At 38.4% G+C, this 72,089-nt stretch overlaps 3 protein-coding genes across 6 annotated transcripts in view; all 3 read left to right on the top strand.

Annotated features, from left to right (window-relative positions):
- Nucleotides 1-5,841, top strand: part of LOC113058030 (uncharacterized) — a 20,775-nt gene extending 14,934 nt beyond the window's left edge. The window contains exons 7-9 of the mRNA XM_026225695.1: nt 1-6; nt 1,512-1,583; nt 5,429-5,841. The exon at nt 1-6 is cut by the window's left edge and continues 102 nt beyond it. Coding sequence (XP_026081480.1) covers nt 1-6; nt 1,512-1,583; nt 5,429-5,841 — 491 coding nt within the window. The remainder of the gene's footprint in view (nt 7-1,511; nt 1,584-5,428) is intronic.
- Nucleotides 5,842-12,517: 6,676 nt separating this feature from the next.
- Nucleotides 12,518-51,601, top strand: LOC113058061 (uncharacterized). 4 transcript variants are annotated; one of them, XM_026225731.1, is made up of 11 exons: nt 13,936-14,106; nt 22,924-23,256; nt 23,400-23,633; nt 25,191-25,523; nt 25,630-25,872; nt 26,876-27,205; nt 29,066-29,299; nt 45,082-45,144; nt 45,729-45,836; nt 48,307-48,378; nt 51,412-51,601. In XM_026225731.1, the coding sequence occupies exons 1-11, from the start codon at nt 14,061-14,063 to the stop codon at nt 51,474-51,476; spliced, it is 2,061 nt and encodes a 686-aa protein (XP_026081516.1). In that variant the 5' UTR covers nt 13,936-14,060; the 3' UTR covers nt 51,477-51,601. The 4 variants fall into 4 exon arrangements, with proteins under 4 accessions (XP_026081519.1, XP_026081518.1, XP_026081517.1 ...); XM_026225734.1 differs by lacking the exons at nt 13,936-14,106; nt 45,082-45,144; nt 45,729-45,836; nt 48,307-48,378; nt 51,412-51,601 and adding exons at nt 12,518-12,600; nt 29,418-29,475; nt 29,565-30,520; XM_026225733.1 differs by lacking the exons at nt 13,936-14,106; nt 45,082-45,144; nt 45,729-45,836; nt 48,307-48,378; nt 51,412-51,601 and adding exons at nt 12,518-12,600; nt 29,383-29,475; nt 29,565-30,520.
- A 20,447-nt stretch (nt 51,602-72,048) lies between these two features.
- LOC113058090 (uncharacterized) overlaps nt 72,049-72,089 on the top strand; it is a 3,976-nt gene continuing 3,935 nt past the window's right edge. Inside the window, exon 1 of the transcript XR_003277910.1 lies at nt 72,049-72,069. The gene's annotated coding sequence lies outside the window, so the exon portion shown is untranslated. The remainder of the gene's footprint in view (nt 72,070-72,089) is intronic.

Raw genomic sequence — 72,089 nt, 5'->3', positions numbered from 1 at the left:
CACCAGGTAAGTTCATGTTGAATCTCTAGTTCATATACTAACAGATGAAGGTTAAAATGGAGTACTATTTGTATCTTATGTGTTATATATGCTGCATAGATTTGTTTGGTCATTGCAGTCTCTTAAAGACAGTTACACAAAAAGCCAAAGTAAAAACATTATAGATGTGATGAAGATGATCTGAGACAGTTTTGATGGAAATTTGACAAACTTTCTTGGTTTTAAAATGGTGCAAAATGGCAGAAATGCTTTTAAACAATATTATTCCTCAAACACCATGACAATTATTAATTATTAATATATATATATATATATATATATTATGTATAATAACATTATTTACTCTAACAATATATCATTACAAATGAATTAGTTAAGCAGTTAGATAATTGTGAAAATATACTGCCAATTGTAAATGTTAAGAACTGCATGCCTTGTTTACGAATGACTGGAGTTTATTAACATACACATTTAACAAGTGTGGAGAAGTACACAAATCAAGTACTTGAGTAATAGTAAAGATAAATATAATCAGATATTACTCCAGTAAAAGTAAAAGTAGTGCTTTTTCTATTTGACTCGAGTGAAAGTACAAAAGTACTCAATTTATCTACTTAAGTAAAAAGACTGATATATTTATTTAGCAATTTTACATAGGCTACTTACTTAAATTTTATATTAGCAAATATTTTTTATAATCCTACTGCTCAAATACCTGGGATTTTCCCAAAATAAATACTATATGGAGTCAAGTTATATTTTAGTTGTTGATATGGACTACATTGACGAGTCTGATGTAGTAATGTTAAGCTTACACTGCTATGTACCTGAGAGAAAACAGATCTGACCATCTGATTTCACCAGTAAGAAGAAAAGTGTTTTAAAGTTTGTTGTTTTGCAGAACATCACAGTTACATATAACACGAGAATAAGGCCTGAAGTTAGCAAGCTTTTTTAAGAAAAATATAATTCTTCCTGTGGCTCAAGTGGTAACGCGTAGCGTTAGCAGCGCAAGGTTGTGGGTTCGGTTCGATTGTTAAATATTTTTTGAAGTGTAGTGAAGTAAAAAATACAATCTTATGCTTTGGAATCTAGTGAAGTAATAGTTACTCAAAATAAAACTTCTACAGGAAAGTAGGGATACTTGAATGTACTTAAGTACAGCCACTCCATTACTGTCCACCCTTGCATTTAACTATGTAATCTGAGGTTCAATTAAGCATTTGTTAATTTTTGGGTAGACTTTCTATTTGCAAATTACTCAGAATTTACTCATATACTTACAAAGGTTTTATGAATGAGATCCAACAAATCAAAGATTGGTGAATATATGATCTCACTTATTGTATTCTTTCCTTGACTTTTTCACAATGCGTTACATGCAGACAGTTTGATATGTGAAAAATGTATGACCAGCATGATCTGTTATGATGAATTGGAAGGCAATACTTTAATGACTGAAATATGAGATTGTAGTTGGTCTGTTGCTGATGTCAGTGTTTTCCCTTCAGCCGCTGCTGGAGGTACAGAGCTCATATACGCTGATATCTCTCTTGAGGAAAAGGGTGAAAAGAAGAATACAGGTAAGACATTCAAATTTGTGGTTACGCAGTTTACAGTAGATGTTGTTAATATTAAAAAAGATTTGCACAGTTTGATGTCATTTTCTGGTGAAACTTCTTGTACATTCTTGGACATACTTCCAAGACTTGGTGGCTGTAATTCTGAAAAACACTGAATATTGGTTGGGTGACTGACAGCCACACATACACCTTAAAACAGATTAGATTAATCTGCGCTGAGGAGACATGCCGAGGCACAGCTCGCCTAAAGAAGACAATTTTGCTAATAATTGCAATTGCAGGTTCCAAACAGAGATGGCCACAAAGAGGCAAAACTAACATAATGCAGCTTTAAAGGGATAGTTCATCCAAAAATTACATTTTAATGTTCATCCAAGATGTAGGTGACTTTGTTTCTTCAGTAGAACACAAACAATGATTTGAACAAATTGCATGACGACAGAATCTATGAGAGTAAGAAAAACATGCACCGGCAAATCCAAATTAAACCCTGCGCCTCTTGACAATACGTGTTATGTATAAATGTGATGTGTTTGTGGGGAAGTCGTGGCCTATGGTTAGAGAGTTTGACTCCTAACCTTAAGGTTGTGGTGTTTGTGTGTGGGCACTTGGGATGAGTTAAATGCTGAGCACGAATTCTTAGTACGGGTCAACATACTTGGCTGTATATCACTTTGATCACTTTTAAAGACAAAAAAAAAAAAAGGTCTCTGCAAGAAACTGAACAGTTTATATATATATATATATATATATATATATATATATATATATATATATATATATATATATATATATATATATATATATAATTCTTTTTTTACCTCTGATTCACTTAATATCTGAACTGTTAGAACTCTTGTGAATGCGCTTCAGAGCAGCCTGCGCATGAGGCATCATCATCATCATCATCATCTACCATTGATACTCCTAATTGAGATTATAGATATAGTGTCAATGGTCCCTTTGAGAGATAGGTGGCAGTATTGCGCTTATAATTCTGCGACCTACATAGCAGATGGACTTGGCCCAAATGTGGCCTCAGGTTGTCACTGCTGGGTTCCTGTCGGCAATGGCATGAACCATTTCAGCCAGAGCTGGGCCATGTGTGGCAATGACGGCACACTGGGGATCTGACAAACAACATGAGGGCCGAGTGTTGATGGGAGGAGTGTGGCCCAGATCAGTCCAGTGATAGTGGCCAGAATCAGGCTAAGATCTGCCAGCATATTATGTGACTCATGATAAACAAGATAAATACAATATTGCATGACAATGGTTAAATGATCTCATACATTTTAATGAAGTGTAGTATTGTTAAAATGTAGTCTTTGAAATGGCAAGTCAAAACAGAATGAAACAATAACTAAGCAAATCAGTCAATGGCATTAAACAGCATTTTATTATAATTTTATTACATTTAATAATAGTATTCTTGGTACAAATAATCTTAGAATCCTTACATGAAAAGAAAGAGAGAGAGAGTGTTTAACCGTTATCATGTAATATTTATTTGGTTTACCATGGGACACACACTGATCTATAATAGAGAGTAGGTGCACATAATTTTTATTAGTATGCTGTCATGCACAAGCATTAAATAAAATGATCCTGAAAGTATTTCATTTTAATTAAAATCCTGTATCCATTTGATACTTCGAGGAACAGATCCAAATTCAAACCGCATTCATTGGCGATATATATCTCCTTCCTCTGTAGCTATTATAACTATAAAAAAATGTGCCGTTAAGAAGTTTTACAACAAGTTTTATGGCAGCGATATCAAACGCTCATTGGTTCTCGCTGGTTTTCGTCAGAGATTGCGACATGTCGTGTTTCCGGTGATGTGTGTTTTGAATGAGAAACGCGCGTCTTGAAGGAGTGGATCGGGATAGTATTTTCAGTGTTTAACATCTTAAATTATGACCTGCTCTTCACACTACTATTATATTCTGCCAGAGTGGACTGCAACTGCAATGCATGGTCATTTGGAGTACTGTGGTACTGCTCTTTGTCACATCTGTAATAAATTATTATGATTAAGTTACATGTGTCTATCTGTTACCTTTCTCTTGTAGACTGTATACTTTATACACACTTTATTGGTTGATTTGTTCTTTATAAAAATAAATAGAAAAACCAATGCAATACGTTTTTTTTTATTGCACAGTACATGATGTGTCAGTTTTAAGTCAGATTTTCTATTCAACAGTTTCTATTCACAAAATGAATAATTGCGATCATAGTAATATACAATGTAATAATATGAAATAAAAAAAATTCCCAGACATCAATATAGTGTTGGCCCAGATCCGGCCCACATCTGGGTCCCATGAAATCAATTCGGGCCGGATCTGGGTCGAAACCGATTGCTGTCTGGGTTGGGTCTGGACTATATAAGGCTCAGGTGTGGCTCAGATTTGGGGATTCTGGTTTACTTTAGGCTGAGAATTGGCACCAATAATAAAACCTGTTTTGGCCCAGATCAGGCCCAGCTAAGACTGATTAACTGGCTGAGAAAACTACATACATACTGCTCAATCTCTGGCAGAGACCTATCAGTTTTGTATCTTTAAACATCAATGTATCGTCATGAGCTGCAGGCTTTATTTGTCTGTGCATGATTTTTTTTTTTTTTTTTTTACTCCTATTGATTGTGTTACCTTTGCCATGCATTGTACGACTGAGAGACTGAAACTGCAAGTTTAAAATCATAATTTGTGTTCTACTAAAGAAAAATTCACCTACATCTTGGATGCCCTGGGGGTAAGCAGATAAACATCAAATTTTAATTTTTGGTTGAATTATCCATTTAAAAATCATCAACTTTTTTTGGTCTTGGGTCATAAACTAAATTTCCTTGTTGAAAAATCCAGCATGTGCTGGTTAGGTATGTTATGAAGCACGGCAGCAGGTTTGAGCTGGTTTAAACTGGTCCTGAGCTGGTTGTAAACTGGTAATGATCTTACAAGGAATTCAAGATATTGAAACTTATAATAGCACATCTACTAAACTCTATAGCCTTCATCGGTCAAACAACAGAATAAAGAATTTCTCCAGATTTCAGAAGAAGCTTATGGACATAACTATATAACTATATAATATGAGTCAGACACTGAAGTTAGTTGCTGTTTTTGTCTATTCTGGGGAAGATTCATTTACATGTTTATCAATGATTCACACACAGAAACTTTTGGATTTTTTTAAATCTAATGTTCATCTAATCTCAGTTTGGAAGTGACTTCACTCTATGTTTTAAAGATGTCTTCTTTGGATTGTTTGACTACTCAAAAAATAATATAGGAAAATTAAATACTTAAAAGAGACTTAATTTGTGTTTGCTGCTAGCTAAATGTCATAAATTTATACAAAAATCAGGCTCTAAGCCTCTCTTTTCTTTATTCAGAGTTGAACTAGACAAGATGAAGCAATCTTTAACAGACATCTTGCAGACATATTTGTGTGCTAAAGGGGAAATGAATTTTTTTTGCATTTCCTTTGCTGCAATAAAATTATTTTCTAATTTATATGATCAAAGATTGTGTAAATGTATAACATTTTAACTTTAAGTAGCTCAAATGAATAAAAATATTTTTATAGAAAAAGTTAATTTAATAGAATACAAATGAGCAAGAGAGTTCCCATCGCTAGTTTAACTTAAACTGGATTTGATCTTTTTATTATTATTGTTTACTACTTTCTCAGTTAATTAGTTTCACTCCTGAAAAGCTTAATTTGTCAGTTTGAAGTTTTGTTAAAGCTGCTATTTCTACTGCAGACTAACAGTGACTGACAGCTCTCCAGAATGAGTAGAGACGTCCAGTAATGTCTCGTCTTGTGTTTCTCAGCAGAAGTTCCCCCTTATGTTGATGTGGAATATGCCATGGTCCAACTGCAGACAAAGAGAAAGGAAGAGGAAGAGGTGGAAGAGAAGGAGGAGGTGGAAGAGAATGAAGAAAAGGAGGAGGTGGAAAAGAAGGAAGAGAAGGAGAAGGAAGAAAATGAGGTGGTGGAAGAGAAGGAGCAGGAAGAGGTGGAAGAGGAGGAGGAGGACGTGAAAGAGAAGGAGGAGGAAGAAAAGGAGGTGGAAGAGAAGGAGGAAGAAAAGGAAGTGGAAGAGAAGGAGGAGGAAGAAAAGGAGGTGGAAGAGAAAGAGGAGGAAGAAAAGGAGGTGGGAGAGGAGCTTCAGTATGGTGAGGTGACGTTCACACCAAACCACTCCCACAATCCACAGGAACTTCAGAATCAGTGTGTTTTCTAGGGATGAAACAATTCACGGTAAAAATAAAATGAAAAATCAAACCATATGGTTCAGCACGCACTCGTACCACAGTTCAACTTTAATCTGACAAGGCATCTGTAATATGGTTTGGTAAAAATGTAAAAGTTTGGCCAATGTTTCTGTCAATGGATAGCCATTGTGGCTTCCCATTGCATTACAACATCAATGATGAAAAAAAGGATAAAAAAAAGAAACATGGACAAGTCTATTACTCTTTGTTAAATGTGAATGCTGTCTGCTGGAATATGAACAATCACTGATGCTGTCACCACCCGGGTGTTGATAGTGAGAAGTGAGACCTGAAAGACACACGTTGCTGTCTTTGATTAAACTAAACTCATTTAAGCCTTGACAGTTTAAATATTAAAGAGCCAGAAGTTGATATGGATTGAATAGAGTGAGCTTTAACATACATGTCTGGCCTGAACCATGGGTTCAGACAGGAACCACTTTGGCAAGTTTACTTGAGTTTTTTGAACACAATTTATCTTCGGCAGTATGGTTCCTTATGTGGGTTCTTGCTCCCAGAATAATTGAACATAAAAGAGCTTTGACATTAACCCCACAGACATGCTCATGCTTATAATGGGAAGGGAGGGTTGCGAGCCATTAGGGCTGTGCAAAAAAATCTCATCTGTAAAGACGTAATTAGAAGTATATCTCCAGCACGTGCGTTCAGATCAGGGTTGCCAGGTTTTCACAACAAATCCTGCCCAATTGCTTCTTAAAACTAGTCCAAAACTAGCCCAATCGCGTTTCCGGGAGGTTCCCCGATAAAAATTGCTTCCCGGGGTTAAAATATAATTTTTTTGGAAAGGTTACCCTGGTAAAATTCAAATTTTAGGCGCTAAATATCACGTTATTGGTATTGGGGTTGCTTCTAACTGCGGACATGAAAAACAATCGCAGACTTGGCAAGGGGTGTTCTCTCTCTTTTTTTTTACATAGCAGCAAGGGTTTTCTCTTCAGCTGAAGAAAACAGCAGTCCCTTTCCTTTGTCTCATCCTCCTCCTCATTCTTCTCATTCTCCATCTCCTTCTCCATTTCCTTCTTCTCATCCTCATGCAGCTGCCTAAAATCGGATGCATCCAGTACTTCTGGAAATAGGAGAAGCGAAGGGTGCTCTCTTAACCAGCTAAAAGATCAGCATGCACCTGTAAAGCAGTACTCCATATGGTCAGAACTTTAATTTAGGCAACAGCATAAGCCCTTTTCGGATAAGTTTTATCACTGATACGAGCAAAATTGATGATCTGTACATTTAGTATCAAGCACTTGATCGATACACTAAGCAAAAGCAGATCTGATTAAACCCAGTGTGTTGGAGTAGTCGTATAAGTTTGATGAAAGCCTTGACCACAGAGTAACAAGGCTTGTGGGTGTATTTCACTGGTAGTGTTACCGATGTGGTAATATATTAGTAACAATTAGCTTGTACAGTAGCAATGTCTGTGCATGTTCGCCAAAAAATAGCACTAGGCAATAAAATGAAAGAACTTTGCTTCACTTCCTGAAGAGATTCAGAGATAAATTAAAGGTGAAATTGCCAGTTGTTCATGGATGCTTGATTTTGTTGAATATATAGCTTCTTCCAGCGGGGAGCAAATCTTGTGTAAAGTTTTTAGTTGGTCGCACGTTGACGGTGAATCGTGTGCGAAGTATCTATATCAAGAGCTCGCTCATATCAGTTCAGTCCATTGATTGACAAACAACACGGCATGAACCTCGAAGAGGTGATCGATGTGCACAAGTGCTCAAAAGTCATGAAAATACAGCAATTGGTGATATTGAATTTTAAACATTTCAATGCAATTAAAATTCAGAAGTCACTGAAAATCTGAGTTTTGCTAGATTGAGTTGTTGAAAATATTCTAGTTTGTGAAGAGAGTTTAACAGTAATATGAGTCCAGTGTTCAATTCCCAGATAAAATCTTTATTGCTTGAATTCACAGTAAGATGTATTAAAAAGCACCTTCTAAAAGCAGAAATAGAAATGCACTCTATGAATCTTTGCTGCTTTCCGTGAAAATTAGTGTTGATTAAAATTATATTTTTTGTTTCATTTAAAAATTATGTATTTATATTATAGCCCAGCTCTTTATATAATGTTCAATGTATACTGTAAAATTTTTTTGTGAAAATTGTAAATACAAGGATTATTGGAGTATGTTTTTAAAGAAAAACACATTTCAGTGTATCTACTTCAAAACTTATTTAGTTCATTGTTACTGGTCGTTTCTTTGTGATTAACTGTTAGGTTTGAATAAAAAATGTTCTACACCAATATTGTTGATTATAAAAGTATGTCTAATTTTGTCTGCATATATACATTAATTAAAATGAATGTATATTATTTGCTAGATATTTATATAAAGTTGGATATATATGTATATATAAGCTTTTTTAACATACACAGTACATTCACATAAAGGGATATATAGCAAATCTCAACTGTTTTATTGTTTATATGATTGCAAAATCTATCTATGGTATTAGCATCCAGTTATAATCTGCATATAATCTGTGTGATAAGGCATTAAGATATTAAAGTATTATAAATATTACATATCATAATTTTCTGTAAAGCTACTTTGAAATTATATAGAAAGACATTTGTATCTTGTGTGAATGGCCCTCAATATCACATTAATTTGATCCTTTCTTTTCTCTTTTCCTGCTGATTGAAAGTGTGTTTCTCAGTGTGTTAGAGTTCCGTTACATCACTTGCTTCAGCTTGAGTTGTGTTTATAAATGTAAAGCTGATTAAAATTTAACAATTAACAATTTTGGGGGGGCTTTCACTGTTTAGTCCTGTTTAAATATATCCTAACAGGAAAAGAATGGCATTTCCTTTCAGTCGGTCAAACAAAAATGTTCTGCTTCATCCAAGTCTCTTCAGTGAGCTACAAATTCAACATACTCTTGAAAGGTTTTGGTGTTGGTGGCACGGTACTTCAGTGGTGGTCGTTCCTGTGTTGAGTGGGATGTGCACTTCAGGTTGTACTACCCCCTGTTGTGCTGCAATCAGCCATTTCCCCTGTGCACCTCAGCTAGGGGTGCTCCGATCACGATCGGCCGATCGTTAATGCGCATCTCGTCAGTAAAGCCGGTTCTCTAATCAGCGGTTAATTCCATCAGGTGCGTGATTTCACATAGAGCAGCTGTTACTACACAGAGCCGTTGTTAACTGAGAAGATGCGCCAAAAAACGCTGAAAATGAAGTGGATTTGCGCATCTTCTCTATTAACAACGGCTCTGTGTAGTAACAGCTGCTCTATGTGAAATCACGCAGCTGATGGAATTAACCCCTGATTAGAAAACCGGCTTTACTGACGAGATGCGCATAACGATCGGCCGATCGTGATCGGAGCACCCCTAACCTCAGCACTGAATGAGCATTTCCCTGAAAGACCAATTTCTCTAAAAGAGCTTCATGGGTCTGTCTTTTTAAAGATGCTGTTTCACCCATGCATTTCTGGATGAGTCTGGATGTTATAGTTGCAGAAACTGAGGATTTCGTTTTTCAGTAAGGAGTTGGATTCGGCCGAACAGACAGCATGCCTTTTTTTCTATTTCGGCCCCAGTGAGGGGACAGAAGTACACAATGTAAAATGTTATATTGTTGTTGAAGATTAAACATAATGTGGATAACATTGAAGAAATATTTTTTCATCAGGTTGATACTGATTATTAATCACTCAAACCCCCTCTATGTTCCCAGTCTTGCATATCTGCCATGTTTTAACACTTTTTATTTGTGATTGTAGATTTTGTGGGCAGTATTAGCCATTAGAGTTTGAAAGATCTACACTTATGTTTGTAAAACTTGCACTGTAGTTTTTAGTGTAAGATGATGGACAGGTCTGAGCGGGGGCTGGGTGAGTTTATTTTGTTTATATTCTTAATCCATTATTTTTTTCTGTAATATCGCAACAATTTACACATTAAATCAATAGCCCTAGTTGCAATATTACATTAAGATTCTGGAGTGGTCTACTTATAGGCTATACAGTTTATATTAGTGGAGTGTTCAAATTGTCAGAGAAAGTGTGTGTTTCTTTCTTCAGGTCTATCAATAGCCAAAGTTGCGATCAGCTACTGTCGGATCATCAGGATGGAATGAGAGGTAGAGTTGAGTGTCATCAGCGTAGCAGTGGAATGAAAAGCCATGTTTCTGAATGACAGAACCTATGCCATGTTGACAGAGAAGAGAAGTGGTCCAAGAACTGAGCCCTGAGGCACCCCAGTAGTTACATGTTGTGACTTGGACACCTCACCTCTCAAAAATACCTTGAAGGTCCCATCTAAGGGATAAGACTCAAACCACTGACGTGCGGTTGCTAAGATGACACTTTCAAATAGGGTAGAAAGGAGAATCTGGTGTTCACCGTATCAAAATCAGTGGACAGATCCGGCAAGAAAAGTATAAAAGATTTGGAAGCCGCTCTTGCTAGTCTTTGGTTCTTTAGCAACTGAGAGCAAGCCAGTAACACTCAAACATTTCACTTTTAACCAGTGGAAAAGCATTTATCAGTGGCACATAGAACAAAGGGGTAGGGAATTTGAATCCAGGTCAAAACCAAGAGTAGATTACATCTTATTATTATCTGATTTCAGAAACTTTCCCTCTTTTTGAACAAACCATCAATATGCAATTTTTAATTAAATCTAACAGCTGAAATCCAGTCAAATCCCCAATGACCTACAGGAGATTCATGATGAAACAGGCTTCTGTTACTACGGCAACAGATGCTGATGGAGACCTCGTGTGGTGAACCTGAGTAATGACAGAGATCTCAGTCTCATTTCAGAACAAACTGAGCTGCTTTATCAGCAGAAATCTTTTTACAGACACCAGTAATCAGTGAGAGCTTTAATACACTTTCAAACCACGAATGCAGATAGTTTTTGCGCCGCATGATTAAATTCCCGAATCAAACGCGTTTTGACATAAAAAACACACACACACATATATATATACACATACATACATATATTTTCTGTAAATATGTAGCTACACTTTTAAATATTTCCCTCTCTCTCTCTCTCTCTCTCTCTCTCTCTCTATATATATATATATATATATATATATATATACACACACACACACACACACACACACACACATTTAGATGTAAGATTAACATTTATGATTTGGACATAACATTTACTGTTAGATATAGAATGAAGATATAGATTTAGATAGAACCTTTAGATTTACCTTTCATACTTTATTGTAATACAGTCATGTAGCTAGAAACAAGTACAACAAATATTAAATTATTAAATTAAATTATTAAATATATTTAATTAATAAAAATATTGCATGAAGCGTATTTTTAGTAAATCTTGCACAAATGTATTTTTTGTGTAGTTAAATCTGACCAAATCTGACCAGTTTTTTCTCACACATTTTATTTTACAAACGGCGCCCCATATTAGCGGTCGGTAACTGGTGTGATTTGAATGGGAGCGGGCAGTCTAACAATATCCCGTTCCCGTTCCCGTTCTTAGTCACCCCCATTACAGCTTGCACTAGGATGCAATTCATGCTTTATTTGTGTCATTATTTGTGTGGTCTCTGCGCAGCATGTGCATAACGATGCTCAGAGCAGGCTGTATCCGTGGTAAATATACGGCCCTCAGACAGAACAGTCAGGTTTTCTATGAGTGACAGAGCAGAGGATGAAGCAAAGTGAAGATGCTCTGTCCTTGAAGGACATTCCACTCCATCTTCTTTATAATTGGCTTAGGCAATAATTTTAAATAACAGATGTCGTATGAATTATTTTTTCTCTGCAGCACCTTTCCCTATTAGATTAAACGAAATAAACTGTGATGCATGAAATATTAAACAAATTTTGTGTCTTAAAATATTTCAAATAAATTCAAGTCAAAGTCAATAAATTCAAGACTCTTGACAAGACTAATAAAATAACACTAAATTTTGTGCACACTACACTTTTATTTGTCAGCCTTTCTTTCTTTCTGTAGCGGAAATTTAAATGTGAGATTCTGCAAACCATATCTAAATTTATTCAAAGCGGACTGCGGGTGAACAAAGACTGAATATTTAGCAGGAGCTGGTGGGTGCGAAATAGAACCTTGTGGGACAAAAGAATAAAAATAAAAAAGCCACGCGCAGACTGCAGACTTTAAAAGTGACATGATAAATATTCTTATGGTTATGCTGGTTTATTTAGCTGTTTTCCTGTATATATGACTGACAGCAGCCAAAGTCATTTTAATATTAAGGAATATTCATATTGATAAAAGAGCTTTGTTGAAACTCTAATGGTCATTTGATTTTGTGCCAGACCTCGTGGATTCAGACTTGGGTAAAAGTGGACAGAGGACGTGCAAATCAGATGTTTTGTTGGGTAGATCTTTGTTAGTTAGCAATGGTTTTTGTTTTCACCACAGACAAAATTTCCTTGTGGTTGTACAAATACACGAAAGCATGTCTGTGTTAGTTATTTTTGTGTTCTTGAGCTAAACCTTCAACCTCAAACTGCTCTATTAGAGATCAGAACTTCCTCTTCTCTGACAGAAACTGTGCAGTATTTGAATCACTATATTGTGAGTTTCAGTCGCTCTTCTGTCAGAGTGAGAAGCGACTGTGTGACTGAAGCCGCATCACACTCTTCTGCTGGGATTGAGCTCTTCTCTTCTGGAAACTGGACTTTAGAGAAATGATGCTGATCTTTGGACTGATGCTGCTGCTGCAAACTGCTGCATGTGAGTCACTTTCACATCAAACTCATCTGATCATGAATCTTAAATAAAAACGGTGTAATATTCTATAAAAATCAGTCTTAAGCAATCTATTAATATTTTCTGTTTAAGTGTTTTTTATGTTTTTTTTTTACAGTCTATCCATTACAGTGTAGAGTCAGTAGAGTATTAATTTGTGAGACAGAAGAGTTTCAGTCACAGTAATAGAGTTCAGAATCTTTGTTAAAAACCCATGAAATCTCATTTAGAAGTTTGTGGCTTTAGGTTCCTTACAGAAATTCACTTCAGGTGAGAAACATTTATCATCATCATTATAGATTTGACAAGCAAATATTAAGAGTGTGAAGATGATGATAATGATGATGATGATGGTGAAATGATGCTTTTAGGAAAGAAAGAGGAAGATCAGAACGTGAGATTGAGAAGATTTAGAGAGAGACATGAACACACAGCAGAAGATTCATGAGAGCAGCAGCAGATCTTCACATCTGTGAGAAATGACTTCAGAATCAGTCCAGCTTTCACCTGCTGAATAAAACCAGGAGACAGAAGAAGCTTTCATGATAGACAATGGTCTTTACATGTGTTGTGTTTATTTCTTGTAGAGTATGTTGATGTATTTCTGGACTTTGTGAGTATTATTTATGTCAGGTCTGAACCGTCTACTCATGAAAAAACAATTAAACTCATTTAGATGCAGAATTACAGACCTGTGATGAATGAATTAAACTAGATTGACTACAGTGTTAGTTATGAAGGACTTTTTTTTAATTATTCGTTGTACATTTGTTTTTGCATCAGTTTTATTCATTTGTCTTTATGCTTTAATGAACTAGCAGTATTTTTATTTCATTTACATTTAATTTGTAATTTATGATAAAACACATTGTGAAGTCATTCTGTGTGTTTATTTTCCATATCTGAATTTATTTCACATTTCTGATCTTGCTCTTTTACTTTTTCCGTTCAGTTTCATTTCAGATTCAAAACTGTTCCTCCTGATCCGTGTCTCAGTTTTGCGGTGTTTTGCTGTTTGTGTTTTGTGGTTTCAATCTTCTGCTTCAAAGTTTTTTAATGTGATCTTTACATGCTTTTCACTGGGTTTCACTGATTTTAAAGTTTATTGCCACGAAGACTCAGGTGTCAATTTGAATCTCTGTCATTCAGAAAGTAGCTCTGTGCACTCTTTAGAAATGTTTTGTAACTGTAACTAAGTACTTCTTCTTCTTATATATTTTTGCTAGTTTCAGTATTTTTTATCTGTGTGTGTGTATTTAGGAAGGTTGACTGCTGACCCTGTCTGTAAAGCTTCCTCTTTCTTCTTTCTTTGTTAAAGCGGTGTGTTTCCTGGTGTGTCAGTAGAGCTGCTGTCTGTCTGTCAGTGAAGACGCTGTGTGGGACTCGATCTGACACTCTTCTGCTGGGATTGAGCTCTTCTCTTCTGGAGACTGGACTTTAGAGAAATGATGCTGATCTTTGGACTGATGCTGCTGCTGCAAACTGCTGCATGTGAGTCACTTTCACATCAAACTCATCTGATCATGCTGAAGCAATCAGATCAATCTCTGATGAATGTAATATTACATTAAGAGTCTGCAGTGATCTAGCAAGAGATCTTCTTGATTGAGTGTGTGTCAGTGGATTATTATAATATTTTAGTGTTTACATCACAGCAGAGAGACTGTTTAAGACCCATGAAATCAAAATGATAGTTTCTATAATCTTTATCTAGTGTTTTTAGTCCAGTTTCAGTGGATAGTTGTGCATGTGCATTTGTTGCTGATGTAAAGCAAACTGAACTTCTCAACGATGCTGAATCCCAATTCACCTACTTATACTACTCCCTAATAGTATGTGCACATTTTGTGATAAAAGTATCTACATAATTTAGAGTTTGAAGCAGAATAGGAGACTAGGTTTGGGACAAACAAGTTCATCACAATTTCCAGTCACAATGCCCATATATGCAGTTTTTGCACTTGACCAGTTGTCTACTTGCATGACGTATTTCCTGTATTTGGCCAAAATTTTCAAGTTGGTGTGAAAACCACAAGATTGTGTATGTGTATACTTTTGATTAACCACTGACACAACACAGTGTTGCAAAACTGGTGTTCAGAGTTTTTCAGAGCTTTATCTAACACATTTTGTACATATCAAGTCAAGTCACCTTTATTTATATAGAGCTATAAACAAAATAATTTGCATCAAAGCAACTGAACAACATTCATTTGGAAAACAGTGTGTCAATGCAAAATGATAGTTAAAGGCAGTTCATCATTGAATTCAGTGATGTCATCTCTGTTCAGTTTAAATAGTGTCTGTGCATTTATTTGCAATCAAGTCAATGATATATCGCTGTAGATGAAGTGACCCCAACTAAGCAAGCCAGAGGCGACAGCGGCAAGGAACCGAAACTCCATCGGTGACAGAATGGAGAAAAAAACCTTGGGATAAACCAGGCTCAGTTGGGGGGTCAGTTCTCCTCTGACCAGACGAAACCAGTAGTTCAATTCCAGACTGCAGCAAAGTCAGATTGTGCAGAAGAATCATCTGTTTCCTGTGGTCTTGTCCTGGTGCTCCTCTGAGACAAGGTCTTTACAGGGGATCTGTATCTGGGGCTCTAGTTGTCCTGGTCTCCGCTGTCTTTCAGGGCAGTAGAGGTCCTTTCTAGGTGCTGATCCTCCATCTGGTCTGGATACGTACTGGATCCGGGTGACTGCAGTGACCCTCTGATCTGGATACAGACTGGATCTGGTGGCTATGGTGACCTCGGAATAAGAGCGAAACAGACAAATATTAGCGTAGATGCCAATTCTTCTAATGATGTATCAAGTACATCGGGTGTTATGGGAAGTGTTTCCGGTTCCGGTTTACCTCATTAATGCAGCCTAAAAATCCTTTAACGGATTTGGATATTAAAAGCAAATTAGTATGTTATGTGTAAGCCAGGTTAAAGAGATGGGTCTTTAATCTATATTTAAACTGAAAGAGTGTGTCTGCCTCCCAAACAATGTTAGGTAGGTTATTCCAGAGTTTAGGCGCCAATAGGAAAAGGATCTGCCGCCCGCAGTTGATTTTGATATTCTAGGTATTATCAAATTGCCTGAGTTTTGAGAACGTAGCGGACGTAGAGGAGTATAGTGTAAAAGGAGCTCATTCAAATACTGAGGAGCTAAACCATTCAGGGCTTTATAAGTAATAAGCAATATTTAAAAATCTATACAATGTTTTATAGTGAACCAGTACAATGTTGACAGGACCGGGCTAACATGGTCATACTTCCTGGTTCTAGTAAGAACTCTTGCTGCTGCATTTTGGACTAGCTGTAGTTTATTTACTAAGCGTGCAGAACAAACACCCAATAAAGCATTACAATAGTCTAACCTTGAGGTCATAAATGCATGGATTAGCATTTCTGCATTTGACATTGAGAGCATTGGCCGTAATTTAGATATATTTTTGAGTTTTACAAATGCTAGAAACGTGGCTTTCTAAGGAAAGACTGTGATCAAATAGCACACCTAGGTTCCTGTCTGATGACAAAGAATTGACAGAGCAGCCATCAAGTCTTAGACAGTGTTCTAGGTTATTCCAAGCAGAGTTTTTAGGTCCTATAAATAACACCTCTGTTTTTTCTGAATTTAGCAGTAAGAAATTACTCGTCATCCAGTTTTTTATATCGACTATGCATTCCATTAGTTTTTCAAATTGGTGTGTTTCACCAGGCTGCGAAGAAATATAGAGCTGAGTATCATCAGCATAACAGTAAAAGCTATCTCCATGTTTCCTGAAGATATCTCCCAAGGGTAACATATAAAGTGTGAAGAGTAGCGGCCCCAGTACTGAGCCTTGAGGTACTCCATACTGCACTTGTGATCTGTATGATCTTCATTCACTGCTACGAACTGATGGCAGTCATATAAGTACGATTTAAAATATGCTAATGCACTTCCATTAATGCCAACAAAGTGTTCAAGTCTATGCAAAAGAATGTCATGGTCAATTGTGTCAAATGCAGCACCAAGATCCAATGAAACTAATAGAGAGATATACCCACGGTCAGATGATAAAAGCAGATCCTTTGTAACTCCAAGGAGAGCAGTCTCAGTACTATGATGCGGTCTAAATCCTGACTGGAAATCCTCACATATACCATTTTTCTCTAAGAAGGAATATAATTGTGAGGATACCACCTTTTCTAGTACCTTGGACAGAAAAGAGAGATTTGATATTGGTCTATAATTAACTAGTTCTTTGGGGTCAAGTTGTGTTTTTTTGATGAGAGGCTTAATAACAGCCAGTTTGAAGGTTTTGGGTACATATCCTAATGACAATGAGGAGTTAATAATAGTCAGAAGAGGATCTATGACCTCTGGAAGTACCTCTTTTAGGAGCTTAGATGGTATAGGGTCTAACATACATGTTGTTGGTTTAGATGATTTAACAAGTTTATACAATTCTTCCTCTCCTATTGTAGAGAATGAGTGGAACTGTTCCTCAGGGGGTCTATAGTGCACTGTCTGTACATGCACTGGGCTGCATGTACAGTTCTCTCTCCACCTTCAATACCACGACTTAGGTGCCCTTGAGCAAGGCATCGAAGCCCGAACTGCTCCCCGGGCGCCGCAGCATAAATGGCTGCCCACTGCTCCGGGTGTGTGTTCACAGTGTGTGTGTGTTCACTGCTCTGTGCGTGTGCACTTCGGATGGGTTAAATGTAGAGCTCAAATTCTGAGTATGGGTCACCATACTTGGCTGAATGTCACGTCAATTTCACTTTTTTCATTATCAACATGGATGTTAAAATCACCAACTATTAAAACTTTATCTGCAGCCAGAACTAACTCAGACGTAAAATCACCAAACTCTTTAATAAAGTATGTATGGTGGCCTGTATACAGTAGCCAGTACAAACATAACAGGGGATTTATCATTAACATTTGTTTCTCTGGATAATGTTATATGAAGCCCCATTACTTCAAATGAGTTATACTTAAGCCTGCCTTCTGAGAAATCCTGAAAACGTTATTATAAATTAAAGCAACACCTCCCCCTTTGCATTTTAGATGAGGCTCATGTTTATAACAGTAATCTTCGGGTTGGACTCATTTAAAATAATGTAATCATCAGGTTTTAGCCAGGTTTCTGTCAAACAGAGCACATCTATATTATGATTAGTGATCATATTATTTACAAAAAGTGTTTTTGTAGAAAGGGATCTGATATTCAATAAGCCAAGCTTTATCATTTGTTTATCCATATTGCATCTGTTTTTTATTTGTTGAACCTCAATTAAATTGTTAATCTTAACTTGGTTTGGACGTTTTTTGTATTTTCTAGTTCGTGGAACAGACACAGTCTATATAGTGTGATATCTAGGTGAAAGAGTCTCTATGTGCTGAGAATTAACTGACCTCTGTGACGGGAGGCAGCTAGCAGACGGTCGGTTTAGCCAGTCTGTCTGCTTCCTGACCTGGGCCCCAGTTAGTCAAGTATAAACACTAAGACTATTTGCCATATTTCTAGAGAGAAGAGTGGCGCCACCCCAGGAGGGATGAAGACCATCTCTTTTAAACAGGTCAGGTCTGCCCCAAAAGCTCGTCCAATTGTCTATGAAACCTATGTTATGCTGTGGGCACCACTTAGACATCCAGCCATTGAGTGATGACAATCTGCTATGCATCTCGTCACCACGGTAAGCAGGGAGGGGACCAGAGCATATTACAGTGTCTGACATCGTGCTTGCAAGTTCACACACCTCTTTAAAGTTATTTTTAGTAATCTCCGACTGGCGAAGACGAACATCATTAGCGCCGGCATGAATAACAATCTTACTCTATTTACGTTCAGCATTAGCCAGCACTTTTAAATTTGCCAAGATGTCAGGCGCTCTGGCTCCCGGTAAACATTTGACTATGGTGGCTGGTGTCTCTATATTCACGTTCCATACAACAGAATCACCAATAACTAGAGCACTTTCATCAGGTTTCTCAGTGTGTGAATCACTGAGTGGGGAGAACCTGTTTAATATTTTGATAGTAACAGAAGAGCGGTGTTTTGACCCATGACTACGCTGCCTCACCGTCACCCAGTTGCCCTGCTGCAGGGGCTCTGTTTCTGGAACCGAATAATGTACAGGAATCCCTGAGCTAGACGCATCCAAAGCCGTATCTAGAGCCATAACATTCTTACTGTCCTCAATTAAAGTTTGGATGCATGTCTCTAATTCTGAAATCTTCTCTGTCAGCCTAACTATTTCCCTGCATTTATCACATGCCTTGCTTAAGGGCACCTAAGTCGTGGTATTGAAGGTGGAGAGAGCGCTGTTCATGCACACCCCCCACCTACAATTCCATCCAGCCTGAGACTAGAACTCACAACCCTTCGATTGGGAGTCCAACTCTCTAACCATTAGGCCACGACTTCCCTAGAAGAGATGTAATACTTGTACTTGTAATACTACATTTAATACTTGGCACTTTAAAATACACTTCAAAGTATCTGGGGTCTCATTTATAGAATTTATAGAAATTGAGTATGCAATGTTTTACACACATATCGGCGGGCGGCAGTGGCTCAGTGGTTCCTGAAGGTTGTCTATAAACTGGAAGGTTGGTGGTTCAATCCCCGGCTCCACCTGACCAAGTGTCGAGGTGTCCTTGAGCAAGACACCTAACCCGACGAGCTGGATGGCGCCTTGAATGGCTGACACCGCAGTCGGTGTGTGAATGGGTGATTGTGAGGCAAATTGTAAAGCGCTTTGGATGGCCATGTGGTCTGTTGAAAGCGCTATATTAATGCAGTCCATTTACCATATCAGGATTTATAAAAAATAAACTTGCTGTAAATATGTACAGACATTATAAACCATACGTACAAACTTTTTTCATGGAGTGGGAAAATTAATGAAGAAAACAATGATTTTAAAGTCTGTTTTCATGTCAATATATACATTTACATTTAATATTACACTCGCATTAAAGGCGAGATTAAAGGAGATTAATACTGAAATTACAATTTTACAAACAATATAATTGCATAATTTCATGAACAATTAACATAATTTTCCTTTGACATGTTATTTTTATTAAAGCGAGGAGTTCTTGCTATAGGTGCACAATAATTCATCTTTAAACTAAACTACAGATCACTGTAATGCCACGCCAGCAGAGGGAGCCCTCTCCCGAGTACTGACTGTGATCCGCTCCCTCTGCTTCACCTGTATTTCCTGTTTGTGCTATATATAAGCATGGCCGCCACCACTGTCACGTTGCGAATTATTGACAGCCTGTCTGCCTTACCGAGCGTTTTTCCCATTGCCATAGCTTGCCTTCTTGTGTATGATATTTGCCTGGTTTACCCGTCTCTGTCTTTGGATTTGCCCACTGTCTTGTTGTTTGGATTGGACTGCCTATGTGTGTATGATTCTCTGCCTTCTACGATTACGATTCTCTGCCTACTGTTTGGATATGTCTGCTGTGGATGTTAATAAACTGCACATGGATTCTAACGCCGCCTCCGCGTCCTTACATAATACTTCGCCACCGGAGAATCCAGCAGAGGTAACAGATCTACAGGCCGCGTTGGCTTATCAGAGCAGTACCGTGACCAACTGGCTAAAGCTCAAGTGGCTAACGACTATCTCACACAGTATCTACGATCGCTACCACCACCCAAGCCCGCAAAGGTTACTTTTTGCTCTTCCTTATAAATTCAATGGTTCTGCAGAACAATGCAAGGGTTTCATTCGGCAAGTTTAAATCTTTTTCATGTATCAAGAGGATAGCTTTGACTCAGATGAGAAGAAGTGTGCATTCCTCATGTCATTGCTAACTGGCAAAGTGATTGAGTGGGCCACAGCAGTTTGGGAAACCGACCGTATGTTACAAACATCTTTTCTCTATTTCATAAAACAACTTAGGGATGTGTTTGAATACCCAGTGGGGGGCAAGGATGTTTACACTCGGCTGATACAACTCACTCAAGGCCGCAAATTGGCCGCCGACCATGCTATTGAGTTCAGTACAATCGCTGCTCAGAGTGGATGGAATGACGTTGCACTTAAGGCCATGTTTCGTTGCAGCTTAAGTCTGGAGCTACAGGCAGAGCTCGCTTGCAAAGGTGAGGACTATTCCTTTTCTGAGTACGTCACGTTGGCTATCAGGATTGATAACCTCATCCACACTCACCGCCCTCAATCCAAGTCTACGAATGTCATGCCTATCTCGCTAACTACACAGATGTTTGAATCATGTCCTGTTAATGATCCTGTCAAATCTGAGCCCATGCAACTAGGAGTTACCAGGCTGTCATCTGAAGAGAGATCCAGAAGATTCACCCAGAAATTATGTTTCTACTGCGGTAGTGCAGCTCACCACAACGCAATATGTCCACTCAAAGCCCGGAGGGACTACACAGAGAACGGTCGGGTGAGTGTTTCCAAGCACAATATTAAAAATCTCACTACCATGGTTAAGATAACTACTGGAAACAACTCGTTTGAGTCCTCAGCACTGATTGACTCTGGCTCGGCACTAAACCTCATTCATCGGGACCTTGTTAATACATACCACATCCCCGTCCTACCATGTGACCCACCTATTGAAGTAAAAGCAGTGAACAATAAACCCATTGGAAGCGGTATAACCATATATATACATACATATATAATGTGGCTCACTCTGTTAGAAATCTTATAATGGATCATGTTTAAATCTTCCAACGGGACAATAATCCAAACACAAACCTCAAAAACACAAAAATTAAGCTTCTGCTATGGCCATTCTAGTCCTCTGACCTGAACCCTACAGAAAATGACTGTGGAGAACTGAAGAGGAGAAGCACCAACATGGAGCTGGGAATCTCAAGGGTCTGGAGTGATTCTGGATGAAGGAATGGTCTATTGTCAGGTGTGTTACATTCCCCGAAGGGGAACAAAGTGTGAAGAGGACACCCATTGATATATATATATATATACAAAAATAAGACAGGAAAAAAATACAATATAAATGGGAGCAAAGGCTCAGAGGAGGTTAAGGCCTAAATAACAAACAAAAGTCCACTAACTAATTTAAGAAAGAACTCTTACTAACCTTAAAGAAAAGAAAAGAAAAGAAATGAAACAGCCAACTCCCCTAACCTCCCTTGCTATAAAAAAAACAGAAGAAACAGAAAAAGTAAGAGACACTCTCTCCGTACAGCATCTCTCTTAGCAAAGAGACTAGTATTTAAAATCACTTGGGACAAAAGAGCCACAATACCTTTTGCTCAATCACAACCTGGAATAATATCCATTAACAGTCCATGCAGAAACAAAAATTAGACATTGCTGAACACAACTATCATCTCTGCAAAAAAAGCTAGCACAAGGTTCAGTCTGGAACAGGGGAGAAGTGTGTCTTCAGGGAGAGTCTGAACTGACAACCCACAACTATAAACAACAATGAAACAAATTCAAGAACATTAATGGTATTAAAAATAATAAATATACGTCCCTGTGGACATAACAGGTATTCTCTAAACTCATCAGGCATTATAGGAGAACATTTTGAGCTGTCAAATGAAGGTTAAAAAAAAAGTATTGAATAAAAGAGTGGCGTTAATTGTGGCCAATGTGTATTGGAGAAAAACGTTTATTTCATAATGATTTTTCTCCCCATTTTGAATTATTATCCAATAAAACTATTTTCAAATTCTTTTTTTTTGTGAATTTTTTTGATAAAAGATCAAAAGGAATAACAATGCAGATTAATTTTCACAGTCTTCTTCGATTATATTTACCAAGGATGCTGATATTTTTGGCAATGACTGTATTTATATTTACCAATGACTGCACATTGAGTAATGACATCCAAATTGGCAGTGGATCACTCTCAGGTCACCTAAAACTGAGGGTGCACTCCACCCTCACCATAGGCTGAATCCAATGACGGCAAAAAGGTACCTCACCTGCATGCCGAGCTGAAAAGCAGGCGAAGATATTCATTCCAGCTTTCAGTCTGATAGCAGTACCTCCTCGCTTACTACGTCTTCAACTGCGATTCTTGCAAATAGTGGCAAAAGGCCACCGACACATGTGCTCTGGAATATTCATCTCAAGTCCCAATATCTAGAAGCATTTGTCAATCAGTTGTTAAAAGGTTGTTGGCCACATCTCAATCACAGAAAGACAGAAATTCTGAACAGAATCCATATTCGAAGGACTGACAGAATGCTGACCAAATGCAATGGCACCATCTTGATTTTTTTCACTTGATTTTATTCAATGACGTCTTTAGATAATGGTACATTTTATTGTCTTTGTCTGTGTGTTTTGTTCTTCAGGTGTGGAGTGGAATTGCAGCTTTAATCAATCAGATCCCTGTTACACAGCTCTGGGAGACAAACTCAATCTGGTGATGGTGCGGGACGCTAGTGAATATGACCTGAAGTTAAAAAAGAGAATAGACAACAACAAAAAAGTTGATCAAATCTGTAGAGTAAAATATAGCAACAAGAAGGAATGTGATCTTTATAATAACAGAACTGAAGTGACAGTCATTAATGGGACTGTGTTAATAAAGCGTGTGATCAGATCAGATTCTGGGAATTACACATTAACTCTCACTGACTCAGACGGCAGAGAAACATCTAGAGATCTTCAAGTGATTGTTGAAGGTACAGAAACTCTCTCACCAGACTCTCATCATTCCTGTAGCAAACTGTAAACACACTACAGACTCCAATAACAGTATGAATAGTGTAGAAGATCAAGATTCTACTGTGTTCGTCATGTGACTGTCATGCGTCCTTCCCTCCAGCTCCTATTGGCTCAGTGAATGTGTCAATCATCTGCTCCTCCAGTGGGGTGATGAGGGTGTCCTGCTCCTCTGAGGGGGATCAGCTCCTCTACAACTGGACTCTGAATGGAGGTCCACTGATGGATGGAAACAGCAGCATTGATCTGGATGAAGAAACTGATGGAAACATCAGCTGCAGCGTGAAGAACCATGTCAGTCACACACAGAAGACCATTAGACTCCAACCCTGTCCTGGTGAGATAATTTCTGTGAATCTACAGATATCAATGTCATAGGACTATAGTTAAAATGAGTAAACAGTTGTGCTGGTGTATGACATGTAAGAGTCACGATATACTAGGTGAATTGGCCCTTTAATATTGTATTTATGTAAGTATGTATTATTATTATTATTATTATTATTATTATTATGGAAATATAAAAATGTTTATTTTATAGATATTATACTCTAAATTAAAAACTAAAACAGCCAGAAGGTGGCAGTAAGTATCTTAATGAATAGGATTTTCATTTATTCATTTATTCATTTATTCATTCGATTCATTCAAATGGGAAATTCAGGAATGAAGTAACTGGCTCTCTTTATTAACAGGCAAATGATTAATTGTTCTCACCTGCTGTAAGGGAAACAAATTCAACATAGAAGCACATTCAGCTTGTAATTGCTATACAGTTCAAGTATTACAGTAATTTCAATTTCACACAAGAAACATGGTCTAGTATGCATATGGCATCTATAACATCTATAACTATATCTATATCTATAACAGTTAACATTTAAGTGTTTCACACAGTAAAGCAGTCAGTGTTTTTTTTTTTTTTTTTAATGAAATCAACTTTGTTTACATGTAGTTACACACCAACTATACTATGCTCTATGGGCACAATGTCCTAAGGCAAGTCCTTTATTTATATAGAGCTTTTAACAAGAAAGATAGTTTCAAAGCACTTTAAAGGCAGTTCATCATCCAGCTTAGTCCAGTTTAAATAGTATCTGTGAAATCAGGTCGGTGATATCACTGGATATTAAGTGTATCTAACTAAGTAAGACAGAGGACACAGTGGCAAGGGGCCAAAAAACAAACCTTGGGAGAAACCAGGCTCAGTCGGGGGGGCAGTTCTCCTCTGACCAGATGAAACCAGCAGATCAAATAAGCAGTTTACAGAAGTGGTGTGTCTTTAGCAGCTTCTTTTAAAATGAAAGTGATGTGACATGCAGCCAAGTGTCCCATACTCTGGATTTGTGCTCTGTATTTAACCCATCCATGTGCACCCAGAGCAGCGGGCAGCAATTTGGTGCCCGGGGAGCAACTGGGGGTTCGGTGCCACAAAAAAATATTTATTGATTTTGGTCACCAGTAGTGATAGGAAGTTCCGTTATTTTCCGTGAACCAGTTCTTTTGGACAGTTCGGTTCAATAAACCGGTTGAAGAAAACGGTTAGGCTATAGGCTACATAGGAGCCTATTGATTTATTCAACTTTTTTAAGTGTGTTTAAATGTAAACATTGATTGTAGAGTGAAATATATTTGTTAGTTATAACAATATAGTTGATGTTTTATTAATATGTTGTTTTTATTTCTACTTTGTGGTTTTTATGGTATGACCATTAATAATCTACTTTTGTAAAATTTAGTGGTCATTTTAGAAGATTTACTAAATAAAATTTAATCTAAGCATTGATTTTTTTCTGATATTTTTGTGATGGTTTGTAAAGTTGTGAATGGCCAGTTATAAATTAATAGCCAAATGGGCTACTGCCTGAATAGTGTTTTGTGTTTTGTCATTCAGGTCCAGATCGTTTTTGCAGTTTTAATCAATCAGATTCCTGTTACGCAGCTGTGGGAGACAAACTCAATCTACTGCTGGTGCGGGACGCTCGAGATCAAGAGCTGCATTTGTATAAGATGTTAATGGATAGCAGAGAACTGGAAGTTTTTAGAATAAAGAACAAAGAAGAGAAAAAACATGAATCCATAAGAAACAGATCTGAGTTCATCTTTGATAATGGGACTCTGATAATAAACCGTGTGATCAGAGCAGATTCAGGAAATTACAGATTAGAGTTCTATCACTCGGATGGCTCAAGAACATTTAAAAAGCATCTACTTATTAATATAGAAGGTACAGAAACTCTCTTATGAGACTCATTCCAATCACATGTTCTCAAAAGACCTCACTCTCATGCAAATTAATCTGTGTCATGTGACTGATGTGACTCTCCCTCCAGCTCCTATTGGCTCAGTGGAAGTGACAATCAACTGCTCCTCCAATCAGAGGTCAGTGTTCTGCTCATCTGACGGGGATCAGCTCCTTTACAACTGGACTCTGAATGGAGAAATACTAGAACAAGGACCAATGAATGGAAACACCACCATTCAGCTAAATGAGGGAACTGATGGAGACATCAGCTGCAGTGTGAAGAACCACTTCAGTCACGCACAGAAGACCATTAGACTCAAACCCTGTCCTGGTGAGATCATTTCTGTGAATTAGATATCAACCATGAATAATGTGGCTACCAAAATATCTAATATCATGATTTAAATTAATAATAATAATAATAATAATAAGAAGAAGAAGAAGAAGAAGAAATCAAAAAACTCAAAAGCTGTCACAATTTAAAGGCTGCATCCTTTGAAGGCCACAAAGGCTGGACCTAGCATTGTTAAAAGGGATGGTCTAGCCTACAGAGGACTGTTCTTGTTGCAACTGAGACAACTGCATGATGAGCAGCAGTGGCATTTGCACTGGACAGTTTTAAAAGTTATATTCAACTGCCTAAAAACAAAACAGGGTTCAAAGTAATCTAAATATGTTTACCATGGTCTATTTATGTACATAATAATGAGTATAAACTATATATCATCTTTGTAAGATATCAGCCCAACATTTGATTTGCTTTATCTATCTATCTATCTATCTATCTATCTATCTATCTATCTATCTATCTATCTATCTATCTATCTATCTATCTATCTATCTATCTATTTATCTATCTATCTATTTATTTTTATCGTTTTTAGCCTTCGAATTGGGACAGCATTTATCACGCTGAGGTAACGCAATTGGCCTTCAAATGTGCTGAACTGAATTGAGTTGAGATGCAGCTAATTGTAGTGGGACACAAGCCTCGTAGTCTGCATGAAAAAAAGATAGCCAGCACTAACACACACACCACTTCTTAATAACTTAATAAAATTATTATTTCTATTGTTTCTATTATTTTTTGTATATAAAATATTATTTACTGGACAATAATACTTAATAAACAGTAATAATAATCATGATTCAATAAATTATGTTGGTTAATGAATAAAAAAAATAAGCCTACTTTGATGTAAAAATATGTCATAATTTAAATATTGAAATAGAATAATGGAATTAATGAATTGTTATTTTAATTTTACTGAATGTGGATCTCACTGTGTGTGTGTGTGTGTGTGTGTGTGTCTGTTGGGTGTTTTGTTCTTCAGGTCCAGTTCGGTTCTGCAGTTTTAATCAAACAGATCCCTGTTACACAGCTCTGGGAGACAAACTCCATCTGCCGATGGTGCTGAATGCTATAGAATATGACCTGAAGATACGTAAGAAGATATACAACACTCAAGATGATCCAGTTTGTAGAGTAAAACAAGGCAGGATAAAGGAATGTGATCTTAATAATAACAGAACTGAATTGACAGTCATTAATGGGACTCTGATAATAAATCGTGTGATCAGAGCAGATTCTGGGAATTACACATTAACACTCTCTCACTCTGACGGAACAGAAACATCTAGAGATCTTCAAGTGATTGTTGAAGGTACAGAAACTCTCTCATCAGACTCATTCAATTCAATTAATTCAATTCAAGTATATTTGTATAGCACTTTTTACAATACAAACTGTTACAAAGCAACTTTACAGAAAATTACGTTTCTACAATATTTAGTAGTTGCTTATAATTGGTGACTGTCAGTTTGAGCGCGTATGACAGGATTTTTTTGAAAAAATTAATACAAGTAGTAGTCAGCCAGATGATGAACATTATTAACAGCAATTATTATATGATGCAGTCACACTTGTAGCAATATCTGTTAGTTCTCTGAGGGTCAGCATCATCTCTTCTCAGGTGTTCTGGATTCAGACTGGAGCTTGTGTAAATCCTACCCATGGCAAAACAAAGAAACAAATAGAGACATCATTAGCATAGCTGCTGATCCAACAAAGTAAAACTAATTAGTTTAACCCAAGCCAAAGAATAAGAATGTGCATTTGATCAGATACAACTGCATTCAGAAATTAAGAGATGCATTATTCGAATGCTTGGTGAAAGAGATGCGTTTTAATATAGATTTAAAAAGAGAGAGTGTGTCTGAACCCTGAACATTATCAGGAAGGCTATTCCAGAGTTTGGGAGCCAAATGTGAAAAAGCTCTACCTCCTTTAGTGGACTTTGCTATCCTAGGAACTACCAAAAACCCAGCGTTTTGTGACATTAGGGTGCGTGATGGGTTGTAACGTGGTATAAGGCTAGTTAGGTACGCAGGAGCTAAACCATTTAGAGCCTTATAGGTAAGTAATGATAATTTGTAACTGATACGGAACCTAATAGTTAGCGAGTGCAGAAACTGTAAAATTTGGGTAATATGTCCTCTTGTAAGGACTCTAGCTTCTGCATTTTGGACTACCTGTAGCTTGTTTATTGACGAAGCAGGACAACCACCTAGAAGTGCATTACAATATTCCAGTCTAGAGGTCATAAATGCATGAACTAGCTTTTCTGCATCAGAAACAGGTAACATGTTTCGTAGCTTGGCAATGTTTTTAAGATTGGAAGAATGCAGTTTTGTAACATTGGAAATATGATTTTCAAAAGACAAATTGCTGTCTAATATAACACCCAGATTTCTGACTGTAGAGGAAGTAACAGTACATCCGTCTAGTTGCAGATTGTAATCTACAAGATTCTGTGTAGTGTTTTTTGGTCCAATAATTAATATCTCTGTCTTATCCGAATTTAATAAGAGAAAATTATTGGTCATCCAAACTTTAACATTTTTAACACACTCTGTTAGCTTAGATAATTGAGAAGTTTAATCCGGTCTCAATGAGATATATAGCTGAGTATCATCAGCATAACAGTGGAAACTAATGCCGTATTTTCTAATAATACTACCAAGGGGCAACATGTATATTGAAAATAGAAGGGGACCTAGAACGGATCCTTGTGGCACTCCATATTTTACTGGTGATAAATGAGATGACTCACCATTTAAGTAATCAAAATGGTAGCAATCGGACAAGTAGAATCTAAACCAGTGGTCTCAAACTCAATTCCTAGAGGGCCACAGGTCTGCAGAGTTTAGCTCCAACTAGCTCCAAATCACACCCGCTTGGAAGTTTCTAATAATCCTTAAGACTTTTATTAGCTGGATCAAGTGTTTTTGATTTGATTAGTTTGATCAAGTAAAAACTTTTCATTTGTAATTTTAATAGATATTAACTCATTCCAGTCTCATGTTCTCCAAAGATCTCACTCTCGTGCAGATGAATCAGTTGAATCTCTGGGAAGGTTTTTATTCCTGTAGCACACTGTAAACACACTACAGACTCCAGTAATAGTTTGAGTAGTGTGGAAGATCAAGATTCTCATGTGAATGTCATGTGCCCCTCCCTCCAGCTCCTATTGGCTCAGTAAATGTGTCAATCATCTGCTCCTCCAGTGGGGTGATGAGGGTGTCCTGCTCCTCTGAGGGGGATCAGCTCCTCTACAACTGGACTCTGAATGGAGGTCCACTGATGGATGGAAACAGCAGCATTGATCTGGATGAGAGAACTGATGGAGACATCAGCTGCAGCGTGAAGAACCACGTCAGTCACGCACAGAAGACCATTAGACTCAAACCCTGTCCTGGTGAGATCATTTCTGTGAATAAATAGATAATCAACTGCTCAACACTGATTGATTGATGTGTTTGTGTTGTTCAGTATATGTAGTGTCTGTGGTGTTTGTTCTGGTCTGGTGTCTTCAGCTGATGGTTCTGTTCGGTCTGTTAGGAACTTTTCACATCTACATGAGACACACGTCAGGTGAGAGACATTTATCATCATCATTATAGATTTAACAGGCAAAATTAAGATTGTGATTATTGTGATGATGATCATGATTATGCTTTTAGGAAAGAAACAAGAAGATCAGAAAGTGAGAATGAGAAGATTTAGAGAGCGACATGAACACACAGCAGAAGATTCCTGAGAGTTAATTGAATAAAACAAGGAACAGGAATAAAATTAAGAGATTAAATACAATTATTTTTGTAGGATAATGTATTTCAATCATCATTTTAACATTTGTCTGTATATTTTAAATAATTTATTTCATGACATCTCTCAAAAGATTGTAGCATAGTAATGGATATGGCAGTGTTAATGTAATTGGTCATGTTGAAATGTATCTGTCACGCTGCTGCTGTATTGCTGCCTCTGTTATTGATGCTGTTGTAGATTATTGCTGCTGCAAAGCAAGTACAGGAACCTGCTACTGCCAAGACATATGTTTCTTTTAGCACCATCATGTGACCCATTTTATATAATCCACTAAGTATTATACCTGATGTGGTTTGGATCTTGTTTCGTCATTTTTCCTTTTTAATGTTAGAATCTCCACTGTTTGTCAACAGATGATTCCCCACACAGTGATAATAAGCAACATTTTTCTCCCTCCAGTTGACAGCCTTGATTTCCCAGGGTTATTAGCCTATTTAGATTTCATGTTAAATTCTAGCTAGTTGATTAGTTCTTATCACAACAACATGATTTATTGTTGCAACAAATTTAATGTTAATTCTTCTGCTTCTTCTTCTATCCATTTCTCCTAGTGTCTGTTTTAGATTTATTTTGGTGCAGAATAATAGCATCAGCATCTTCGCCGATAAGAGGAAACTTACTCTTAAGATATTTTCTCCTTGTGCCATGAAAAAACTTGTTAAGAGCCAGAACACAGACGATCTGAAGCAGCGTCACTCTTCTGCTGGGATTGGACTCTTCTGGAGACTGCACTTTAGAGAAATGATGCTGATCTTTGGAATGATGCTGCAAACTGCAAGAGTGTGTCTGCCTCCCGAACAATGTTAGGTAGGTTATTCCAGAGTTTAGGAGCCAAATAGGAAAAGGATCTGCCGCCCGCAGTTGATTTTGATATTCTAGGTATTGGAATATCACGTAGCGGACGTAGAGGAGTATAATGTAAAAGGAGCTCATTCAAATACTGAGGTGCTAAACCATTCAGGGCTTTATAAGTAATAAGCAATATTTTAAAATCTATACGATGTTTGATAGGGAGCCAGTGCAGTGTGGACAGGACCGGGCTAATATGGTCATACTTCCTGGTTCTAGTAAGAACTCTTGCTGCTGCATTTTGGACTAGCTGTAGTTTGTTTACCAAGCGTGCAGAACAACCACCCAATAAAGCATTACAATAATCTAACCTTGAAGTCATAAATGCATGGATTAACATTTCTGCATTTGACATTGAGAGCATAGGCCGTAATTTAGATATATTTTTGAGATGGAAAAATGCAGTTTTACAAATGCTAGAAACGTTGCTTTCTAAGGAAAGGTTGCGATCAAGTAGCACACCTAGGTTCCTAACTGATGACGAAGAATTGACAGAGCAACCATCAAGTCTTAGACAGTGTTCTAGGTTATTCAAGCAGAGTTTTTTTATTAGAGACATGAACACACAGCAGAAGATTCATGAGAGCAGCAGCAGATCTTCACATCTGTGAGAAATGACTTCAGAATCAGTCCAGCTTTCACCTGCTGAATAAAACCAGGAGACAGAAGAAGCTTTCATGATAGACAATGATCTTTACATGTTTTTATTTCTTGTACAGTTGATGTATTTTTGACTTGATTTCTTTTTTGTATCAGTTTTATTTCTGGCTTTATGCTTTGAATGACTAGGAGTATTTTATTACATTAAATTAAACCCTTTCTGTTAATCCTTGATCAAACTCTTTTATTTCTCTAAATCAGATCTGTCAAATTGTAAACTCATTCAAAATTGTATTTCCACATTTCTGTTCTTGCTCCTTTAATTTATTCTGTCTGATTTCTCTTCATTTACAGTTTCTGTTTAAATGTTTTATCTGTGTGAAGCTCTTGATTTGACTCCCAGTAATATGGAGTCCGGTGATTTCTGATTGTTTATAAACTTTTTTTTTTTTTTTTTTTTTTTTTACAAATGGAGTCAGTTATGGAAACATAATGCTTTGAAATGACACTATAATTTCAGTCAGCAGTCACAAACCTATTGAATGTTTATTATATTAAAATTTTTACAGTCAATTAACATTTTAAGTAAAAAAAAAAAAAAGCACACAATAAAAAACATTCTGTATATAAAACTTGAATAATGAATAATAACTGTAACTCATGTTTCCCCCTGCAGATGGCGCTAAAATCAAAGAAATGTGTAACATTATGAGACTTGCATTATTTTATAGAATTATATTATTCCTGTAGTAATACTTTGACGTCAGTCGCGCTTCCTCATCTTTCTCATGATGATCACATTAGAGCGGATCTGTCACGCTGCAGTAAGTACCACTAGGAGGAAATCGTGGCCTAGTGCTTAAAGAGTTTGACTCCTAACCCTAGGGTTGTGGGTTCGAATCTTGAGCCGGAAATACCACAACTTAGGCGCCCTTGAACAGAGGCTGATCTAGAAAAATATTGATGGGGTGGTGAGAAGGGAGCAGGAGTTTTTGAGGGGTGGCAACAAATGGCAGTTATCACAGATTGATGATAAATATATGTGCACACTACAAAAGGACACAGGCTGCCATTTACAAACTTAATCTCATGCAATCAATGTCTTGAATTTGAAACAGTTCATATAAGGAATAAGTGACCATACCCCATAAGCACCACCACACTCACTAATACATACAGTATGCATCCACATGTCATTATAGAGGGTTCAGTGTTATCAATATGTCAATTTATTATAAGAAACACAAGATTTTAACAGCTAATGACATTTCCAGCTGGGGAAACTCAACTGATTTTCTACTGTTTAGTGTTCATCATCATCTAACTCAACCAGTCAAGAGCTACATTTAGCCTTCGATGTTATATGAATATGGTCTCTGAAGCATAGGTTTTATTAGATGACAATAATAATAAATAAATAAACATTATAAACACAAATACAAATGTACTTTTAGAAATTGTTCTTAAAAAATATGGTGTTATTGTTTTGGCAAGTTTAAATTCAAACTTCTATGAAAACTTGTGTGATATTCCTTTAAAATGTTTTAGTATATCTTTTAAGTATATTTTACTAAGCAATTTCTTACATAATTTCTTTGAGTTAGACCAAACTTTTATTTTGGTGAGTTGTAACCAGAGTTTCTGTGTTTTTTAATTAACTGTTATTATTAGCTAATAGGAAGTATAGCATATCAAGTTTGCTTGACATATAACATACTCTACTGTGCAATAGTACTATATTTCTGTTTGAATTTCTTCAAGTTATACCGAGATTTTATTTTGACAGGTTGTCGTAAAGACATTGCCGTTTCTGTCTGTGTATACGATACGTGTGTGTGTGTGTGTGTGTGTGTGTGTGTGTGTGTGTAGTAGAGCACACATTCCCAGAGACGTGTATAACAACACTTCAGGGCCGCTGCTGGCTAAATGGGTGCCCTAAGCAGGACTGTATTGTTGTGCCCCCCTTCCTCAAATATGATGATGGTGACCAAAAATGAAAGATTTTGTGAATATTTGAAATAAATGTTTGGTCAGTAGCCTAAACAAGGATTTGATCGTCCTGTAAGTGTAACAGTAGCAATTACATGGCATTTGTAATAACATGTACATCATTTTTTTTTATTTTGTATTTGCCTACATTATGTATTGTAACAGTGTTATTATTAACCAATCATTATTGCCTCATTTTTTTATATAATGCATTTTAAGCCGTTTAAAGGCTATTGATGGCTTAGGTCTGTTTTATAGCAACAACAACAACAGCAACAAAATATTACAGTATATTAATACTTTGTAAATTATTATTTGAAGTAACAAAACCATGGTTAATTTGCAGTTTTTTTCCTGGCTCAGCTTTGCAAGCCAAATTTTCGGGCCCCTATGTTGTTGAGAGAAAGCTTGGTGACACAGACTATGTGATTAGTACCCCAGACCGTAAGAGAAAAACCCGGTTGTGTCACATAAATATGTTGAAAGCCTACGTGACCAGGTCGGTATCTCCAGAGTCAATACCAAAACCTGTATCGGTTTTGTCCACTATTGTCAGGCAAGTGGTATATAATCCTGTAAATGATGGCTTGGCCAATAGTGATGTTCATGGCCTGACAATGCGCTTAAATAATTCCTCCATTTTGAGTGATTTGAAATCATATCTCTGGTATCTTCCTAAAGAACAATGTGAGGACATTGTAAATCTGGTCCACAAGTATTATACTTTATTTTCTGATGTGCCAACGCAGACTACAGTGTTGAAACACGATATCGATGTGGGCGAGTGTAGGCCAATCAAGCAACACCCATATCGGCTCAACCCAATGAAGCGTGAATTAATGAGAAAGGAAGTAGAATATTTGTTAAATCATGGTTTGGCCTTTCCCAGTCAAAGCCCATGGAGTTCACCCTGTATTTTAGTTCCAAAACCTGACTCAACTGTAAGATTTTGTACTGACTACCGTAGGGTTAATAATATAACAAAACCAGATTCCTTCCCCCTGCCACGTATGGAGGATTGTGTAGATCGAGTAGGCTCTGCTCGTTACATTACCAAGCTTGATCTCCTAAAGGGGTATTGGCAGGTACCCTTGACCCCACGGGCCTCTGAGATCTCTGCATTTGTCACACCTGATAACTTCCTGCAATATTCCATTATGGCATTCGGGATGAGAAATGCCTCAGCAACTTTCCAACGGCTCATGCAGAGAGTTTTGTCAGGGTTCCCAATTGTGAGGTATATCTGGACGACTTGGTTATCTACTCAATGTCTTGGGAGGATCACGTAAATAACTTGGAACTAGTTTTCAAGAGGTTAGCTGAAGCATCATTGACCTTAAACTTGGCGAAGTGTGAATTTGCTAAAGCTATGGTCACTTATCTTGGTAAAGTGATTGGACAAGGGCAAGTTAAGCCAGTTGATGCCAAAGTGAATGCCATTGTTGATTTTCCCACCCCAACCAACAAGAGAGAGCTCCGACGTTTTCTGGGGATGACTGGATATTACCGTGGATTCTGTAGGAATTTTTCAGTGGTGGTATCCCCACTAACAGATCTGCTAAGTACGGCCAGAAAATTTGTGTGGGGACCTGAATGTGAACAGGCCTTTAATTCTGCAAAGATACTCCTTTGTAATTCTCCAGTGCTGTCTGCTCCTACCTTTTCACTTCCTTTCAAGTTGCAAGTGGATGCCAGTGCCTGTGGAGCTGGAGCTGTATTGCTGCAGGATGATGACTCTGGTATTGAACACCCTGTTGCTTACTTCTCTAAAAAGTTTACGAAGAGTCAAAGAAAGTATAGTACTATAGAGAAAGAAGCACTATCTCTGTTGCTGGCACTTCAGCATTTTGAAGTATATGTTGGTGGAAGCTGTAATCCCATTAGGGTGTATACGGACCACAATCCCTTGGTTTTTTTGTCACAAATGTCCAACTCAAACCAGCGTTTGATGAGGTGGTCGCTCATGGTACAGGAGTTCAATCTAGACATTCATTATAAGAAAGGAGTTGAAAATGTTGTTGCTGATGCTCTGTCACGTGTTTATGATGGTGAAATTTAGGGGTATACTGTCTTGTATTATATACAAACCTCTGGTTTGTAATTTAAGGGTGGGGGTGTTACGTTCTACAGATTAAGTTTATTTTGTATACATGTCTTCCCAACCACTAGATGGCAGTCGTGGTTGCCCCCCCCCCCCCCCATGCCTTTATTTCTGTGCAGGTAAAGCCAGGTGAATGTGATCTCCTGGGATGAAGGATGCTCATTTGGGGAGTGGTCTTGTCGAAGTTTAAAAGCCTCATCGCGCTCAAGGGAGAGGGACGCGTGGTTCTTTTGTTGTTTGGGGCTTTAGCTAATAGTTGGTTGTTTCTAATCTTTACTGTTGTTCAGTTGTGAATCAGTGTTAAAACCTTTCTATTTAATTCTTTGCCTTGCTGTTAACTTGTCAACATTGTTACATTGATATAGACACTCATTTCTTTCTGTATTTATTTTGATACCAATTGTGGAAACGTGTCTTCTAATTTCAATATATACATCCAAAAACGGGAAGTTCTAGGGAGTGGGTGCCCTCTTTTTATTATTTTTGAATCATTTTCTCCTGTTTAAAACTAGAGAGGGAGTAAGGGAATTATATTGTTGTTTATTTACTTTTTATTTCTGTAAGGTAAGTGTAGACTTGGTCGCAATAGTTAGAGGCATTTTTTTTTTATTGTATTTTCTTTGGGATTTTCATCCACTCCTGAAGACTTAATACTTCCTTGTTTGTGTTACATCAAATAAATTGTTGTATCACAGTTATGTTGTTTACTTTTTTATTCCTTTAATGTTGCTTTCCCCTATCCTAGACTGGGTGGAACGTAACATTAAAAAAAAAAACCTTTCACAGGAATGTGCCTGAAAGTGATAAACATTTTTTTCTAAATGATTTTTACTTTATTTTAATAAATATTAAAAATGCATAAGATGTGCATTGTAGCTGACACCTAAATGAACACATTACAATTGTTTTATGATTGCAAGCCTTTGTCCTCAAATGCTATTGAGCTTTTAATTTGCGTTTGAGCCCATGTGAAAAAGTAGCATAATTTACATATGATTTACAGATTATTTTAATAAATATCAAACATTTAATTCAATTGTGCATTATAGTTCAGGAGTTCGGAGCGGGATCGCGAATCATTTGCGTCAGTTCGGGAGTTCAAAGCGGGTTCGCGAATCATTTGAATCAGTTCGGGAGTTTGTAGCGGGATCGCGAATCATTTGAGTCAGTTATGGGGATCGCGAATCATTTGAGTCAGTTTGGGAGTTCGGAGCGGGGTCGCGAATCATTTGAGTCAGTTATGGGGTTCGCGAATCATCTGAGTCAGTTTGGGGATCGCCATTCATTTGAATCAGTTCGGGAGTTCAGAGCGGGTTCGCGAATCATTTGAACCAGTTCGGGAGTTCGTAGCAGGTTCGCGAATCATTTGAGTCAGTTCGGGAGTTCAATGCGGGTTCGCGAATCATTTGAGTCAGTTTGGGGGATCGCAAATCATTTGAATCAGTTCGGGAGTTCAAAGTGGGTTCGCGAATCATTTGAACCAGTTCGGGAGTTCGTAGCAGGTTCGCGAATCATTTGAGTCAGTTCGGGAGTTCAATGCGGGTTCGCGAATCATTTGAGTCAGTTTGGGGATCGCAAATCATTTGAATCAGTTCGGGAGTTCGGAGCGGGATCACGAATCACGAAAGATTCACGCTCGTAAATTTTCACATTTTCAAATCAGACAGCAAATGCAATGAGTTTGTTTCCTTTTTTTCTGAGAAGATCATCAATATCAGGAAGGCGATTAGCACATCCTCAAGTAATGCAGAGGTCAGACAGATTCGGCCACAATATCAAAAAGATACTATGTCTATTTTTGAAGCAATTGATAGCAACATTCTGTAAGACATAGTTCAGCACCTAAAATCGTCAACCTGTTGTCTTGACACACTTCCCACATCTTTTTTTCAAAAGTGTGCTTAAATGCTTAGAAGCAGATCTCAGTGGTGAATGCCTCACTTCTTTCTGGGACATTTCCAAACTCCCTAAAAACTGCAGTTGTTAAGCCACTCCTTAAAAAGAGCAATCATGATAACACCATTTTAAGCAATTTTAGACCAATATCTAAACTTCCTTTTATAGGAAAAATCATAGAAAAGGTAGTTTTTAATCAGCTGAACGAATACTTAAACTCAAATGGATACCTGGACAATTTTCAATCTGGTTTTCGACCACATTACAGCACAGAGACAGCACTCATTAAGATAATAAATGATATTCGCTTAAATTGTGACTCAAAATATCGGTGCTGGTATTGCTAGATCTCAGTGCTGCGTTTGACACTGTCGATCATAACATACTACTAGAGAGACTGGAAAACTGGGTCGGGCTTTCTGGGATGGTACTCAAATGGTTCAGGTCATACTTAGAAGGGAGAGGTTATTATGTGAGTCTAGGAGAGCATAAGTCTAAGTGGACGTCCATGACATGCGGAGTCCCACAAGGCTCAATTCTAGCACCGCTCTTGTTTAGCCTGTATATGCTCCCACTTAGTCAAATAATGAGAAAGAACCAAATTGCCTATCCCAGCTATGCTGATGATACCCAGATTTACCTAGCCTTATCTCCAAATGACTACAGCCCCATTGACCCCCTCTGCCAATGCATTGATGAAATTAATAGTTGGATGTGCAAGAACTATCTTCAGTTAAATAAGGAAAAAACTGAAGTCATTGCATTTGGAAACAAAGATGAAGTTCTCAAGATGAACACATACCTTGACTCTAGGGGTCAAACAACTAAAAATCAAGTCAGGAAACTTGGTGTGATTCTGGAGACCAGTGTTGTGGGTAACGCGTTACCAAGTAACGCGTTAGAGTACTCTAATTACTTTTTTCCTGAAATGTGTAACTTAACGCGTTAGTTTCGTGCGGAAGTAATCAGTAACTTCGTTATTTTTTTAAAAAAGTAATCCGTTATTTTAAGGAAAGGAAAATCCCGACTGCAGCCTGCTTTTTGTCAGACAGTAGGCCTAGGTCTACTGTGCCACCTGCGGATGTATCAGCGGAGCCGAAGCTCTGTGATCGTAAAGTCAATGGCTGTGATACGTCTGTGCCCTGCGCCTGACCCTGTGTGTGTGTGGTTTTTTTTCGAACTCCCGGCAAGATGGCAGAGAGGACAGCGTTTGGTTTATGGAAGTTCGCACATTATTTTCAATTTGTCAACGAAAAAGAAAAGAACATAACGGTAAAATGCACACTCTTTGAGTGACACTTTAATAATAATTAGTTCGGCTATTAAGCGATTTGTCATTTGCCTGTGTGGCAGTGAAGGATTTAATTCGGTCGGTTTGTTATAATTTTTGTTTGACAGGCAGCTGTTAATTTCTGTTAGATCGTTGGCTGGCTGGTTGTTCATCATTTCTAAATGGATTTAAATCTGCAAGCCTGTTTAAGGTTGTGTTTACAAGTAAGCATACTTGTACTTTGATAACTGCATTATTTAAAGTTAAAGAAAAATCAGGAGTTATCTTGTGGTGCTCATAATATACAGTAGCCTAGGCTACCCGGGCTGGGTAGGTGCGACCGTGCGAATTTTGATTAATAATATGTTCTGTGATAATAAATAAATAAAACGCCATGTGGAATAGCCTATTGCTGACTGTCTTTCCTGTTATTGTTATCCTGCAGTGTTAATTTAGTCGGATGACTGACGTTATTCATTGTCGGGAGTCACGACTTTTAGGTGCATTTAAAGGGGCCGGGGGCTGTGTCTGTCATGTGTGAGCCGCTGCGAACTGCTTTTAATTTTTGGTAACGCATGAGTACTCTAACGCGTTACTTTTATGAATAGGTAACGCTGTATCATAACTGATTACTTTTAATTGATGGTAACGTAGTATCCTAACTAACTACTTTCCAAAGTAACTATACCCAACACTGCTGGAGACAGACCTTAGTTTCAGTAGTCATGTCAAAGCAGTAACAAAATCAGCATACTATCATTTAAAAAACATTGCAAGAATTAGATGTTTTGTTTCCAGCCAAGACTTGGAGAAACTTGTTCATTCCTTTATCACCAGCAGGGTGGACTATTGTAATGGGCTCCTCACCGGCCTTCCCAAAAAGACCATTAGACAGCTGCAGCTCATCCAGAACACTGCTGCCAGGATTCTGACTAGAACCAGAAAAATCTGAGCATATCACACCAGTCCTCAGGTCCTTACACTGGCTTCCAGTTACATTTAGGATTGATTTTAAAGTACTTTTACTCGTATATAAGTCACTAAATGATCTAGGACCGAAATAGATATGCACACTGAATTTAAGCCAAACAGAGCACTCAGATCATTAGGATCGAGTCTGTTAGAAATACCAAGGGGTTCCCACAAAACAAGGGGAGTCCTCCTTTAGTCACTATGCTGCCCGCAGCTGGAATCAGCTTCCAGAAGAGATCAGATGTGCTAAAACACTAGTCACATTTAAATATAGACTCAAAACTCATCTGTTTAGCTGTGCATTTATTGAATGAGCACTGTGCAATGCCGAACTGATTGCATTATATTAAAAAAAATAAAATAAAAAAAAATATGTAAAATAATTTTCTGTTTTAAATTCATTTTAAATAAGTAACATTTAAAATTGCTTGTTTTATTCTTGTTATTATTTTTCTTAATTATTATTTTACTTTCTTTTATATAAAGCACTTTGAATTACCATTGTGTACGAAATGTGCTATATAAATACATTTGCATTGCCTTGCCTTTATAACATTCATCCTACATCCTGCTAATTGTGTGCCACCAACCCCTCTAAAACCTTCGCTCCCTTTCAATCTCCCATCTTTCTCCTGTAGTGTCGTCCTTTCTTCCCTCACCAATTTCTCATCTCTGGATGTAAATGGAGCAACTGACACTTTATGATCCACTTTAACCACTTGTCTAGATGTCCTCTCTCTTCCAGGCCAGCATGTGCTACGCCTTCTAATCCCTGGCTATCTGTTGTTCTTCATGAGCATTGGTCCAAACTCAGGGCAGAAGAGAGAAAATAGCACAAATCAAAATATTCGTCAGACCTGAGTATGTATCAGTCTTCACTTTTAATCTTTTAAGCTCTTCAGATACACGAACTCTCTTCAAAACATGCAATTCACTCCTCTGTCCCCCTCCACCTCCACTTTAACAGCTGATGAATTTGCTGCATTCTTCACAGACTAAACCATTAGCAGTGAGATCTCGGCTCCACACACAAAGGAAATCAAACCAACCACATCCACTGCTACAACTGCCCCTTCACCTTCTGTCCCCTCACTGAGACAGAAGTATCGAAACTTCTCCTTATTATTATTTTAAAAATGTAGTATTCTATTTGTCTTAGTAATATATCTTGCCAAATCTTGATAAACAAAGTGATTCTTTTTCTTATATCTTTTTCCTAGTTTCAGACTTTATTTGTGTGTATTTAAGAAGGAACTGTTGATCCTCTCTGAAAAGCTTCCTGTTTTTTCTTTGTTAAAGTGATGTAGTTTCCTGGTGTGTCAGTAGAGCTGCTGTCTGTCTGTCAGTGAATACGCTGTGTGGGACTCGATCTGACACTCTTCTGCTGGGATTGAGCTCTTCTCTTCTGGAGACTGGACTTTAGAGAAATGACGCTGATCTTTGGACTGATGCTGCTGCTGCAAACTGCTGCATGTGAGTCACTTTCACATCAAACTCGTCTGATCATGCTGAATCAATCAGATCAATCTCTGATGAATGTAATATTACATTAAGAGTCTGCAGGGATCTAGCAAGAGATCTTCTTGATTGAGTGTGTGTCAGTAGATTATTAGATTATTTCAGTGTTAATTTCACAGTAGAAGAGAGACTGTTTAAGAAAATCTAAATTATAGTTTCTTTATTTAGTCTTTTTAGTATAGTTTCAGTGAATAGCTGTACATGTGCATTCATTGCGGAGAAGTGTGGATTGCTTTACATCCGCAATGAATGCGGATGTAAAGCAATCCACACTTCTCAAAGATGCTGCATCCAAATTCAATAATAAAGATTCCAGTTAAGACCTCTAAACAGCTTGCTCTATTCTTTTCCTGTTCTATTTTTTTATTTATTTTTTATTTATCATATGATTTAATTGCGACGAGTACTGCATTAAGCTAACAGAGACTTGTTATAGCACTTACATATTATTGCTCTTTTGTTTTAACCATATATACATTTATATAGGGTCAGTCACAATGCCTGCAGTCTTTGCACTTTACCTATTGCCTACTTGCATGACATATTTCCTGCATTTCAGAAGTGTTTAAATTGGTGTGAAAACCACAGGTGTGTGTGTGTGTGTGTGTGTGTGTGTGTGTATGTACACAGGTGTGTCTAAAGTATGTGTATTACTTTTGATTAACTAATGAAACTCTCAACACAGTGTTGCAAAATGGTTTAGTTTTTACAGAGCTTTATTTAATTCCCAGATCGTCTGTTCACATTCACTTCAGACACGACTGGTATCCAATATCTGTGTTCACACAATTCCCGCACAAAATGATCGCTTTACTATGCACATGGTAGACCCTAGGGTTTTGAAAGACAATCCTATTAAATGTATTTATATAATACTAATCAATTGGCCATTAATATTTGCCAGCATGGACAACAGCTGTCAAGTTTACAAGTGAAAGGTATCACTTCTTTGCTAAGAAATATAATGTAGATTTAGGGAAACTGTTGTATTTGTGATCCTGGAGCACAAAACAGTCGTAAGGGTCAATATTTTGAACACTCATATCTGGTAGGCTACTTGGCTAAATGTGCTGATAGATTACACTAACATTAGTGTAGCAACAATCACTTTCTGGGGAATAATTAACTCAAATGAAGTGAATATTCATGTGTCTATGAATATAACGTGCTTATTGCTTACAAATATTAAATTACCCAAAGAGGGAATATTTAATCATTTAAAGGTAACCTTTACTGGAATTAGTTAATCTAGACAATCTGTTTGTCCCGCGAACTGGAAGCTAGACTTCCTTATGAAAATTCAATAAAAATACCCTTCTTACAAACTCCAAGAAATATTAATCTTCTGATCAGGAAAAAATGAGTTTAAAGCAAAACGAAAGTACAATTTAAACAAGATAAACGAACAAGAATTGTAATGAGATAGAGAGGGAGAGAAATGAGAGAGAGAGAGAGAGAGAGAGAGAGAGAGAGAGAGAGAGAGAGAGAGAGAGAGAGAAAGTGAAAGTGAAGACCAATCTCAGCGTGACAATTTTCAAACAGTTAACTTTGCAAGAGACCCCAAGTCATTGAATAATTTCACAAACATGGAATAGCATAGACAACCTTAAACAGCAATTTTAAGTTGCGATATAAGAAAGTACTTGCTTTGATCTGGCTCTTGTGTGTAGCTGAGTTCAAATTGTCCGTCGGTGCGGCTTCAGCGTTGTTCTTTACAGAGCAGATCATGCCCGAGCTCGATGGTTAACGCCAATGTAAACTTTGCCAAAAGATGACTAGACTTAAGTTCGTTTGGCTCGTGAAGACAATTGAAGGGAAGTGAAATATCAGAAGACAATAAAGAAAAACTAAAATGAATCGAAAAGTAAAGAAGAACAAACGGAGAACTTCTTGAAGTCCGGTTGCGAAGCTGGGGACCCCCTCTTTCTCTGGCGAAATGCCAAGAACACGGTTTTCCCTTTGTTTTTATGTAACAGTAGGTTTACACCTATCTTTCCGTATGAACCAATGAAGTGTAAGAAACTGAGGCGTGAAAAATCTTCTTTGTTTGCTGAATTTATGACGATGACAAAATTAAACATTTTTCCTAAGCAAGATTGTTCCTCTGAAACAATGCATCTTTTTGTAATTTGCTGTCAAGATTCGTTACAGTCATGTTTTTACGATTATACAGACACCAAAAACTATGATTTTGCAAATCAAGTATTCAGAGATACAGGGTTGTTCCTAACTACATGCATATAAAGTTTGATTAAACGGCGGCGCCCGGGTGGTGAGTTATGTTGGAAGATGTTGTAAAACGAAGGTCCTTGTTTTTTCTTTAACTCACGTTCTTGTCTTTGAGTGCAGAATGTGTTAGAGAGTCAGGATTCATTAATATGGAACAGATGGTTGAATACCATCTGCTCATTGGTGTTACATTAGGCTTTTTTTTTAGTTTTGACCTGTGTGTGTGTGTGTGTTTTGTTCTTCAGGCCTGGAGATAAACTGCAGTTTTAATCAAACAGATCCCTGTTACGCAGCTCTGGGAGACAAACTGAATCTGCTGATGGACCGGAACACTACTAAAGATGAGCTGAAGATACAAAAGAGAATTAACAACACACAATATGATCCAATGTGTAGAGTAAAACAAGGCAGGATGAAGGAATGTGATCTTTATAATAACAGTTCTGAAGTGAAAGTCATTAATGGGACTGTGATAATAAACCGTGTGAACAGATCAGATTCTGGGAATTACACATTAACACTCACTGAATCAGACGGCACAGAAACATCTAGAGATCTTCAAGTGATTGTTGAAGGTACAGAAACTCTCTCACCAGACTCATTCCAGTCTCATGTTCTTTAAAGATCTTAAAGATTTAAAGAAGGTTTTCATTCCTGTAGCACACAGTAAACACACTACAGACTCCAGTAATAGTTTGAGTAGTGTGGAAGATCAAGATTCTCCCGTGTTTGTCATGTGACTGTCATGTGCCCCTCCCTCCAGCTGCTATTGGCTCAGTGGAAGTGTCAATCATCTGCTCCACCAGTGGGGTGATGAGGGTGTCCTGCTCCTCTGAGGGGGATCAGCTCCTCTACAACTGGACTCTGAATGGAGGTCCACTGATGGATGGAAACAGCAGCATTGATCTGGATGAGAGAACTGATGGAGACATCAGCTGCAGCGTGAAGAACCACGTCAGTCACACACAGAAGACCATTAGACTCAAACCCTGTTCTGGTGAGATTCTAATACATGAATGAAGAATTTGCTACACAACAGAAATGATGCAGAATCTCACAAAACCTGTCAAGAAGCTGTCAAAGTCACATTTCACCCAGAATCCCCTTATGACAGAATACAGTATCTCTTAAGTGTATTTAGGTGGATTGAGATGAGTTTAACTGTTCTAGGACTCTAGCACCAGATTCATGGTCTCACTTTTTTGTTTTAGTTTTTATTTGTTGTTTATACGTAGTTTATTTATTTAGTAATTTACTATTTTTCACTTGTTTCTCACTGTCTCAGTCACGGGCATGGCACTAAATTATAAACAACAAACAAACATTTCACCCCAAAATCAAAAGTAATCATAATTTACAGAAAGAAAATAAGCACTATTCATTAATTTTATTTTGCATTGCTATTTTCATGTCAATTAAAAAGACTCATACTCCCTAAACTCGCTTTACTGTAATTGTTTTGTTGTTGTTTTTTTTAGTAATTGCAGTTATTTACAATGATATTTGGTTACTTGATTCTTATTACTGATTTTATTTTGATACATTTCTCTCGGGTACATTTTATGATCATTTTAGTTGCTTTACACATATTATGATTAACATAGATTTTTTTTCATTAATTTGTTGAGAATTTATCATTTTATTTTCATTTTTTGCTTTTCCTCATGTGTCAGAAATCAGATTTTAGGGATAAAAGTCAAAATGCTAAGGGGTTTAACGCCCCTTAAAGCATTGAATGAAACATGTTAAATATTACTTATTAATTATGGTTTTGAACTGAAATGTGATGTGGACGTGTCTTTGACAGTTTTCATGAGATTCAGACAAACCGATTCTCTCAATCAGCTGCTTAATTCTTCAAAATGATTAATTATCTTTACATTAATTACTATTAAGAGATAAAGCAGCTGATTCTGTACTGATGTTTTTTTTTTTTTTTTTTCAGGACCAACTACTGCAGCTGTGACCTCTAGTTTGACCTCTACGTCGAAGCAGACATCAATAAATGGTGCGAGTTTCTCATCAGCTGGTATGAATGTCACCTACATGAAAATATTTTCAAAGATGTGTGAGTGCTGAGTTACAACAAATAATGTAAATTACAATGAAACCTAATAATAATGATGACAGCGATCTATAGGTTCCATTATTATTATTATTATTATTATTATTATTATTATTATTATTATTATTATTATGTTCTTTCTTTTCAATGAAAAACAACAATTGTCACTTATTTTCCTTTTCTGAAGTTGGCATCCCTAGTGGCACCTTCAGAAAAGGAAAATAAGTGACAATCTTTGTTTTTCATTGAAATGATGAACACACATACACAATAAGCATTTTTTTCTTTTTTTTCAATTGAAGACAACTTATAGATTTAATAGAGGGCAACAAATAATGTACATTAGAATTGCACCTAATAATAATGGTGGCAGTGAGGGATCTACTGGCTCTTCTTCAGCTAATTTACTTTACTATTAATTGCATGAAGTTTCTAAAGCTGTTCTACTCTTGTTGCTGTTGTAGTTGGTATGAATTAACTTTTCAAAGCAGTTTTGGAGTTTGACCTTGTGTTTTTTTCTTTCATAGTTTTAAAATTCTCTCTGATTGCTTTGGGCTGCTTTGCTCTCGTCCTGATTCTGCTGTTCATCACTTTATGTTACATTTACAAGAAGAAGCAGCTCAAGTCAACACAAGGTCAGTGTGGTTAAATCTCTAGTTCATATACTAACTGATGAAGGTTAAAATGTAGCACTATTTGTATCTTATGTGTTATATATGATGCATAGATTTGTTTGGTCATTGCAGTCTCTTACAGACAGTTTCAAAGACAGTTACACAAAAAGTCAAGGAGAAACATTATAGATGTGATGAAGATGATCTGAGACAGTTTTGGTGGAGATTTGACAAACTTTCTGGGGTTAAAAATGGTGCAAAAAGGCAGAAAGGCTTTGAAACAATCTTATTCCTCAAGCATCATGACAATTGTTAATAAAGCTGTTATGATTCACAAAGGTATTTGTATTTTCACATTGTTAGTTGGTATAGCGCTTTAAATAAAATAGATTTCGTCAAAGCAACTGAACAACATTCATTAGGAAAACAGTGTGTCAATAACGCAAAATGATAGTTAAAGGCAGATTTTTTTTTTTTTTTGCCCAGCCACCATCCCAAAAATAAAGAGTGACAAGCCGTAACAGGGAGTCAGGGAGTGCCGACAGCCTGGGTGCCGTTAATGTACGAAGAACTGTAGAAATGGCGAAAAGAGTTATTGATTTCTTGAGGAGTAGTTTTGCCTGAAGTGTCCAGAATAGATGGGATTTGTCTTTTTTGTATTGTAACAAATACTTTTTTACCATATTGTTTGCCAAATACTTACCTGCTTTATTGCTGAGGTGAAACTAATCATATTTGAGTTGCTGTTTACAGAACTGTGTTTTTTTGTTTGATACTATCAAACAAAATACTGATACTATCTAATTGAGTCCTAAGTTGCTTGAGTTCAGTTTGTACCTCTTCAGATGGGGCGGTAAACTGTGGATTGCTAAGCAGTTTTATTTTCTGCTCAAGAGTGTTTTCCAATTGTTGTTGAATTCAGTGATGTCATCTCTGTTCAGTTTAAATAGTGTCTGCGCATTTATTTGCAATCAAGTCAATGATATATCGCTGTAGATGAAGTGACCCCAACTAAGCAAGCCAGAGGCGACAGCGGCAAGGAACCAAAACTCCAACGGTGACAGAATGGAGAAAAAAACCTTGGGAGAAACCAGGCTCAGTTGGGGGCCAGTTTTCTTCTGACCAGATGAAACCAGTAGTTCAATTCCAGGCTGCAGCAAAGTCAGATTGTGCAGAAGAATCATCTGTTTCCTGTGGTCTTGTCCTGGTGGTCCTCTGAGACAAGGTCTTTACAGGGGATCTGTATCTGGGGCTCTAGTTGTCCTGGTCTCCGCTGTCTTTCAGGGATGTAGAGGTCCTTTCTAGGTGCTGATCCACCATCTGGTCTGGATACGTACTGGATCCGGGCGACTGCAGTGACCCTCTGATCTGGATACAGACTGGATCTGGTGGCTATGGTGACCTCGGAATAAGAGAGAAATAGACTAATATTAGCGTAGATGCCATTCTCCTAATGATGTAGCAAGTAGTGTTATGGGTGTCGGGTGTTATGGGAAGTGTTCCCGGTTACCTAATTAATGCAGCCTAAAAATCCTGGAATGGATTTGGATATTAAAAGCATATTAGTACATTATTTGTATACACATAACGTACTAATATACTCCATATAATATATATATATATATATATATATATATATATATATATATATATATATATATATATATATATATATATATAATCTAGCTCCTATAATGTGAAACATGCATAAAAGTTTTAAATGGAAGTTTAAATAGTATTCATTAACATTTAAATAGTATTCTTTTGACACAGAATTTTAATCAGAATCAGAAAGCACGTTATTACCAGGTATTCTTACACATACAAGGAATTGTTTTGAGCATGTATTTATACATTTTCATATAATTTAGTATAGTGTGCATTTAACCCATCCAAAGTACACACAGCAATAAAAACACACAAACCGTGAACACTCACTCATAGCAGTGGGCTTCATTTATGTTGCGGCATCCGGGGAGTAGTTGGGGGTTCTGTGGCTTGCTCAAGGACACCTCAGTCTTGGTATTTCCAGAGCGAGACTCGAACTCACAGCCGGAGGAGTCAACCTCTCTAACCACTAGGCCACAACTTCCCCCAGAGTTATTTGTAGTAACAATATTTACTATAATAATTAAATATTGCAGACATGCTTGCCTTGTTTAAAATTGATTGGAATTCAGGTTTAATGAACCATTTGTGAATTTATGGGAAGGTAATTTCTATATGCAAATTGCTCAGATTTTAATCATATATTTACAAGCGTTTTATGAATGAGATCCAATAAATCAAAAATTGGTGAATATATGACCTCACTTACTGTATTCTTTCTTTGCCTTTTTCTTAATGCATTACGTGCAGAAAGTTTGATATGTGAAAAACGTTTGACCAGCATGATCTGTTATGAGAACAGTTTTGAAGGCAATACTTTAAATGACTCAAATATGAGATTGTAGTTTGTCTGTTGCTGATGTCAGTTTTTTTCCCCCGTCAGCTGCTGCTGGAGGTACAGAGCTCATATACGCTGATATCTCCCATGAGAAGAGGAGAGAAAAGAAGAATACAGGTAAGAAACTCAAAGAAGTTGTTTTTGCACAATGTTGTTAACGCTAACAATTTGAGAACAAAATATAACAATAATTTGTACAGTTTGACATCATTTGATCTAATTTGCAAGGAGTTGAAAGTAATTTGCACCATTGGCAATTTATTTTAAAAGTCACATACACATGATAGACAAGTCATTTGTTCAGATAACATTTTCTGGTGAAACTTTTATTTTGGACATACTTCCAAGACTAAACATCTGTAATTCTGAAAAAAACTGTAAATATCCACACTGGTGCGGTGACTGACAGCAACGAATACACCTCAAAACATTAGATTGATCTGCGCTGAGTGTCAACTCAGAACCACAGCACAAGATGGCCGCCAGCCCAGCACCATTGCACAAGATGGCCGAATCTACGCCTGTGTTGCCAGACAAGATGGCTGACTCAACGCCTGAGTCTTCCGTCAAGGTGCCACCGACTCGCCATCATAGAGGGCGGAGGAGGAGGAGACAGGCGTCTACCGTTCCTCAAAGCCCGGAGGACGTTCCCGAGGCGGTGCCCGATGCTGTTCTGGAGACCGAGCCAGTCCCCGATACTGTTCCAGAGGTCGAGGCGCTGCCCGATCCCGAGGTGGTGCCCAAGCCCGAGGCCGTTCCCAAGGCGGTGTTCGAGGCCATTCCCGAGGCGGTGCCCGATGCCGTTCCCGATGCCGTAACCGAGGCGGTGCCCGATGCGGAGGCCGAGGGGGTGCCCGAAGCCGAGGCGCCTCAAGTCTCTACAGGCCGTCCAGAGTCATGGCCCAAGATGGCTGCTTGCCCAGCACCGCTGCACAGGATGACAGTCACAGCTGACCCTCCAGAGTCGAGTCAGGTTCCAGTGAACACTCCAGAGTCGAGTCAGGTCCCAGTTGACCCTCCAGAGTCGAGTCAGGTCCCAGTTGACCCTCCAGAGTCGAGTCAGGTCCCAGTGAACTCTCCAGAGTCAGGGCTAGTCACCGCTGACCTTCTAGAGTCAGGGCTAGTCACCGCTGACCTTCCAGAGTCAGGGCTAGGTACCATGGACTTTCCAGAGACAAGGCCTTTCACCGTTGACCTTTCAGAGTCAAGTCAAGTCACTGGTGATCGTCAAGGACTGTGTCAAGTCAACAATGATCTTCACGAACAGAGTCAGGCCATCACCGATCTTCTGGAGTCCAGTAAAAACACCAGAGGATTACCAGAGCTTCGTCGTTCCGCTGGTCCGGCCGCACAGAGGTCTGATCCGCCCTGGAGGGCTTCCGCCTTGACCACACGGCAGTGCTGGTCTTCTGCTCCGCCCTGGGGGACTCCGGCCTCAACCACAGGGCAGTGGTGGTCTTCTGCTCCGCCCTGGGGGACCTTCCTCCTTGTTTAAGTTAATTGATTGTTCCCCACCTGTCTCCTGTTCCCTCATTATCCTTCTGTGTAATTATTTCCCGGTCTGAGTCTGTGTTACGGAGTCCTTGTTGAATGTTAATTCATGTCCGTCAGCTTTTGCCTTGCCTTGTGTTCGTGTCTTGTTTATGTTGTTTGGATATTCTGGTTTTGACCCTGCCTGGACTGTTTAACCATTTGGATTACCCTTTAACAAAATTTCATATCTGCATTTGGATCTCTCTGTGTTTCCTGTAACACCGATCGTGACACTGAGAAGACGTGCCGATTCACATCTCGCATAAAGTAAAATAATTGCAATCTCATGTTTCAAACAGAGATGGCGACAAAGAGAAGCAGCTTTAAAGATCATCAACGCTTTTGGTCTTGGGTCATAAACTAAATTTCCCTGTTGAAAAATCCTCTCCATGTCTCCACCCTGTCCCAGTCCTGCACCAGCCTCCAGGGCGCCCTTTCAGAAGTTTTCTTGGTCTGCTGTTCAATGTCAAGGTTAAATGTTAAATTGCTTAGATGTCTTTTAGTTCCTGTATATGTGCATTGATGATTAAATGCTATATCTTGAAGAATTCTCCTGTGTCTCCTCACTCCTTCCCGAGTATAAAGTGACACTTCTCTTGTAAATGACACTTTATGTCAAATATTATGTAGAAAACTTAACTTGTAGTTGAGTTCATAGAGCAGGAGCTGAAACAAAACTTTCAATGGATAATATGTAATAGAGGCCAGCGAGTAGTGCTGTGCAGGTAAACCTCACTCCCCAATCTCAAGAGACGCAGTCATTTAGTATCCTTGTTAGTGCGTCCACCTCCCATGCTGGAGACCTGGGTTTGAGGCCCACTCGTCGCGAGTGCGATGACCCGAGTAAGAGTGGTTACATTGGTGCCATGACCCAGATGGGAGTGAGGTTTAGGTGGGTGAGTGTAACGGAAGCCAGCAAGTAGTTTTGTGCAGGTAAACCTCACTCCCCGATCTCAAGAGACCCACTGGCGACAGACACTAGTGGCTGAAGTCATTTAGCCTCCTTGTTAGTGTTTCCACCACCCATGCCATAGACCCGGGTTCAAGGTCCACTCAAAGCGAGTGTGAGGTGTGGCGGCGAGGACCCAGGGGAGAGGGGTAACTTATACTGAATAAGAAAGTGTATTGATGTTTAAAGAAGAATGCATTTAATGTGCATTAAAGGGTTAGTTTAACCCAAAATGTAAATTAATTAGGTTTCACTTTACTCACCCCCGAGGCATCCTAGGTGTATATGACGTCTGTCTTTCAGAAGAATCCATTTGGAGTTATATAAAAATGTCTTTGATCCAACAAAAGCTCTATTATTGCAGTCGGCAGGTGTTGCATTGCTTCAGTCCAATAGAAGTGAAATAGCCCATCCATAAAAAAAAGTGTCTCAGGAATTGAACAAAGGCTTCCTTTGGTGAATTGATGCATTTTTGTAAGAAAAATATCCATATTCATAACAAAATAATTAACTTGAATCTAGCTTGCACTCACTGTTGTAAACAGAATTTCTTCTGGGGGAATGACATATGAGGTCAGGATTGCTTATTTGATAACAGTGACTAACAGCTATCCAGAATGAGTTGCTGACCTCTTGTAATGTCTCGTCTTGTCATTGTTTCTCCGCAGAATCTTTCCAGGATGCTAATGTGGAATATGCCATGGTCCAACTGCAGACAGCTAAAGGGAACTAGAAGAAGAAGTAGGAGGAGGAGGTGGTTCAGTACGGCGGGGTGACGTTCACTCTGAACCACTGAAATGATCAGCAGCAGCTTCAGGATTAGTGTGTTTTCAAGGGGTGTAACAGTTCACGGTAAAAAAAAAATTAAGTACCGCAGTTCAAAGTACATCTGACAAGGCATCTGTAATATGGTTTGGTAAAAATTTTAAAGTTTGTCTAATGTTTCTGTCAGTGGATATGCATTCTGATTATCAAAATAATTGTTAGCTGCAGCTCTAATTGACTCATATTTTTTTGCCAAGAAAAGCCTTTAAACCTTATGATATGCTTATGAAAAATAAATAAAAATAAAGACAAAAGGTTGCTATCTGTGTTTAAACTGAACTAATTAAATCCTTGCCAGTTTAAATATTTGAGAGCCAGAAGACGAGAATGGAACTCATGCATGCAGTGAGAAAGTGTATGCATCTTCCCTGGGAAATCACGACTTAGGTGCCCTTAAGCAAGGCATCAAACCCCCAACTGCTCCCTGGGCGGTGCAGCATAAATGGCTGCCCACTGCTCCAGGTGTGTGTTCACAGTGTGTGTGTGTGTGTGTGTGCACTTCGGATGGGTTAAATGCAGAGCACAAATTCTGAGTATGGGTCACCATACTTGGCTGAATGTCATGTCACTTTCACTTTCACTTTCAGTGTTTTAGCTCAGTTCAAATTTCTGTAACAATAGGACACAGGATTGAGATTCAGATATCTGTATTTGTCCCCAAAGAGGCAATTCAGTTCTACAGCCAACCCATCCAATAAGGTTATTAGCACACAATAATATAAGGATTATAAAGTTAAAAAATGTATACAACGATCACACCCTAACACACACATACAGCAAAACACACACATTCACCTGCCAGTGGCAGAACAAAGCAGTGGAATCCAAGAGCCATTTATGTAGTTATGAGTTCTCATTCAAGAATCTTATAGCAGAGGGAAGGAATGAGTTTGCATAACGATTCGTTTTCCGTATTGGCACATAATACCGCCGACCTGACTGCATGAATACAAATCCATACCTGAGCACATGATCTGGTTGGCACAGTATTCTATCTGCTATTTGGACCACTTTTTTTTTTACCAGTAATTTTCGATCATACTTTAACAATGTCGTTCAAACTCTTTTTGTCTTTCACAGCTAAACCATTAAACCAACCCAAGAAAGAAAAAGTTAATAGACTCTCAGTGAATGCCTGATAGAATGAACAGATTTTTTTTTTTTACAAACCCCAAAGGAGTTCAACTTCCTCGGTGTCAGGGTTTGGCAAGGAGGAACTCAAATGCAGACAGGAATCACAACACGAAGGGTTTATTAAACACAAAAAGGGGAAAACAAAACCCACGAGGGGGAAAACAAGGACTAGGGCAGATTCAAAATAACTTAACAGGACTATGTTGACACGATAAACAAAGACTCAAAACACTAGAACACTACCTACAAATAAACACTCACGGATATACAAAGACTTCTCAAAGGGGTGACAAGGATACACTCTCTCACAAGGCTGACAAGTGGAAACACATATAAGGAGACAATCTCAAGTAGGAACAATCTCAGTGTGGAACAATGAACCGACAAAAGACAGAGCACACTAGGGGATCTAAATAGGGGAACTAATTAAGACACAACAGGTGGCACAGATACGGCAATCACAGCAAGACTAGGATAACAAGGAGGGCGGGGCAAGGGAACGAGACAACACAAGCACATGGCCCAAAGACAAGGCCATGTGCTTGTACACAAAACACGGGTCTGTCATGATCCTTCCTCAAGACTAGAGAAAAGTCAGGACATGAAGGCAGAATCATGACACTCAGTAGGTATATTCTTTGATTTGCTTGCTTAATAATGCTATCAGTGTTCTCTCTGAAATTCAAATGTGAGTCAAATACTGTGCCCAAATACTTGTATGTTTGAACCAGTCAGTTTAGGTTCGTCACTAACCTTCCTAAAATCTATTATCAATTCTTTAGTCTTTGACACATTTAAGTCAAGGAAACTGTCATCGCACCATCTAGCAAACTCCTCAAGGGCACTGATATGATCAAGTTGGTTGCCCTGTAAAAGGGACAACAGGGCTGTGTCATCTGAAAACTTCACTAAGTAGCTGTTCTCCCAAGATGACCTGCAGTTGTCAGTGTATAATATGAAAAGAAGGGGAGAGAGCCCACAGCCCTGAGGAGAGCCCGTGTTTGATATTAAAATACCAGATGAAATATTTCCATTTATACAGACCTGCTGCCTTCTATTTGTTAAAAAGTTTAAGATGAGTAATAGGATCTGCTCAGGTAATTTAAAATATGAAGCTAATCGTTCAATCAGAATGTGAGGCTGCATTTTATTAAAAGCTGAACTAAAGTAAGCAAATAAAATTCTTACATGTAATGCAGGTTTCTCAAGATGTTTATACACCTTGTCAAGAATAAAAAGTTTTGCATCCTCTACACCGGTGCCCGCTTGATATGCAAACTGTAGAGGATCTAATTTGTCTACAGTTAGGGGGATGATTGTGTCCTTCAAAATCTTTTCAAAACATTTCATGACCAGGGAAGTTCATGCAATTGGTCTAAAATCATTGAGGTCTTTAGGAAATTTTGTTTTTGGGATGGGTATTACTGTTGATGTTTTCCATAATTCAGGTATACCCCTACTATCAGCACATTTTTGAAAGATAACTGTAAAAGCCTCACTAAGCTGTTCAGCACAATAATGGAGTGTACGCCCAAAAGTTGCGTCAGGACCTGGAGCCTTGCCTATTTTTATACTTTTAAGTAGTGTTGTGACTTTTTCCTATTGTATTTGTATCCCTCTCTGAGGCTTCCACATCTCTCTCAGTGTGTCTAGGCTCTCTGAGAAGGACCTTTCGAACCTACAGAAAATCACCGTCATCTATACCACTCAATTTTATTGGTTGCCCTGTTCTACACACAGGCTGATTAATGGCTGCCATGGTTTTAATGCCTTGCCAGGCTGCCTTTAAATCCCCACTATTATATTGATTTTCAATTTTATTCTTGTATTGGCTTTTTGCTTTCCTTATTTCATTTTTGACTTCTCTTGAGACAGCTTTTTTCTCTACCAGGTCTCCTAAATAGAATGTCATTTTTTTTCCTGTTGATAACACTTTTCAATTCCTTCGTTACCCAAGGCTTGTTATTAGGATAAATGGCCACTTTTTTAGATGGAATAATCATATCAACACAATATTTGACATAGGCAGACATTGTTTCTGTAAGTTCATTAATATCATTACAAGTGTCATAAAAACAAGTCCAATCAGTACATTCCAGACACCCCTGTAGAGAGGAAATGCTGTCTTCTGTCCAAAGTTTTATGTTTTTTTCCTCAAGCTCAAGGCGTCTGAACTCGGGCTTATACACAGGCATCAAATAAATACTGTTGTGGTAGGAGGCATGAAATGGTGGCATAGCCATAGATCTATAGGCTCCATTTACTGAACCATAACATAGATCTAAAGTGGTGTTCCTCTGCGTTGTAGAACAAGTTATATAATGTTCATATGTTCTTAAGGTCTTGTCTAAAGTACAGTGGTTAAAATCTCCTATAAAAAACTTGGGGGCCTCTGGGCAAATAGAGTCCAGTCTGTGAGTGACATCAGCGATCACTTGCGCTGCAATTGAAGCATTGGCTCGCGGATGAATGTAGACAAGAGTATAAAATAGTTGTTGGAACTCTCGAGGTAAATAGAACGGCCGGAGAGACACTGTCAACAATTCAATATCCGAAGTGCATATTCTTTCACTCACTACCACAGTGTTACAGTACCTTTTGTTTACGTAGATGCACACTCCTCCTCCCCGACTTTTCCCAGTTGTCATCGGGTCTCGGTCCTGGCGAATTGGGCTACCAAACCCACTCATAATCAGGTCCTCGTCCCGGTCTAACTCCCTTAGCCATGTTTCCGAGAAAGCGAGAAGACAAGTGTCTCTTATACCGGGTTTGCTCTTGATCCAAGCTTCCAGCTCATCTGTCTTGTGTCTTAATGACTGCATGTTTGACAACAGGATTGTGGGGAGTGGGGGTAGCTTACGGCGAGCCTGAGGTTTTTAAGTCTCCAATGCAGGCCTCCTCTTCTCCCTCTTTTAAGATGTTTGCTCCGTGCATGCAATCTGCACAACTCCACCGGAATATCTGGTATAATACTGGCAGACGCTGTTCGTAGGGAGATCAGAAACTCCCGACAGTAGATCATTTCCCCCAATACTCCATACTCCGAACCGTAACAGGAGTAGAGTTCCAGCAGTAGCGTTATCACAATAGATATTGCGAACAGTTGATCAAAAGTCTTTAGAAGCAACATCTCTGAATCACTGACACTTCCATTCACACATAAACATTAATAGGAGACGAAAGATCCAAATGCAGTGTGTTTATTGGGTTTACCTTTATCTAAAATGAGTATCCAAACAGTTAATAGGTCAAAACCATAAAAACAGTCCAGAAACTAAAAAAAAAAAAAAAAACTGAAACAAGAAACTAGAAACGTGAATAGAAAGGGAACGTGATAAATCTGGGTGACGGAAACAAAGGACTCAGAAACAGAACGAAAACATACTGGTATATATGGACAGGTGATGACGATGAAAGTGAAGACAGCTGAGTGCAATAGCAGGTGTGCAGTTAACTGTGACAAAGCTATGTGGGAAATGTAGTGCCTGCGGTGAAATGCCACTACTAGACTAGTGGACACCCAGGGAAACACAGACCAGACACCGTGACATAACCCCCTCCTCTACGGAGCAGCTACCAGATGCTCCACCTGAACACAAGAGCAAACCAGGGAACACAGAGACCAGGAGGGAGGTGGTCCGGCGGAGGACCAGGTGGAGGGACTGAGGGCCAGGTAAGAAAGGCAAACAGAGACAGGAAGTGCAAAAAACAAAAACAAAACAACAACAACAAGGAGACCAGGAGGGAGGTGGACCGGTGGAGGACCAGGGGGAGGGACAGAGGGCCAGGTCCATAGAGGGAAACAGAGAGAAAACTTAAAAACAAGAAAAAAAACACAAGACCAGGAGTGAACAGAAAGTTCAGGGGCCAAGGGCCGAGTTGACAGGACAAGTATCCAGGGAGGATCAGGTGGAACTGGAGCCGTGCGGTCAAGACAGAAGCCCACCAGGGTGGCGCTTAAGACCACCACAGACATGCGGTTGAGACAGAAGCTTACCAGGGCAGCGCACAAGACCACCACAGCCATGTGGTCAAGACGTAAGTCCACCAGGGCGGCGCAGAAGACCACCACAGTGGGATCAATGGCACAGGAGATCAAGTCTGGTTAGGTAAGCTTGAAATAAAGAATGTATACAGGTTAAGGGTGGCCTCTGTGGCCCTGAGGAGATGGTAGATGGTATCCATGGGCATTACAGGGCAGGCGGTGAGTTTCTTGATGGCCTTCATGGCCACGACAGGATAAGTTGAGTGCTTAGGGAGTTCAGCTGAGATGTGGAGAGGCTCTGGTAGTTCAGTAGAGATGTGGAGAGGCTCTGGTAATTCAGCAGAGACGTGGAGAGGCTCTGATAGTTCAGCAGAGATGTGAAGAGACTCTTGTAGATCCGTGAGGTTTTGACTGGATTCAGGAAGATCAACGGTGACTTGACTCTGCTCATGAAGATCAACGGTGACTTGACCGATGTTGTAGGTACTTTGTGAATCCCCAAATATCTAAAATCTCCAGCTCATCCATCTCCCGCTCAGGCACAGGGTTGTCCAGGCAGGCGTTAAAAAGGTCTTTCAGTGCCTCATCATTGTAACCCATGCCTTCCGCCATAGTCCAAAACAGTTGCGCTAAACCACCCACCTCACTCCTCTTTAGTTGGAGGGTGGTTAATTTTTGGAATCTCCCCCTCCACTCCTCCATGCTGACTGGGGAACTGACACAAAAATCCCACACCACTGGATCTCGACATGATGGAGTCCTTCTGTAACAATAGGACACATGACAAGAGATCCAAATGCAGTGTGTTTATTGGGTAATCCAAAATAAGTATCCAAACAGGCAGGAGGTCAAAACCATAAAAACAGTCCAGAAACAAAAAAAAAATATGAAACAAGAAACTAGAAACTAGAAACTAGAAACCACAAGGGAACACGAGAAAACTGGGTGACGGAAATAAAGGACTCCATGAAACAGAATGAAAACAGACCAGTATATGTGGACAGGTGATGACGATGAAAGTGAAGACAGCTGAGTGCAATAGCAGGTGTGCAGTTAACTGTGATGAAGGGACAAAGCTATGTGGGAAATGTAGTGCCTGCGGTGAAGTGCATATGGGGAAGTGAGACCAGGGAAACACAGACCAGACACCGTGACAATTTCTCTTTGAAACTGCAGCGAAACATGCATTAATAATAATGGTTAACAATAACAATGTCAAGATTTGTTCTGTCACTTCAATTGTTCAATCTTGATAAAGTTTGATTCCTTTTAGTTTCTCTCATTCGACCCCCAGCAAATAAATAAATACAACTATAGTGTGTAAGGGGTGCAGCTGTTAGAAATTATTTCAATTAACAAAAGCAAACTAAAACGTCAGTAACAAACAAAGACCAGCCCGTGTCACTTACTCAAAAAATCAGACACATCACCGTTACGATGTTATGATGACATATGCACCTCTCAAAAAAGGATTTTTTTTATTTATTATTATTATTTTTTTTAATGAAATTAGTTATTGGTAAATCGTTCAAATGTATTGGCAACACTGCAATAGTGGAATGACATCATTGCTATAGTTCAGCTAGCTAGCAAGGTCAGCTGTAGTCTGTTAAACTGCAACAATAACAACATTAACACTAGTGATATTATGCTGATTAGTCATATGTTAATGGAATTTGTATTATGGATATATTCAAATTTAAATAGTAATTAAATTTTTTATTAAATATGAATGTAGGTAACATTGCATCAGTGAGCAAGGCCATATTCTGTGGCAAGGTAAAGAAGAAAAAGGGCTCTTCATTAAGATGAAAAAAAAAATCGTTTTCGTAGCCTTCATTTTTTGAATGCTCAATTTTCAGGAACGACAATGTTTTTGGTTTTATCTCCATGTTTTTGTATGCATACAGTATGATATTTGTTTTAACTGGATTTGCATTTTAAACAATATTCATGAAAAATATAATGAAACTCATTATTCAGAAAAAAATAATTGAATACAAAGAGCACAAGCTGTTATGTATTAGGTGTCAATTATAAGTACTGTGTTAAAGGGATATTTCACCCAAAAATCTAAATTATGTCAATAACAACTTACCCTCATGTCGTTCCAAACCTGTAAGACCTCCATTTATCTTAAGAGTATAAGATATTTTAGATTTAGTCCGAGAGCTTTCAGTCCCTTCATTGAAGCTGTGTGTACGGTTTACTGTCCATGTCCAGAAAGGTAAGAAAAACATCATCAAAGTAGTCCATGTGACATCAGAGGGTCAGTTAGAATGTTTTGAAGCATCAGAAATACATTTTGGTCCAAAAATAGCAAAAACTATGAATCTGCATTGTCTTCTCTTCCATGTCTGTTGTGAGAGAGTTCAAAACAAAGCAGTTTGTCATATCCGGTTCACGAACGAATCATTCGATGTAACCGGATCTTTTTGAATTAATTCTCATCTGTTAGTTATTTTTGTGTTCTTGAGCTAAACCTTCAACCTCAAACTCCTCCACCAGTGATCTGAACTTCCTCTTCTCTGACAGAAACCGTGCAATATTTTAATCACTATATTGTGAGTGTCAGTCGCTCTTCTGTCAGAGTGAGAAGCGACTGTGTGACTGAAGCAGCATCACACTCTTCTGCTGGGAATGAGCTCTTCTCTTCTGGAAACTGGACTTTAGAGAAATTATGCTGATCTTTGGACTGATGCTGCTGCTGCAAACTGCTGCATGTGAGTCACTTTCACATCAAACTCATCTGATCATGCTGAATCAATCAGATCAATCTCTGATGAATGTAATATTACATTAAGAGTCTGCAGGGATCTAGCAAGAGATCTTCTTGATTGAGTGTGTGTCAGTGGATTATTATAATATTTTAGTATTTACATCACAGTAGAGAGACTGTTTAAGACCCGTGAAATTAAAATGATAGTTTTTAATATTCTTTATGTAGTCTCTTTAGTCCCGTTTCAGTGGATAGTTGTGCATGTGCATTTCTTGCTGATGTAAAGCACTTCTCAAAGATGCTGCATCCCAAGTCTACTTATACTACTCCCTAAAGTATCTACATTATTTAGAGTGTGTATCAGAATAGTAGACAATGTTGGGGACAAACAAGTTCATCACAATTGTGTCTTTAACAAAGACTTGCATGCATCCTGTCACCGTTTTAGCCGTACTGTATATAAATATACACGGGGTCAGTCACAATGTCTATTTATTTAGTCTTTGCACTTGTCCGGTTGTGTACTTGCATGACATATTTCCTGAATTTGGCCAAAGTGCCAAAGTACTTTTGATTAACCAATGAGACACACTTTCAGTGCTGCAAAAACATAAGATTTTAAAGAGCTTTACTCAACACATTTTTTACATATAATACTTAGCACTTTAAAATAAAGTATCTGTTCTGTAGTCCCTATGAAGGATTGTGGTGCTTCTAAGTAAATTTTAAAAAGAAGTTGCTAACATTTACTCATATCCATCTCTGTACCAATAAAATGTGCAACACTTTACATTTTACACAAATTATTTGTGAGATCAAATTAAATGAACTTACACTCTAGAGTTTTTCTTGACATCTCATGATTTCAGGCACATGAGCTCCTGACCGGGATGAATCATTGAGTTATAAAAACACAAATCCACTCATTCTCACCTGTGAAAGTTTATCACATTTCTTCTGGTGTTTAAATCTCTGTGGTTTTTACCACCAGAGCTGTGCATCTTTGTAAACTTGCTGATTTTTACTTTGAGTGACACGTTGACTGTTCCAAGATGCCGGATGCATCGATGTATCTGAAGCAGTCGAATCTACATCTACATATCTATGGTTCCTCGTGAAATGTGAGCTGGCCTCAAGTAGCGGTGCGGCATGACTTGGCCATTGAGAGCGTCGAGGAGAGTTGAAATAAGGGCAACTTTATTTCAATGAGGTATGACGCGGTTCAGCGGCAACCAATCAGAACATAGAAGTCCACCGCTCGAGAGGATTCCAGAGCACACAGCTCAGACCACATTAGTTCTCAAGCACAATAGAGGACAGGTTGATTATTGCTATGGCAGGTTTGCAAAAATCTATGACATAAAAAATTAAATAAAAATGATACGTGGACCAAGGTGTCTGAGATAGTTCATGTTCCTGGTGAATTACTGATGTGCAGTATCAATATAGAAATAATAATCTAATGATATAATAAATTATAGTACAGTAATCCCAGTTTACTTACAAATTTCCCTGATTAAACTTACATTAATTAATGTCTATACTTGATTATTTTCACTTAAGGAACATTTGCAATGCAGGACTTTTACTTGCATCAAAGTATTTTTACAGTGCTTTGCATGTTATCAGGTAAAGGATCTTTATACTTCATGCACAACAATATTCAGTGAGGTTAACTTACAGTATAATGTAACCCTCATTGTGGTTAGTCTGTAACAAGCTTGTTTGCTTTGTGGCCACTTAAAATAGAAGATGAACTTTCTATCTACGTCAGAGCATCAGAGCACTCCCAAATCTTTCTGCAGCGATGTGAGCAGGGCGGCCAGAGTAAATTTTTATGCTCTTGATGGCGGCGGGGTGAACACAAAGCTACAGTGTTGTTGAAGATAATGAGGATAACATGAAAAATCATCAGGTTGATATTGATTAATAAGCACTCAACCCCCCCCCCCCCCCCCCCCCCCATCTTGTGTATCTGCCATGTTTGTAGTTTTTTAAACACTTTTTATTTGTGATTGTAGTTCTAATCGAATCCTCATCCCAAGCAGAATTTGTGGGCAGTATTAGCCATTACAGTTCGACAGATCTGCACTGTAAGCCTTATGTTTGTAAATCTTACACTGTAGTTTTTAGAACAAGTGTAAGATGATGGACAGGTCTGAGCCGGGTGTTATTATTATTGTGTTAATATTTTTAATGCATTTCTTTCCGTAATATAAAATTAACGCATTAAATCAGTAGCCCTAGTCAAGTCACCTTTATTTATATAGCGTTTTAAACAAAATACATTGCGTCAAAGCAACTGAACAACATTCATTAGGAAAACAGTGTGTCAATAATGCAAAATGATAGTTAAAGACAGTTCATCATTGAATTCAGTGATGTCATCTCTGTTCAGTTTAAATAGTGTCTGTGCATTTTAATAATCAACATATTTGCAATCAAGTCAATGATATCGCTGTAGATGAAGTGACCCCAACTAAGCAAGCCAGAGGCGACAGCGGCAAGGAACCGAAACTCCATCGGTGACAGAATGGAGAAAAAAACCTTGGGAGAAACCAGGCTCAGTTGGGGGTCAGTTCTCCTCTGACCAGACGAAACCAGTAGTTAAATTCCAGACTGCAGCAAAGTCAGATTGTGCAGAAGAATCATCTGTTTCCTGTGGTCTTGTCCTGGTGGTCCTCTGAGACAAGGTCTTTACAGGGGATCTGTATCTGGGGCTCTAGTTGTCCTGGTCTCCGCTGTCTTTCAGGGCAGTAGAGGTCCTTTCTAGGTGCTGATCCACCATCTGGTCTGGATACGTACTGGATCCGGGTGACTGCAGTGACCCTCTGATCTGGATACAGACTGGATCTGGTGGCTACGGTGACCTCGGAATAAGAGCCACAGCCACAGCCTGTCTAAAATCCTGTGCTGACCAGCTGGCCCCCATCTTCACATGGATTTTCAACAGATCGCTGGAGCTGTGCGAAGTCCCTTCATGCTTCAAACGCTCCACCATCATCCCCATCCCTAAGAAAACCAAAATTACAGGACTAAATGACTACAGGCCTGTGGCTCTAACGTCTGTAGTCATGAAGTCATTTGAGAAACTGGTGCTGGCCCACCTGAAGGACATCACTGGGCCCTTGCTGGATCCTCTTCAGTTTGCCTTCAGAGCAAACAGGTCTGTGGACGATGCAGTAAACATTGGACTGCATTATGTTATGCAACACCTAGACAGACTGGGGACTGATGTGAGGATCCTGTTTGTGGACTTCAGCTCGGCCTTCAACAAGATCATCCCAAACCTCCTCCTGCCCAAACTAAATCAGCTCTCCGTGCCCACCTCCATCTGTCAGTGGATCAACAGCTTCCTGACAGACAGGCAGCAGCTAGTGAGGCTGGGAAAATACACATCCAGCACCCGTACAATCAGCACCGGAGCTCCCCAGGGCTGCGTTCTCTCCCCACTGCTCTTCTCCCTGTACACCAACGATTGCACATCTAAGGACCCCTCTGTCAAGCTCCTGAAGTTTGCAGATGACACCACACTCATTGGCCTCATTCAGGACGGTGACGAGTCTGCTTACAGACAGGAGGTTAAAGAGCTGGCTGTCTGGTGCACTCTCAACAACCTGGAGCTGAACACGCTCAAAACAGTGGAGATGATTGTGGACTTGAGGAGAAACCCCCCTGCACTCACCATCAAGAACAGCACTGTGACTCTCAGGACCTGAAGTGGGACATTCACATTGACTCCATCGTAAAAAAGGCCCAGCAGAGGTTGTACTTTCTCCGCCAGCTGAGGAAGTTTAACCTGCCACAGGAGCTGCTGAAACAGTTCTACTCCACCATCATTGAATCCATCCTCTGCACTTCAGTAACTGTCTGGTTCAGCTCAGCTTCTAAATCTGACCTCAGAAGACTACAGAGGGTAGTCCGGACTGCTGAGCGAATCATCGGTTCAACTCTCCCATCTATTCAAGAACTGTACTTATCCAGAGTGAGCAAAAGGGCTGTCAAAATCACTCTGGACCCCTCACATCCAGCACACTCCCTCTTTGAACTGTTGCCATCTGTTCGACGCTACAGAGCACTGAGCACTAGAACGAACAGACACAGGACCAGTTTCTTCCCTCAGGCAATCCATCTTATGAACAGCTGATAATAACGGCGAACACACTACACTTTATATTTATATACACATACACTTTATTTATCTAACACACATACTTAGTATACACTTAAATTTTGCACATAATACACATGTACATACATAACTGCATTTTGTAATATACCTGCCTACAATTGTCTTTGTATATTGTCATTCACTATTTACTTGTTTGTATTTTTTATTCTTTTATTATGTGTTTTATGTTCTGTCGCTGTCATTCTGTTGTAGTGTGGAGCTTCTGTCACGAAAACAAATTCCTCGTATGTGTAAACATACCTGGCAATAAAGCTCATTCTGATTCTGATTCTGAGAGAAACAGACTAATATTAGCGTAGATGCCATTCTTCTAATGATGTAGCAAGTACATAGGGTGTTATGTGAAGTGTTTCCGGTTCCGGTTTGCCTAATTAATGCACCCTAAAATTATTTTAACGGATTTGGATATTAAAAGCATATTAGTATGTTATGTGTAAGCCAGGTTAAAGAGATAGGCCTTTAATCTAGATTTAAACTGCAAGAGTGTGTCAGCCTCCCGAACAATGTTAGGTAGGTTATTCCAGAGTTTAGGCGCCAAATAGGAAAAGGATTATTACATTAAGAGTCTGCAGTGATCTACTCATAGTCTATACATTAGAGACTCACACTGGACTGACACATGAGGAAACCTTTGACCACTTCACCGAGGAAAGAGGAAGTTTGCTCATATGGAGGAAGACACATGCTGTTAGTTCACATCACAACTCATCTAAAACAAGACAAACTAAGAGAAAGAAGGAACCATTTTCAAGAACACTTTCTAAATAAAACTTGTTTAAGAGGCTAAAAGTGAGAAGGATTTGTTTCTAAATGATTTAAACTGAGTAATTATGCAAAACCCTTCACAGACTCTTCTTTAAATCCACTGAAACAGTATCTTTAGTTGACTGATGAGATGCTGTAGACATGTTTATTGAGAGTAAAGCAGAATCAGGTCTATATGTGGTGTTTCCAGCAGACTGTGTGTGATGATGTTTGACTCGGATCCATCAGTTGATGTGTGAATGAAGAGAGGATTGTGAGCTTCAATCTTCTGTCTGCTGCAGCTGAGACTCATGGGACATTGAGTTTATATCTGCTCCGAGCTGCTCATGTAGAGAGCGACACCTGCAGGAGGAAACTACAACTACAGCTGCTTTCATTTCACTCACAACATCACGCTTAAAATGAGCTTCATCTGATTTATCTGAACTTAACTGCTAATTAAAGACACATTACAGATAACCATTAACAAATTATTCATTAATAGTTCACACTATTAATATTAAGAATTAATTAATTAATTAATTAATTAATTATTAATAATACTATTTAAGTGTATTTGATAGTTGTTTCACTGCTCTTAGCCTGTAAATAATCTATATTCTGAACACAGACGATCTGAAGCAGCGTCACACTCTTCTGCTGGAGACTGGACTTTAGAGAAATGATGCTGATCTTTGGACTGATGCTGCTGCTGCAAACTGCTGCATGTGAGTCACTTTCACACCAAACTCATCTCAAATAAAATCATTGGAGTTGTAATACTATTATTTGTAATTAGACTAGCTGATATTTCAATGTAAAACAGACGTTCTGAATTAAAATGAATGTTTTATTTGAACAGTTATCTTGTATTAGTTGAATCTGTCCAGTAATATGATTGTGTTCAGTATTGTGTTAATTCTATCAGTATTAAGTCAGGAGACACACACATGACATTGTTCTTCAAGAGAAAAGAGTTCAGCATTAGATGAGCGTTACTGAGATGAACTGAGATCAGATCAAGAGTCTGAAATCTCACTTCTGTTCTCTCTCTCTCTGTGTGTGTGTGTGTGTGTGTGTGTGTGTTCTTCAGGTGTGGAGTGGAATTGCAGCTTTAATCAATCAGATCCCTGTTACGCAGCTCTGGGAGACAAACTCAATCTGCTGATGGTGGACGCTAGTAAATATGACCTGACGTTAAAAAAGAGAATATACTACAACACACAAGATGATCCTGTTTGTAGAATAAAGAATGACATTATGAAGATGAGTGAATGTGATCTTTATAAAAACAGACCTGAAGTGACAGTCATTAATGGGACTGTGATAATAAACCGTGTGATCCGAGCAGATTCTGGGAATTACAGATTAACACTCACTGACTCAAATGGCACAGAAACATCTAGAGATCTTCAAGTGATTGTTGAAGGTACAGAAACTCTCTCATCAGACTCATTCCAGTCTCATGTTCTCCAAAGATCTCACTCTCATGCAGATGAATCAGTTGAATCTCTGGGAAGGTTTTTATTCCTGTAGCACACAGTAAACACACTACAGACTCCAGTAACAACGCTTGTGATGTCATTACATAAATCCAGCATTTACTCTGAGGTGCTCCTGGTTTGCTGTAACAGAGCTGTGTTCTCAGTTTAGATTCTCTGCTGCATTTGAGTCACTTTCATTTGAATTTGAGAAAAACACTTTTCATTAGATTCATTAAAAATCTGTTATTGTTTAAGTTATAAGTTTCAGTGTAACATGATCTTCAGAAATCATTCTAATATGATGATTCGCTGCTCATGAATCATTTCCGATAATTATCAACATTGATAATTATCGGAAATGATTCCTGAGCAGCGAATCATCATATTAGAATGAATGACTGGAATAAATCATTTTTTAAACATAATTATTTTGTTACATCTAAAATGTAACAAAATAATTATGTTTAAAAAATGATTTATTTATCAAATATATATAAAACACATATGAATGATGTTCATTTAACTTTCTATTTATCAAAGAATCCTGAAAAAATAAAGTGCATCACTCTTTCCACAAAAAAATTTGGTGCTGCCCAAATGTTTCAAACACTGACAATAATCAGAAATGTGTCTTGAGCAGTATCAGTATATTAGAATGATCATGTGACACTGAAAATACAGCTGCGCATCACAGAAATAAATTACAGTTTATGAAATATAGAATAGAAAAAAAAACTTAATTTGTAATAACATTTTGCAATATGATCAAATAAATGCTGCCTTGGTGGGCAGAAGAGACTTTTGTCGGTATTTTAATAATAACTATTCTATGAATACTTTATTTTATGATATTATGTGATATTACATGATATTATATGATATTATAATTTTTACAGGACAATAGTATATTTTACTGTGATAAAATATAGTGCTCAAAAAAATAAAGGGAACACTTAATAACACAATGTAACCCACAAGTGTTCCCTTAATTTTTTTGAGCAGTTTTTATTTTTTATTTTTTTAAATAATAAGTGTGTGGTGGGGCTGGTCAGATTTTCCTGCTTGTTTGTCTTGAGTTGATCTCACTAACCTTCACTGCATGTTTGATTCAGTGAGTCCAGCATTAATTGATTGATTGATCGATTGATTGATTGATTGATTGATGTGTTTGTGTTGTTCAGTAAATCTGTCTGTGGTGTTTGTTGTGGTCTGGTGTCTTCAGCTGATGGTTCTGTTCGGTCTGTTAGGAGCTTTTCACATCTACATGAGACACACGTCAGGTGAGAGACATTTATCATCATCACTATAGATTTGACATGCAAATATTAAGAGTATGAATATAATAATGATGTGATGCTTTTAGGGAAGAAAGAGGAAGATGAGAAAGTGAGAATGAGAAGATTTAGAGAGAGACATGAACACACAGCAGAAGATTCAAGAGAGCAGCAGCAGATCTTCACATCTGTGAGAAATGACTTCAGAATCAGTCCAGCTTTCACCTGTCAACAACAGGAGATGTGACGGAATAAAGCCAGAAGACATTTTCTGCCATTTTAGTTAAGAATTTCTTCTTTGATTAAATGATTTTATGGACATTTGTAATCGCATCAGTTTAATGTTTATTTTATTCATTTGTCTCTACTCTTTGAATGAACGAGCAATGTTTTTATGTCATTATATTAAACTCCTTCTGTTCATCCAGATTGTGAAGTCATTCTGTGTGTTGATTTTCCCATTTTCTGCTCTTGTTATTTTATTCTGTTGGTTCCCTTTCAAGGGAGCTTCAAACGGCGTCCTCTATGGGGCGCTATGGGGAACATCTCATCGTGACCCGTGTCTGAATCATATATTGAAGAAAAACCAATGAGTTGGCCGGCAACAGCCTCTGACGTCATTACCGGCGTGACTATAAATAAGCACTAAGAGAACACATCATTCTCTTCTTCATCTCGATTGACTGTTTTGTTTGAAGCATGCATCTGAGAAATGACCACGGTAATACCGATCTTTCTTTGTTTATCGTGGCATTCACTAGAAGGTGTTTAGACAGTGTGTACCTACGTGTTAGCGTTATTTGACACCTGATGACACACACAGTTTTTGTGTCTCTTGTTTGAGCGGAGAACATGCATGTGATATCCTTGAGGGGGCTCCTCTCTTATCTGTCTCTCTTTTTGAGGAAAGAGGGACAACTTTTTGGGACCTCAGTCGAGACAGTGGTCAAGAAGTTCAGGGAGGCAAAGGCGCAACCAGCTGCCTTTATATCCTTCATTTAACGAAAGTCCAGGTCCGAGCCCGAACAGCACAGGGGTCCTGGCTCATCTCGGGTAGGGGTAAGAGGAATCGTGGTTCATGAGGAGATAAGTAGGACCTGACGGATGTTATTCAGATGAGGCCGCATTCTCATCCAAATCGGAGCAATCTCTAGGTAGCTACTCATTCCCTTTGGGTGTTCTTAACTTTTGTTTTTATCCTCCCCTGCTTAATTCCCCTGTAACCACCAGCTCTCCACTTGATCGAGGTTAATTGGGAAATTCTCACATAACAGTCTCCTATGCTGGACCTATGATATTTTTGGCTGGTTCTATGTTCATAGTTACTGATGTTCCGGACTAAAAGGAGGCGCCCTGTGAGCGGGGCTCTAGCGCAGGAGGGTGGGTGAGTATGTAACCCTCTCTGAATATACGTATGTGTATTTAATTGCTGGTGGTTATGTGTCTACTAATAAACTCTGTAAGTTTCCTTTGCAGTGCTCAGTTACAGCGTTTACTAAACACTCGTCAGCACTGGCCGTCCGGCCTCGTGCTCTGGTATTAGGCGGCCGAGATCACAGGCTTCTGCTGGAGCCTCTCTAATCATCAGTCCTGGCACAGCATTGCAGGGAATTTCACCCTGAGGGGCTTCCTGGCCGCTTAGTTGTGCTGTCATCCAGCGGGGAGTAGAGGTGGTAACTACGGAAGTCTTCCTGTATACTCTGCCTCATGTGATGCTCCCCTTGCCAGAGGTTTTGCAAAATTCGAGCTTGCCTCTCCCATACGGTTCAGTGCCTCTGCGATGCTTAAAAACCTTTAAGAACACACGCTAAGCTCTGTGTACTTTCTAAAATCCATGTTAGTGTTAAGTGCGCATGCAAGACTTACGCACTCAGCTTCGTTCCCTTTTCGAGATGGTTAGACCTTGGTTCCTTGGGCTCCATTCAGCCAGAGTGTATTTGTTTATACACTTCAAGCATCGCTTCCCTCAACATGAGGGGCTATCTGGATGATTCTCGTGGTAGTTTAGCAGTGCTCCCCTTTTCCAGGAAGGGTCGCCTATGAGTGCGCTACTCTGAATTCGGAGTTCTCCTCTCAAATGAGACTGAATTCTCAGTTTTTTTCCCCAGAGCACTCCAGCATTTATTTCGACAAATCGAGTTGTTGACTCTCAATTTTTTTGCAATGTGTTTGCAGTGATTCTGGATCATTATGAAAGCACACAATCCTTTTTTGATCATTGTTCATAAGGGTCATACATTATGTGAGCATTATCTGTAGTCTTCTTGTGCTATTTCTTGTGTGCTTCCATAATGTTCATAACTTGATGCACCTGATGGTGCTGATGATTTGAAGAATGGGGTTCACCTGTGATGTCTTTGTTTTATAATATCCTTTTTTGTGTTTCATGGTATACACACTGATTATGGCTTAGGCAGAAAAGCATCTGTGTAAGACATGGTACAAATAAATTTATGAAAGGATATCTTGAGAAGGCGGTTTTTCCTCTTTTACCTAAGCATAGTAAGTAGCAATATTTGTTAGTTCTGTATGTTGTTTCAGAGTTAGCATCATCTGAGGTCCTCTGAGGGTCAGCATCATCTCTTCTCAGGTGTTCTGGATCCAGACTGGAGCTTGTGTAAATCCTGCAAAACAGATAATCAAACAGAGACATAATTGGCATAGCTGCTGTTCCAACAAAGTAAGATTAATTAGTTACACAGGAGCTAAACCATTTAGAGCCTTATAGGTAAAAGAAGTCGTGCCCTAGTGGTTAGAGAGTATGACTCCTAACCCTAAAGTTGTGGGTTTGAGTCTCGGGCAGCAATACCGTGACTTAGGTGCCCTTGAGCAAGGCAACGAACCCCAAACTGCTCCCCGGGCTGCCCACTGCTCCGGGTATGTTCACACTGTGTGTGTGTGTGTGTGTGTTCACTGCTGTGTGTGTGCGCACTTTGAATGGGTAAAATACAGAGCACAAATTCTGAGAATGGGTCACCATACTTGGCTGTATGTCACTTTACTTTACTTTTCACACGTTAAGTAATAATAATTTGTAACTGATACGGAACTTAATAGGTAGCTAGTGCAGAGACTGTAAAATTGGGGCAATATGATCATATTTTCTTGACCTGGTAAGGACTCTAGCCACTGCATTTTCGACTACCTGTAGCTTGTTTACTGAAGATGCTGGACAACCACCGAGGACAACCACCGAGAAGTGCATTACAATAGTCTAGACTAGAGGTTATAAATGCATGAACAAACTTTTCTGCATCAGAAACAGGTAACATATTTCATAGCTTGGCAATGTTTTTTAGATGGAGGAATGCAGTTTTTGTAACATGGGAAATATGGTATTCAAAAGACAAGTTGCTGTCTATTATAACACCAAGATTTTTGACTGTAGAGGAAGTAACAGTACATCCGTTATCTGTCTAGTTGCAAACTGTAGTCTACTACATTCTGTATCTTTTTTTTGTCCAATAATAAATATCTCTTATGTCTTATCCAAATTTAATAGGAGAAAAATATTGGTCATCCAGTCTTTTACATTTTTAACACACTCTGTTAGCTTAGATAATTGAGAAGTTTCATCTGGTCTCGTTGAGATATATAGCTGAGTATCATCAGCATAACAGTGGAAGCTAATTCCGTATTTTCTAATTATATTACCAAGTGGCAACATGTATATTGAAAATAGAAGAGGAACTAGGACGGATCCTTGTGGCACTCCATATTTTACTGGTGATAAATGAGATGATTCCCCATTTAAGTAAACAAAATGGTAGCGATCAGACATTTAGGATCTAAACCATCTTAGAGCCTGCCCTTGAATACCTGTATAGTTTTGTAATCGATCTATGAGAATGTCATGATCTATGTTGTCGAACACAGCACTAAGATCAAGTAAAACTAGAAATGAGATGCAGCCTTGATCTGACGCAAGGAGCAGGTAATTTGTAATTTTAACAAGTGCAGTTTCTGTGCTATGGTTGGGCCTAAAACCTGACTGAAATTCTTCATAAAGATCTTTTTTTTGCAGGAAGGAGCTCAATTAAGCAGACACAACTTTTTCTAAAATTGTAGACATAAATGGAAAATTTGAAATGGGCCTATAATTCGCCAGTTCACTAGGATCTAGTTGTGGCTTCTTAATAAGAGGCTTAATAACCATCAGCTTGAACAATTTTGGGACGTGACATAAAGATAATGACAAGAGAAGTGGTTCTTCTGCTACAGGTAACAGCTCTTTCAGTAATTTAGTGGGTACAGGATCTAATAAACATGTTGTTGGTTTAGATACAGTGATAAGTTTATTTAGCTCTTCCTGTCCTATGGTTGTAAAGCACTGCAGTTTATCTTTGGGTGCGATGGATGAAACTGAAGTGTTAGATGCTGTAGAATCTACATTCGCTATTTTATTTCTAATGTTATCTATTTTATCAGTGAAGAAATTCATAAAGTCATTACTATTTAACGTTGGTTGGATATTTGAATCAGGTGGCGTCTGGTAATTTGTTAATTTAGCCACTGTGCTAAATAAAAACCTTGGATTGTTTTGGTTATTTTCAATGAGTTTGTGTATATGCTCTTTCCTAGCAGTTTTTAGAGCCTGTCTATAGCTGGACATACTGTTTTTCCATGCAATTCTAAAAACTTTCAAGTTAGTTTTTCTCCATTTGTGCTCAAGACTACGAGTTTCTTTCTTGAGAGAGTGAGTATTACTGTTATACAATGGTTATATCACAGAATAAATAACACGCAATATGATCCAGTTTGTAGAGTAAAGAATGACAGGATGAGGATGATGCAATGTGATCTTTATAAAAACAGACAAACAGACCTGAAGTGACAGTCATTAATGGGACTGTGATAAAAAAAAAAAAAAAAAAACGTGTGATCAGATCAGATTCTGGGAATTACAGATTAACTCTCACTGACTCAGACGGCACAGAAACATCTAGAGATCTTCAAGTGATTGTTGAAGGTACAGAAACTCTCTCATCA

The sequence above is a fragment of the Carassius auratus genome, chromosome 39, assembly GCF_003368295.1.
Source record: "Carassius auratus strain Wakin chromosome 39, ASM336829v1, whole genome shotgun sequence".
Classification (NCBI taxonomy): domain Eukaryota; kingdom Metazoa; phylum Chordata; class Actinopteri; order Cypriniformes; family Cyprinidae; genus Carassius; species Carassius auratus.
Note: the sequence above shows the minus strand (reverse complement) of the source record. Positions and strands in the feature narration are given on the sequence as shown.

Bases quoted from the DNA above. Each gene is read 5' to 3' on its own strand.
- LOC113058061 (XM_026225731.1), top strand. From the start codon at position 14,061: ATGATGCTGATCTTTGGACTGATGCTGCTGCTGCAAACTGCTGCAT. The intron at 14,107-22,923 runs GTGAGTCACTTT...TTTGTTCTTCAG, and splicing joins GCTGCTGCAAACTGCTGCAT to GTGTGGAGTGGAATTGCAGC. The intron at 23,634-25,190 runs GTGAGATAATTT...TTTGTCATTCAG, and splicing joins TAGACTCCAACCCTGTCCTG to GTCCAGATCGTTTTTGCAGT.